This window comes from Temnothorax nylanderi, unplaced genomic scaffold, assembly GCF_030848795.1.
Source record: "Temnothorax nylanderi isolate EJ_2023f unplaced genomic scaffold, tnyl_v1.0 TNYL_tig0002_pilon, whole genome shotgun sequence".
NCBI lineage: Eukaryota > Metazoa > Arthropoda > Insecta > Hymenoptera > Formicidae > Temnothorax > Temnothorax nylanderi.
The window spans coordinates 4,240,306-4,312,394 of record NW_027249064.1 but is presented as its reverse complement, the minus strand read 5'-3'; the positions used below and the strand labels follow the sequence as shown (position 1 = coordinate 4,312,394).

General features: G+C 37.2%; 1 long non-coding RNA gene across 1 annotated transcript; it reads left to right on the top strand.

The window, feature by feature from the left end:
- Nucleotides 1–16,020: 16,020 nt before the first annotated feature.
- LOC139768035 (uncharacterized) lies at nt 16,021–46,894 on the top strand. Its single transcript, XR_011717269.1, has 3 exons — nt 16,021–17,031; nt 17,495–17,534; nt 46,730–46,894. It is a non-coding gene; the product is annotated as an uncharacterized lncRNA (long non-coding RNA).
- Nucleotides 46,895–72,089: the final 25,195 nt, after the last annotated feature.

Below are 72,089 nucleotides of genomic sequence, written 5' to 3'. Positions count from 1 at the left end.
CTTTATTTTCTCCCTGTCTATCTTTTTCATCTTTTTGCTTCGCAATTAGATCACCGATGAGCTTCACACACAACTGTAGATTTTCCTTCTCGTCCCTGCGCAATTAACGGAACTTTTAAGGTAGATTATTTGCAAGCTTCTCAATTTGCGGGGTTGCGATTCGATGGAAGGGAGTAACGAACGTAGCGGGATAGGGGAGATAGAGAGATGACTTATATACATCTCATAAAACCATCGACCGTGGCGAAATTATTTTGCGAGAAAATATTCCCTTTACATGCCCGACGTGGCGAGACGCGCGAAACGAATTAGACATATCCACGTGGCGTGGCGTCCGACGTGGGGCGCAACAGGGGTCGGGGCTACCAGACGAGCCGAGTATCTCTTCTCATTGGAGTGTTGTTTGCAAGAGCATACCACGTACGTGTCCTTCCAACCGCTCACGGAGCTTTTCCTTGTTTTTCGGTGTCAGAGCGGCTGCCACTCCCGAGAACGAAGGCATCGCGCTGGCATGTATGAGAAGGTTGAAGCGCTATATGACGCTAAAGCTTCCGCGGTGCAAGTGTAGCCCCCCGTATGTGCAGGCGTAAATGTAGATACAACGAGTAATTGTACATATGTAGGTGTGGGAGAAAGTTTCAGTGAAAATGTGGTAGAAGGCGCGGGGGAACGTTACACACGACTCGGAGATGCTACTATAGAAACGTATAATTGTAGTGGTATGTTCGTTGTAGACGTAAAGCGTAGATGTAAAGCTTATTTTCTCTAGTAGATATGGAGGAAAACTTGAAGTATGAGATAGTATGTACAAGCCATGCCGGTATGACGTGAAGATATCGCTACAGATATGAATAGCAAGATGCAAGTGTAGACGTACAGATGTGTACATATACGTGTGATAGTAACTTCTGATATATACGTGATAGTACATTTAAGTTTAAATGTAGATGTGTGTGTGTGTGGTGTGTGTGTGTGTGTGTGTGTGTGTGTGTGTGTGTGTGTGTGTGTGTGTGTGTGTGTGTGTGTGTGTGTGTGTGTGTGTGTGTGTGTGTGTGTGTGTGTGCAGGTCGAGGCGAGAATGGACGTGGTCCACAAAGTAGAGGTCGAAAAACTTTTGTATGCAGCACTCGTATCAGAGGACACTACACGTGACTGGCCTAACTGCTCGAGGGTCTGAACCGTGCGCGATCATCTGTGTCGTGTTCCCGTCCGCCGCTAGGATGGTAAAATCGATAAGCGTTTTCGATTTTTGACGTTCCGCGAGCTCGCGGGTCAATGCTCTTCGTGATCCGCTCGGAAGATTAGTCTTTTCACGATATCCGCCTGAACTTATTCCATCAACATTCGCTCAAGTCGCCCTGATGGTAGTTTCCTAGTTTCGTCTCGACGTTTTTAAACTCGTAACTAGATGATCAAATTTCTCGCGTGTCGAGATGTACGGTTATATAATGATCGGCTTGGATCGTGTTATTCGGATGATTGCAAGCCCAAGTAATTAATCGATTTTAGAACATGCTAAAGTAGTATTTCATACAGTATGAAATCATTATAATAAATATGTAAATTGATATATTATTGAAATGAACTCTTAATCGTTTTACGATTATATGTAAAAAGTAACAAAAATGCCAAGTTCTAAATTAGATTTCTGTCTCTCAAACATATTTGAAAAATTAGGTATCTTATAGACTGAAAGAGTGTCACTAATTCATATTTTTATATCCTTTTATAGGCACCTAATTGGTTTTCTTTTGAACTATTTTGAATTATTTTGTTAATTAAATTATTGGTCTATTATTATTCTGCGGATGTGATTAAATTAAACTCGGCTAAATTTATTGAACGCAGGAAAAAGGGAGAAGAATGAACGATCAAAATACATTTGCCAGAATATACCTATATATACACGGTAGAAGAATCGCGGAGCTTTAGTGTATCCGGTATCGCGTAGCAGTCCGTACTATATTTTTCTTTATTAACACAAGACGCCTCTGTAAACTGAAAACAATTATGCAAATTCAACTCTTTTACCTTCTGAGTTTCCGACCCGCTGTCACATTCACTCCTGTCACCGATGAGACGCTTTAGAATAGTAGAATGTGCTCGTATCGCGAGCGTGAAGGGCTGCACGGCCGTGCAAAAGAGGGGTGTCGCGACAGGTATAAAAAAATGACCGTGCCGGTCAAAAGAGAGAGCCCCAGCTGTCATTTTCACCGGTGCGCCGCGCAACAACCGTGAAACGGCGAAATTTTCCAAATTCGACCTCTCGCCGATTATTTCTCACCCTTCGTCTCGCTATGACGCTTCCAGAGTTTTTCCCGAAGGGAGAAGGGTCGGGGAGCGGAGAGCGGAGAGGCTTTCGCGGTCCGTTCTCGGTTAATTTCCTGCGGCTAATGAAAGAACATACGCGTCCCACGCCAAAACACACGCAGTCGTCCGTCCTCGTATCCAGCGTATTTGAACAGCCCCTGGATTAAGTAACTTTGACAATATTGAGGAGGAAGGGACGCACGCTGCTTAGCCCCGAGCGATTTTTCTTAATTATTGGACGAGATGCACGCAGAATTTCAATGGCTCTTCTACCCCACACTCTACACTCAATCAATATACCCAAGAAACTTGATCTAATTTATTTCAAAAACACGCGCAATATCTTCGCAGCTGTGATAGATTATATAGCATAGTATAAATCGCAAGTTTATATGTAATAGTTTTTTATCCAAAGTGTTGTAATAAATAATTCATAAGTGATTAATTAACTTATTTATAAGAATCATAAAGATTGCAAGAAAAAAAGATTTAAGAAGTAAAATTTTGGACAAATATATAAGTATAAGGATGCTATTATTGAACGATCGTTTTAATTGATGAAATATATTTCACTCCATCATGTTTGGATAGATTCTGTAATATTTCCAATCTCGAATACGCAAAGTCTTTTACGATATACAAAATGAGATCGGGGGGTATCTGACTATTATATATAAACTGTACATATGTTACACGATTTTCACAGCTGCGCAAGATATTACATACTTAAAGTTTTCGATGAAGTTCGAAGATAGTTAAGGACCGGGGACATCGAACCCTCTAATATCGGTGTACATAGCCGCAAGCGATACGAATCTCGATGTAACCCACGAAATCGCGTTTCCGCGCTGACGAACCAAAATAAACTCGGAAATTATCTTCTCTTACGGAGCAATTTACTGAAATCTTTAATGAAGCGACCAAAAGAAGATCTATTAGGATTAATTATAAATTTTGCAGTAGCCATATCCGAATTTAATTAACGAATTAAAGTATTAATCTTTTTAAAATTGAATTAATAACAAAAAGTGATGTATATATTATTTTATAATTTTGTTATTCAAAGCGCTATTTCCTATTTATGAAGCAATGCTTTTATTCCTCTAAGAAATTGAAGACAAAAAGCACAAGAAGATAAGAACATAAAGCAAGTACATGTTATCTTCTGATTAGATATTATTTTCGTTATTGAGTTTGATTATTGAGAAGATAGTAGATTTGCTAAAGTTTTCTCAAATAAAGATTGGAAAATAATACTTTTGTTTTGGGTTTGTTGTTAGATTCTCCTCATAATTTGCTGTTGTGTTTAAACTGTCAACAATCACATATTTTACTTTAATGGACTTTATGGATTTACTACAAAAATAATTCTAAATTTCTTAAATATATATAATGTTTCCGGATTAACCACGGGAACACTTCAACATTGCAATTACATGATTGGTTTATTTTTATTTTAACAGAAACAATTTTGAGGATTTATTCTTTTTTTACATTAGACATTGCAGTTTATTAGATACGAGTATATGGTTGCAATAAAGGAATTAGAGATATTAAATTAAATTTATAGTCACAATTTTACAATTTTACAAGTTTACGCAAAATTTTGGAAGCTCAGATAAAAAATTGTCCATTTCTGTGCTACCTTATATCCGGTGGAATTGGGCAAATATATCATCGTGATGGATCGTTTGCTCACAATCGGTTGTTTTCGATCTTTGTTATAATGCATTCAAGATCCTGCGTCTTTAATCTTCAATTACTCACGTCTACAAAGTGAAATAGTGGAATTCACAGTCCTTTCTCGGCTCGGCATTGTCTACTTGTCGCGAATGCGAGTGCTGGCTCTCGCCCGTAAATGAGAAATATATATTCACGCACACATGTTGCGCATACATACATGCTCGCAGCTCTAAGAAATTGCGATAGGTACGAGTGCATCCGCGCGCGCACGCGGCTCTCGTGTGAGTCAAAGGGAAAAATGGCTGGGCGAGCAAGAATGGCGACTCACGGGGAGAAAGAAGAAAAATAAGGGATCGGGACCGAAGAACCGTGCGACCTCTCGACGGCGAGAAAAATTTGCGAAATGCAGGTGTCAGCAGTCCTTTTGTGCGCTACGCGTTCTCGCGTCCATTCATTTTCGCGGAGTTGACGAAAGCGCATCGTCGTCGTCGTCGTCGTCGTCGTCGTCATTCTCGCTGTTCCTCAATGAGAAGCAAACTCATCTTCTTCGTTACATGAAGCTCTTTTATTAATGGTCCGAACGGGCGATGGCACTTTCAATGACCGGCCGGTCGATTAATCGGAATTCGATATCGCGCGTGCATACGATCGAACTTACGATGCACCGCGGTGTCTGCATCTGCATTCATTCCGACTTGTAGAGTTAACGACCCACTTTCAAACTCATCAACTTTATCTGGCCGGTAGGGCAAGCATGTAAATTTTATGCGTATAGAACTGGTAAAGAATGTCGTTGTTATTTGCTGACATTTTCTATTTTGGAATACAATGTAACATTTAGTATCGTCGATCAGAATAGTATCAATATTGTTCGTGCTATGGGTTAATCGGTATTCGATAACGCGGCAACTTCTGCTTGAATTTGAGTTAATAATATGCACTAAGTATCACGCGAGTTACATAAACGTGACTGCAGGTTATCAGATTGTCTACACAAGATGTTGTCAATAATGTAAACTCATTTATAATCGTACGAGAACTCAATATTTTAATTGTATTTCTTCTGCAGAAACAGTCAATTGAATTCTAGTCAATTGAAGAACCTAGATAAAGTATATTTTGAGTTTTTGAGTAAAGAAATAAATATATTTATTGTGCATATTTAAAAAAGTTAACTAATTGATATTTCCGATTGTTGGAATATATTTTACGGCAACTCCGCGGATCGTAAAAATATTCCGCTTATAAAGTACTTAACGGGACCTTTTCCTTCGCGAGAACCGTGCCTCCGATGAGCTCGCGGTTATTAAATTCATTTCTCGGCTTGATTAACGCGGCTCCCGGCAAAAAACGGCTAAAATATCGGGACGTTGTATAAAAACGGAGCTCGCGTGGTACTCGCGCGAGTTGCAGTTAATCCTCTTACCCCGTCGGGCAGTTACGGCGGGGTTGGCGTAGCCGGGGTACGCTAGCTCGTGCTATATTACGGACTTACACCGTTAAATTGATGGCCGCAGTAGCCGACCACCGCCATAACCGGTGGTCCAAAACCCCTATGTTCGGAATTTACATTGAACAAGTCGAAGAGGAGGCTGGGTAACTGCCCTCGAGTTCCTCGAGGCAGTCGCATCGTTTCGCGCGCAGCTCGCGAATTGCCTACGATTTTTATTACCGATTTTTACTTTATTAATTCGGAAATTCTTGTGCTTCTTGCACGTGTCAAATATTTGCAAAGTCTAGCGTATGTTCCGCTCGATAATTAGTTGTCTGGTCCTCTACAAGCATTCTACACGTTCCTGATGCATGAATTCACGCGTATAGGCATTTAATTGACACATTTGGTTAATTAATATCCATGGAGGTATATATTGCGTATATAATTCTGACCAAATTCGCTTTACCTCTGATGACAGATCCTTATTGATTGTTGCGTCACAATTTATGTAAAATTTTTTTCTTTACATCTCTTTACATCATTTTTCTTTATACCGTTAAAATTCGATTCGAATAGATATTTCAATATAGCGTATATTTAACTTTATAATAAATTAATTTAGATAATAGAATAGTTCAAGAAAAAAATCTGTATCCACAACAAAAAGCAGATATTTGTTGGTTTCTTTTATTAATTTACGTTTCATAACTATACACAACCAATATTAAATATATTATATATATTTTTGCATTTATCTGACTTGTTTAATTAAAAATAGGTCATAAATGAGCTGCTCTTATATTGATGTAATTTTGTAAATTAATGAAATATGTACATATACAGGCGGTCTGATAATTACCGTGCTATCTCTCGTGGGTAGGTAGAGTACGTTAAACTAATAGAAAATTTGTTACTGTTTTACAGCAATAAATAATGAAAAATTAATTAATAAATATTCACGAATCAGCATACTTCCGTGCGATTCGGCGACAAGAGACAGCCTAGCGTTTACGATTGTTACGCGCGCGGAGGTTCAGCGTCACGCGTGTCGCTCATGCATAGTTGTTGTTTACAAACCGCTCCTCTCAATGCCTCGTCGCGCGCGTAGCTACCGTAAATGCTATATAGGTAGGCTGTCTGGCTGTCTCTTCTTGCCGAATCACTCTGACACACATTAATTCGCAGATCCTTATTAATTTGTCATTACTTATTGCTAAAATCGCCAAACGGTACAGGACTTTTCTGTTCAGTTTAACTTGCTTTATCTACTCGTTAGAGGAAATTATCAAACACTGTATATATAAAATAACAAGAAAATATTAAAATATTTATCTATAATTCATCCATTCTCTTATAACGTAAATTATATTATTATAAAAGCACCTCGTTATTTTCTATTTTCAAAAGAAATCAGATAAATATAAGAGAACTTAATTTCTATTAGTTATTAATTTTCTATAAATGGAGCTCTTTAAAGAAGAAATTACGTAAAGTCTATAGAATATTGACGATAAAAGAAGCTTATCGCGCCGGAAGCGCTGCACAAAATTGCGCGTTCGTCAAATCATTGTCGAATTACCTTCGTTTATCATCTCGGTCGCAGTACGGTCGACAATACTAGTAAGAAAAATGTGTGTACGTGCATGCGTGCGTGTACTTAAGCGCGGGAACGCCGCAGGCGGCGAAGCAATTTCCTGTTACGACCGATCGAGGATAGCCGTCAATGTTGTATAGGGTGTTCAATATCTAACTTGCCAACTTTTCCCTACAAACTGTGATCAATTTCAGAGAGAGAGAGAGAGAGAGAGAGAGAGAGAGAGAGAGAGAAATATTGTTTTTTAAATAAAACGTAATAAAACCCTCATTTTACGTAATAAAAGCCTCAGTGTATCAATAAGCATTTGAATTATACGCAGTTGAAAATAAGCAAAATGAAAGATTACATCTCAGGTTAACAAAATTCCAAAGTGTCTTACTTCAATAAAATTTTAGCTTGGGCTTGATTTATCAAGATCTTTAATGTTAGAGTTCAGTTGAAAAATTCGAAAATAGATCAGATTTGATCGACATTCTTTCTAAACTAAGAAAAGATTTATCCAAGCTTAATCAGAACGTTTAAGAGAAACCGAGAATGTCACGACGGATATGGGACACCCTGTGTAACACGTTACACACATACATACGCGCGGTGCACGTGGAGGAATCTCGAGCCCCAGGGGTGAAATAGTGGCTGGCAGTAAGCAGCACCGTTCAACCTGCCAGCAGATAAAATTCACTGGGCAGCGATACATCTTCGACAATTACCACGGCAACGAAGAAAATCCGGCAAGTTTCCTCATAAATCCGCGATATTTTTACGCGCGAAACTTTCCGCGACCTATAATATCTGTAAGAGCCCCGTGAAAGCGCAGGACCCTCTCGCCGATTTACGACCCACCCCCGTGCCACCCTCCAGCGTATCCTCTAGTCGGCCCATCCTCGCGGTTTCCTCTGGAACTTATCCAGGTGGTCAAGCTTCCAAAAGGTTTAGTAAACTGTCTCTCGGGTATAGTTAACGGCTAACTAGCAAAATTGTCTTAATTAGAAAGTTTTTATCCCGCCGACTTTTTTTCCGGATTTATTTTGGACGCGATTAATATTGGGAAATTACGCTATTTCACCCGATTTAAGAAGTATAAAATATTTTAAGAATTTTACTTTCTTTAATATGTAATTGCTTTCTTGAACTTGAAAACGTAGAATAATATTTTCCTAGGTTTATTTCACATGAAAATACGTTATATTATATGTATAAGAAACGCGATTTAGATGTATTCTTTGCTGAACGTTTCAACATTTTACGGCGCATCTCTCGCATAACTTAAAAATAATAGTCTATCACCGAAATTTTCACTCTTTCCTTATAATTTTTTTACTAGTGTACATATTTCTGGAATTTCTCGTCGAGTGTCGGATCTCCAACTGTAGCCTATCGCTCTTCATCGCGCTGGTTTTTGGAAAAAGAGCACGGGAGATAACCAGCTTCGCGGATAACGCGCGAGCAGACCGCAGTCATTAAAATTCACGAGTAAAACGAAAGTTGGCTGAGTCTGAAGCGGCTTAGCTCTCCGCGCCTGGTCGTTTTTAGCGTCAGTTTCTAGCGCGGGATAAGGGAGCGAAGCGGATCGGCTCGAGGCTACGGAACGGTGTGAAAGCGGACCGGCGCGGGCGAGGGGGTCGAAGCGGATGGGGCTGGTTTCGCCCGAGGCGGGTAGAGAGCGAGGTGGATGTATCGTGATTTACGAACAAACTTGCTGAGCACTACGAGCCGTCGGGCGTCTGTTCGATATCAATTTCCTATCCACTTCCCCGCCTCGTTCCTGGCCGCTCCCTTCCTTGTTTCCGCGATCGGTATCGATAGGACAGGTGTAGGAAAAAGAACGCTAAAGTCCTCCTTCCTACCTTAACCTGTCTTTTTGTATCGCTCGTAGCGACACATTTGCGGAAAAAGCATCGACTCGATAAAGTGTTCTCACTAAATTGACCTGAAAACTAGCAATACGATACATTTATTGTACATTAAACGTAGAGATAAATTATCCACTTTTAATTACATTTTATATATTCTTCTATCTTAAATTAAATTATCATTTTTTGTTTTAAACTTATAGATGCAATTTTGGGATGTAAACGTTGTAATAGATGTAATAACGTTCGCATCTATATTGCAAGAAATAACTATTTAATTGTTACGCCATAAATACCATATGTTAATGTATATTTTTATTAACTAATGATACTCGTAGTTAATAAATAATTAAACTTTATTTTTTTTAATTATACAAATTATTTTATTATAAATATAGTTTTTCGTATTTCTATGTATCCATCTTATTAAAACATATAATTATAGGTATATGTTTAATGATACGAATATTAATTACATATATTTTCGTTATAAATTGAAGTAGTCTTCTTTTCCTTCTTCTCTCTCTCTCTCTCTTTCTTTTAATTCTATTCTTTATGTGGTAACACATTTAAGATTAGATGCGTATCCAAGAGCAAGATATAAACGGAACGAATAATTTTACGTGCGACTGTATTTTCCGCAATTGCCTCTAAATATCTCAAACAAAAGCTGCAGTGCTTTTATCTCTCTAGTAGAATATAAAATGGTAGCGACATGAAGAGTAGTGGTCGTTCGTTGACCGTGATTCAAACGAATTCAAGTTACTTAAACCGTACTTTGCGACAAGAAGGGACAAAGTACAGACAACCTCCGGGGAAAACCAGTGTTCCTGTTGCTCGTTTGATGAACGGAACTCCTATTAAATCGGGTCGGGACTCCGAACCTTCAGGAAATTACATAAAATTGAAAGGACGTCGCGTCTCGTCGTACTCGCCGTCTATCCGGGACCACGTCGATGGGCAATCGCGAATAAAAAAAAGGGGGGGGGCCGTCGAGATCTCTCTCCGATCCCGGGCCATTTCGCGACGACTCGAATCACTTAATGATACCGGTGAGAATCGAATTCCTTTGGCGGATACGTGACCGACCCGACCGATGGCCGACGCGACGCCACGAATACGCGGCATCGCCGTATCCTGATGACGCGATGGCATCCCGTTGATGATTAGCACGTGGCCCGAACGCGCGTGTAGGTATACATGGCGCGCGAATGCCCGTGGCTTTAATTAAGGAAACGCGGCGCACCGATTGAAATCAGTGGTACGCTAGTATTAATCTGAAATCGGGTAACGCGAGCGACTGAGAAGCGCGTTCAACCGGTTAAACGGTCCAACGTCGAGTTATACATATATGTATAATCGGTTTTTATCGGTACCCTCTAGGAAAATTGTCGAGCATTTGATTACCTAATCGTTTGCTCATTCACACGGATGCATTTTGTGCTTCTATTAAGGTAGTTCTCCGGTCCTTGTACTAGAGAAAATCGATTTTCTCTAGATTTTCTTGAAACTGTGAATATACGTTAATTTAGGTGTGCTTTATGCGTGGTCTAAACTTCAGTACCTCTTGCAGTATAAAAAATCAAGATACTGAGCCTCAAAGTTTCAACTTCTTTTACTAAATTTTGGTAAAAATTGAAACTTTGGAGGCTCAGTATCTCGATTTTTATACCGCAAGAGGTACTGAAGTTTAGACCACGCATAAAGCACACCTAAATTAACGTATATTCACAGTTTCAAGAAAATCTAGAGAAAATCGATTTTCTCTAGTACAAGGACCGGAGAACTACCTTAATGACGTTTTGCTTCTGCTAGAATAAATAACAATATACGATCAACTATTTATTTTCTGTGTGAGTTACTCAACGCATTAGAGACTATAATAAATTCTCTCCGCTTTTTCTTCTTTAACTGCCAACAATTAAAATTGACGGTATCGCTGTAGCTTAAAAGCGCAGAATAAAAAAGCTAATTCAAAAAGGAGATAATGGTGCTTACTGGGTCACGGATTAAAGCTTCGCGTTCAGGAATAATCTTGAAAAATGGCTACCTATTAAATATTCCATTTTTAATTTAACATTTTTAGCCCTGTATAACATAGCAATTTTATTCTTGTTTGCGTATTGTTTTATAATGATTCTGAAAAATATAATCTGACAGGTTGTGTGTACTGTGCAAAATAAGATTAAAAAGATAAAATAAATTAGTTTGTCTTTACTAACTATGTCCATCAATTTACTTTATTATAGAAGTACAAAGAATTAAGAAATAACTCTTTTTACGTTTCGTTCCTATGGGAGGTTATTATCTCCAGAAATAATTATTGAATTAAAGTCCCTCTGAAAGAGAAGACGGACATTCTATCCTTACGATCGACACGTCGCGTCGTAAAAGGCCAGTCTCTTCTTTAGCCTTTGACCGATCCTAATCGTTATCTTCTTTTTACTCTGTTATTACGAGACAATTGGCTGAGCTGCGCTCTATCTTGTTACTTCGGAGAAGGTTTACCGTCGTTAAATCTGTACAAATATCGCCGGGATTATATACCGTGAAAAATCCGATTTTAATTATGAACGATTTATAGTTATTCCCGTTAATAATGACAATGAACAACAATAATCTCAACGAACGATTGTAGCGTCATGTTAGCGGCCGATTACCGTCGCCGGCGATATAGTTCGAGTCGGTAGATAAACTCGGCTGGAATATCAACAGCCCAGCTTATTTGTATGTAAATGTCGAGCTACTGGCAGCTCGCGCCCTGCCGTCAGGCAGACGCACGACAGTAGCATCCCGTAGGGCGCTTTTCAGCGATTCTCGCTCGACTTCGTTTAACGCAATCGCCTGAGTTTATTGTCATTATCGCCCCTCTCACTCGGCGCCAATTAACGTGCTAACGATTATTACGGTAGATCCGGCCTAGATACAGCCTTTATAGTCGGACGTTTAAGAATAGCGTCTTCGATAGCGTGCGGTGTTCTCGCAGCATATAAAAGGGTGTATATTTTTCGGATGTATGTATCCAACTTGGACAAACATAAGCCGCAGCTAATTGGAAGTCGCTGGTAATCGACTTATATCCACGGAAGAACTCCCGACGAGCGCCAAAATTGATTATGGAAATTTAATGAACTTATGAAACAATAACATTTTCGCAATTCTCGCAAAAACATCAATTTGAAGTTATTTCATATTTGTCTCAATGAGTATATCAATGTTTATTTGAAAATATATATTTGTATAATATAATTATTTAATGACAAACGTTATTATGACAATTATGACAACAGTTTTACGTTACGATAATAGTTTTATGCAAATTTTACTAATAAGGATGTTAACATTATGTCAAATACACTTGTAATTAATATTGTAAAATTAAAAAGAAATTAATTATATTAATTATATTAATTATAATAAATTAACTAAATAAAAAAAGTAATGAAATAATAATGAAAGTATAAGGAATATTTAATGTGTAGAACGCGTAGGAATTTTTAATGAAATTTTAAAGAAATTGAAAAAGAATGCGAGATTAGTTATAATTAGATAGCATGGCACACACACACGGTGTCTTAATTATAAAAAAAATTATACAGATTACTTACCAATTAATTTCCTAGAAAAATTCAGTAAAATCTTTCCTATTCGGTAATATCTTTTTAATAATTAATTAAGAAATATCACAAATCTTGTAATTTATACTTTTTTATATTTTTTATATCTACTCTTTTATATACAGATTACTTAATAATGAATTTCTTAGAAATTTAGCAAAATCTTTCTCCAACTCGGTAATTTCAAAAGTTTAATCCAAAAATAAATACAGATATACAATCAATTTGATAAAAATGAAGATAAACATATAAAGGCAAGTAAGGGCCGATGGTGAAGCGAAAGTAACATTATACAGTAAGGTACATCTCTTGAAAATACAATCATATAACACACTTTTCGATCTTATTTTTAGATTTAGCGTCCCATGCAGGTATCACTATCACACAGTGCGCGTACACACAGAAAAATAATCATTCTCTACAGCCAAGAAAAGCACTTACTTATTTTATTTTACTTCTTTTAAGTAAGTTTTCTTACAATCAAGAATATTTTCTTACTAATAGTTTCCAAATATCTTGACACAAGTCAAGAATATTATTTTGAGTAAATGTAATTCTTACAATGACTTTATAGTAGATTTGCAGGATACATCTTATAAGGTAATGTATCCGCAAATCTACCATAAAGTCATTGTAAGAATTACATTTACTCAAAACAATATTCTTGACTTGTGTCAAGATATTTGAAAACTATTACTAAGAAAATATTCTTGATTGTAAGAAAAATTAATTAAAAGAAGTAAATAAAAATAAGTAAATGCTTTTCTTGGCTGTAGAGAATGATTATTTTTCTGTATAACCTTGTGTAATGAAAATTCGGCAGAGGATTATAAATTATAAAGTATTTTCTAGACTCTATAGAGAGAGTCTACCCACTTCAAGAGAGGCAATAGATTATAATATATTATAATACATTAGTTTGTAATATACTTTTATACTTTTAATCTTTAACGTATTAATTTTTTTCTGTAATAACTGTAGCAATAAATGATATATTCAACAAAGATATTTCATAAGATTAAATAATACAAAACACTTTACCGCTACATTAATTATCATTTTAAATAAAAACTTTGATATAATGTCTAATTGTTAGAAAAAGACTGTGATTTTATTATCTCATTTCTCATATATACCTTTCACTCTTACGTTGGTAATATAATTTTATAAATCCATTGCCTCGACATGAAAATAAAGAAATAACTCACCAGCCGATGCGCAACAGCGGAGTTGTAACTGGTCGTAACCCTGCGTCGATCTGTAACATATAAATATTTTTAAATTAAAGCAGCGTTCAAGAGATAATCAATACTTCAAGTAAATAATTATTTCGCGCCTGTTAAATTTTTAAAATACCATTTTAACAAATATCTGATTTCAAAATGTTAATGCAAGAAATCGCGGCCGCCGACGTCGCAAGCGGCTGCATCTTTCCTCATCGACTCGTTCGCGATTATTAATTCATGAAAAATCGTGCAATATTACGAACGTGCGAATAAAAGAGAGAGACGCGATGTTCGCGACGTAATACATCTCTCGTCGCATATGCCAGAGATCGAACTCCGAAATTGCGAAATTGCGCCGGAGTTAAATCTCGAACGAGTAATGAGTATCACGTAATGGGCGAATCAAGCGCGCTCGGAAAAGTGACGGAATCCGCCACAGGACTGACGGGCCAGCAAAATATTAAACAAATAAGAATTACTCACCTCACGGTTGCTCCGCTGTCGCCCGATGCCTCCCAGGCCACCTGCTCCTCTCCTCGAGCCTCCGCTGGATCCGTTGTCGCATCTCCGACGACGCACTCACTCACGACTCACGACGCGGCAACGTTCGCTCGCGAAAATCGACGATATCGTCGCTTATGACCGCGCGACACTTTCGACACTTTGCACGGCACTCCCGGTGTTAATCTCGCGACGCGGCGCATACTTTATTCAAGTAGATACACGGCGACGGAAGAATTACGAACGAAGCTGTACGATAATACCGATAATACGATCCGCTTGACGCCCGTGACGCTTGACGTCCCGCAGGTAGACGCTAACGTAGCGGAGAGAGGCGGCAGAGAATTTCGTACATCGCGCGGCCAACTTCACTCGCCGGAGCAACTGTCGCGAGGACGCTGCACTTGCTGCTTGTGAAACGATTTGGTTAACGGCAATTAAATCGTCGATCGATTTATGAACACTGTCTATCTATGCTCCACGATATCGCCAAATATCAAAACACAAACAAAATATGGGAAACATACGACGTTAACGGAGACTGTGATCTGCGATCGCCAATTATAATAAACACGTCGCGCGACCGTCGCGACGTTACTCAGATTTAAGGCCACCGCACACGAAATGACATAGCTGCACATGCATAGCATAAGACCGTCTGCACCAATGAGCATCCGGCATAAAGTCGTCATATTGATTTTCATAAGATGCTCATTGGTCCAGCGGTTTTGTGCAGCCTACGCAATTTTATGTGCGATAGCCCAAGCTGGCGTCAAGCCCCTTGCACAATGCCAGGCAACAAGCAATAGGAACAAGGAATAGAAATCAGAAATCATGTATAAATGCAGAATAAACATGCACAGGCAATAGACACAGAGTTTCCGTCACGTTGGAAATTCTGTGCCTATATTGCCTGTTGCCAACCAATCATAGCATTCGAATTTTTTAGGTTGTAATTAACGATTTTTTGATTATTTCCTGTTCCTATTGCCTGTTGTCTGGCATTGTGCAAGGGGCTTTAGACTATGCGCGATTTGTGGTTCGCGATTCGCCATTCGCGCCGAATTCATCTCATTGATTTCGTCAAAAAACCGCTCCGCTGGCGAATCGGCGCGAATGGCGAACCGCGAATCACGAACCACGAATCGCGCACAGTAAAATTATATTCGCTCGTATTCTTCATCTGAAACGGTGTTCCGAAAAACGACGGCGACTTTGAAGCCGCGCGACACGACGCAAGACGAAGTCACGACGCGAGTCAAAAGTTGGCGGTTGAGAGAAGCGAGACCGATCATCCGAAAGAAAATGTAATCGAAAGTCAATATTAACGAATGCGATATACAACGGGAAATCCGTATGTAATTCCGCGAAGCACATATGTATTAAATGAACATTTGATATATCACAGTTTTCCGTAATCTCAAATCTCAACGGGGACGACCCGGTGTATTAAGCGGGGAGCACACACTTCTGCACAACGCATAATGCGTAAGCGTAAGAAAATTTATTGGTCCATACACATGTACATAAGGAAATAGACCAATCAGTTTTCTTATGCTTACGCATTATGCGTTATGCAGAAGTGTGTGCTCCCCGCTTTATTCCGCGAGCTACGATTCGGCGCCCGCGGCTGCCCGCGCATGAGTAGTGGGGGTAGAGTGGGGGTAGGTGACTACGCATACCGACCGCGAGCGCGCACCGTACCCAGTCACCTTCCCTCGCATTCCAGTCTGTTCCAGTCCCACTACTCATGCTCTTGCGGCGCTCGCGCTCGCGTCCCGCGCGACGCGGCGATCCCGTTCTATTATCATCTTATTTTCGGAGTACAACGCTAATACGCAGCGGTTGAGATGGAAACCTGTGATCGAATGTTCATTACACACATGTGCTTCGCGGAGTTTATACGGATACCGAGGTATATGGCTGATATTTCATGTATCGTACGACAAATTTTTTGAGCGTATTAATTGGCCGCGGGATAGAGAAGTTCTCGAGTTTCTAGAGAAATCCTCTATCTTATAGCCAATCGATAAGCTCGACAAAGCTCGTACGACACATGAAATATCAGCCTATCGCATTCGATTACATTCTTTCGGATGATTGGTCTCGCGTTTCTCAATCGTCAACTTGATTCGCGTCTCGCGACTCTCGCGTCGGTGTCGTGTCGCACGGCTTGTCGTTTTCGGAACGCCGTTTCGGATGAAGTACACGAGCGGATCGATCCTAAAATCGAGTAACGCCGCGAGGTGTTTATTATAATTGGCGATCACAGTCTCTGTTAACGTCGTACGTGTAACCGTATTTAATCGTGTTTTTATTTGGCGGTTGTGGGGGATAGATAGGCAGTGTTCATAAATCGATTTAATTGCCGTTAACCAAAATCGCCTCACTAGCAGCAAGTGTAGCGTCCTCGCGACGGTTGCCCCTAGCGAGTGAAGTTGGCTGCGCGATTTACGCGCGAAATTCTCTCCGCCATCTTGGCGTCTACCTGCGTGGTGCGGGCCGCGCGGGCTGCGTCACGGACGAGGGACGTCGAGCGGATCGTATCGTCGTAGCTTCGTTTGTAATTTTTCCGTCGCCATGTAACCAAGTATGCGCCGCGTCGCGAGATTAATACCGGTAGTGCCGTGGAAAGTGTCGAAAGTGTCGCGCGATCATAAGCGACGGTATCGTCAATTTTTGCGCGTGAACGTTTCGCGTCACCGCGTCGTGAGCGAGTGCGTCGACGAAGATGCGACGACGGATCAGCGGAGGATCGAGGAGAGGAGGAGGTGGGCTGGGAGGCATCGGGCGACAGCGGAGCAACCGTGGGGTGAGTAATTCTTATTTGTTTATTATTTTGCTGTCCCGTCAGCCCTGTGGCGGATTCCGAGCTTCACTTCCAAGCCGTCACTTTCCCAAGCACGACTTGATTCGCCATTACGTGATATTCATTACTCGTTCGAGACTTAACTACGGCGCAATTTCGCAATTTCGGAGTCCGATCTCCGGCATACGCGACGAGAGATGTATTACGTCGCGAACGTCGCGTCTCTCTCTCTAATTCGCACGGTCGTAATGTTGCACGATTTTTCGCGGATTAATAATCGCGAACGAGTTAATGAGGAAAGATGCAGCCGCTTGCGGCGTCGGCGATTTCTTGCATTACTATTTTGAAATTAGATATTTGTCAAAATGGTATTTTAACAATTTAACGGGCGCGAAATAATTATTTACTTGAAGTATTGATTATCTCTTGAACGCTGCTATAATGTAAAAATATTTGTACGTTACAGATCAGCGCAGGGTTACAACTCCGCTGTTGCGCATCGGTCGGTGAGTTAGCAATGGATTAATAAAATTATATTACAAACGTAAGTAACATGTATATATGAGAGAAATGAGATATTATAAAAGAACAGTCATGAACAGTCTTTCTAACAATTATTAGACTTACTATAAATAAACCAATAAGTTTGTTTTTCTCAATGCAATTGATCATCGCAATAGTGCAATAGTCATCTAACTAAATTATTGTAACTGCATTTCATTATTTTTCACACTAAGGCCTAAACTTATGAACGAAACGTTTGTTATGTAATTTCAAGGTATGTACCTTACTGTATAATATTACTTTCGCTTTACCATCGGCGTTGACTCTTACTTGCCCTTACATATAATTTGGAAGTACCATGCACATCAAATCTCGTATATTAATTCATACTTTTTTTAAATCTACACAATATAAGATGATGATTACTCTACATTACAAAAGATCTAAGGCTTTGTTTTTAACCATATATTTAATAAATAAGCGCGAATATATACATTCTTCCGCGCGATATTTTGCTGTCGCGTCACGGTCGATCTTGGATCTGAATTCGTTTCACGAGCAGGGCGGAATTCGCGCACCCCGGGGCATCAGGGCGAATTGTGAAAGTTTCGTGCTACGTTAACTTCATCATGAAGAGTAAGAAATACCAATTTCCAATCTGTGTTTAACTTTTCAACTATCCTCCGCGACCGTATAACGCAGGGAATGCTTCGCGGTGGCGAGAGGAGTGGTGATAGGACGAAACGGGAATGGCGGTGGAGTCTGTACGAGGAGAAGAGGAGCCACAGAGATTCCGCTCCCTATAAAACTTGCAAGGCCGCGAACGTCGTATTCTTTTCCCCATCGCGAAGCTACCGCTTGTCTCGGACGTGGGCAGGGTTAAGCAATCACCTAATGCGGTGAGCTCTTACACGGGCCACCCTATGTGCCACCCTCCTCGAGATCCTCGAGATGGTGTAGTGATTTCGGCCGCAATGATTCATCATGCGAAACTGCCTCGCCGAACCGTCAGATTTTCTTTGTCATTTTTTCTAGTGGATTTAATCACAGCTCACGAGACTGTAGTTTTACCATTGCTTCAGGAAATAATCCTTATGCAATAATAGTTACAAAACAATTTGTACAAAACATTGTATAAATTTTAATAAGCATTTATTTATCTTTTATTAAATATACTTGTGATTAATATTGTAAAATTAAACAGAAATTAATTCTATTGATTAGACGAAATTGAAAAAGAAGTGAAAGGTAATGACAAAAATCTAAGCATTTATTTAATGGAACGAAAATAGAACGAGTTTATTTATAACTTTCACGTAACTTTGTTTTAATGCATGCGTTTCTATAACTATTCCGTACATAAATTTATTGCAACTATATTCAAATAATTATTACTAAATACTTATTAATATGATGTGACAATGTCAGTACACTATACAATATACTATCATATTATATTAGTTTCTATGATTCACAAAATAGTTAAATTGTGATGCACTATAAAGAATCCAATATAAGCTGCACGTTATTTCAGAACATATATGCTAATTATAATACAATTTCTGAATGCATTTACGGTTTTAAATATTACAACTTGAGAATTTTTAAAAAGATAGAAGCTATGTATTACGTTACGAAAAATCGTTTCCCATGTAATATAAGCATTAAAACTCGAAAGTACGAAACGTCGTTATCTAAGTTAGGTAGTTTTTATCGCTTAACTTGCCGGAAAGATGCGGTGGGCACGCAACTTCTCCACGTGATTCGGCGCAGTATCATTAAGACAAGTGCTAGTATAGTTCCTTATTATATCTTTATAGCTGTTCACGTGTCTTACGGGATCGCAGTTGTTATTCTCAACGGTAGTTATCTCGCACCCTGTAAAGCACTCTCGCTCTCTTGTTAGGCGAGTTTAAAGTACCGCAGCGTGTAAGGGGAGGAAGCGGATCAGGTTGCGGTATTTTGCAAGGACGCAACAAGCTCTTTGCTCTTCTTGGTCTCACACTGGTTCACCGATAAAATATTTTGCCTTTGTGAATCTCACGTAGAAATTAAAAACTAGAATTTTCTTCATTACCTTCTAATAACTAAAATTCTTCAAGACATTATTTAATGTAATTCTCTAAACTAGTGTAGGAAATATAATCTCTCCAAATTAAAAAGAGGAAGTACCTCAGGAAGTACAGTTTAATAGTTTTGTAAAATGAGGCAATTTTTAATTAATTAAACACGATATGTAAAATAATAAATTGTAGCTGAGAGTTAAATCTATTAACAAAACTGAATTAATTATGGAAATTTAAATAACTTCTACATTAATTTGAATGATTTTTCGAAAAAAAAAAAAAAATAAAACAGCGTTAATAGATGCTATTAGAAATTGTAAACTATATAATAGGAAAATTGACTTTATAAGAAAGCGCATTTTTTTTTGAAGAATTTGAGGTTTTAAGAAATAATAATGTATTTACGGCATTTTATTTATAGGAACATAATACCGATTCGCTAACCGCGTGGAATAATGAATAGTCGATGGGAAAAGACGTCAAAAGCGTGTAGAAGTTGAACATGGGAGTGAATATTTCGCTATGGGGGTTGGATGGAGAACTCACGAGCGGGCGCATAAAATGGTCGTTGCTTTCGCGGCAAAGTGAATGTCCACGGCCGGGCTGTCCGATATTTATGTAGTGCCATGGCATGCCATGTTTATGGTTTTTGCGCGAACCAGGACAGGATGCAAAGAACGTCATAAAACAGAGACGTTACCGGAAAATGAACGGTCTATGGCTACCTGAGCGCATAAATTCGACCATGTGACGCGCGCGATGTATTTTTTTCCCGTTGACTGACAGACTCCAGACAGAAGCACTATGCGCGACGATCGAAAAATTCCGGAGAAAAGCCGCTTCTAAGAAGTATAGACGATCTAATAACTCACGTTTTTTATAGTTATATCGATATGATCCTATTCGTAGGAAAGTCTTGCAGAATAACGTGTTATAACGTATGGATTAATGTTTATAGACAAATGAAAACTTTCCGTGAATCCCTAATGAAACTCGTGCTTCTCTGTAGTTTTCAAATTCACCCTCTAATGTATCGTCTTTGTCAAGAATGAAATCCCATTAGAATTACAATTGCAAAAGATGTGAGTTGAGAACGTGGGAATATAAATTCGCTAACGTGATAAATTGATCGCTTTTCAAGTAATGACGTTACCAATACCTATACATGATCAAATAATTCTTATACTAACGAGGAGAGAGAATAATGGGGTAGCTCCGAAATGTACAAAATGGGGCGCGTTTTATACGCATGAATGTAAGGGCTATAATTCCACTTCCACCCTACAATGACAAATTCGAAAGCGTTTTATGTGTAAGTCGAAGAAACGTGGAGAGTAGCAGATAGGATACAGTCGGGAAATAGTCTCTATTCATGCTACATTATTAAATCAAGCGTTTAAACGGACTATATATATATATATATATATATATATATATATATATATATATTAGTATTATTTAGTAGTGGTATTTAGGAGTGGTTTAATTCAACAAGGTGAGAAACATTTTTAAAAATATCACAATAGCATAATATTGCAGTATCAGATGGACACTTACCATTCTCTACAGGATACAGATAATCTCAATGAGATTTCGTTTTCCCATCTTAGGAAAAGTTTACTTGTTTCGTAGCGAACGGAGTAGAGTTAAAGGCGACACGTTCATCGAACTTAGAGACTTTTTCAGAGAAATGGAACAAGTTCGATGCAGCCTAGATCGCGGATAAAGATACACACCGACCGTAATACGAGCTCTATAGCTTTGCTTTCATCAGTTAAAAGTTTTTACGCTTTTTAGAGAAGAGGACATCTCGGTAGCTTGTATGTTTCTTTCCTCGAATAAGTTCTCCATAGAAAAATAAGCACGAACCTATATGAATAAATATTCTTAATTTTTCTTTTTTTTTCTTTTTCTCTAAAAAACACAATTGTTGTTGTAAACATTAGTAATTATTAAAACCGGTAATCAGACTTAATTAATATAACTTTAATAAAGAAATGTTCTTTTGCCACATTTTATATGTTAAATAAATGAGTTAAATTATCTGCTGTGCAGAAATAATATTATTTATTATTCAAAGACTGGAATGAGAGAGAATGGTGAGAAAACGCAGGCCCTTGTATTTTGCATCTCGGCTTCGTTTCACAGGTTTCTGTAACATCCTGCCTAAATGGCATTTTTGCTCCGTTGGGAAATCAGGGGTTCGATGAAGCGTGTCTCGTATGCCGTCGTTAATTCCATTTGTAGCTATTTGCTTGACTTTCCTCCGGCATCGACGATCGCGGGGTTGCGTCCAATATGACGATAGCCTCTCACTTTTTGCATTTTGTGTGTTTATCGTCTCCAGTTTGCCTGCCTCTTCTCGTCTAGTAGTTTGATATTTTTGTTGAAGAATCCTCAATCGCGAATTTTATAATAATTTTTAAGAATTTTTTTTACAACGCAGACTTTCCAAAATTTTATATTTTTAAAATTTATAATGAAACTCTTTCTTTCATCTCACGATGTTTGTCTTCTAAATGATTTGCGAATTTAAGCATTCTTACATTCTAATACTTTAAAATAATTATAATAATCTAAATAATAAATAAGAAAAAGAAGTTTCTGCGGAAAATAATATCTTTTCGCACTTTTCATTTTATTTTCATTACATTCTATCCGAATAACCCAAGTAAATACCCGCTTTAATCTTATCGGAGATAGAAATTCCTCTTGTGAATCTATTGACATATCGATCCAAGGAAATTGTTAGCCGAGTAAAACGATCTGAACTGCGATCTCGTTGCGACCTCCTATCAAGATTTTTAGATCGTCTCGCTGTATTATTTGATCATTGAAAAATTGCAATTTCTCGATTAATAATGATGGAATTTCACGATTTCATGATTTATAAACAGAGTTCCGATTAAAGTTAGCCAATAATTTTACTATATTCTTTTATTCATTGATATTAGATTTTTTGCGACAGACAAGTAGCATCATTATATTTATAAATTATAGTGATACATAATTGTAAAAAAGAATAGGGAGTAAACAATTGCTGTGACCGAGACTCGTGTCATACAGAATCGAAGGCAACGACCGGCATCGCTGCGCCGATTCATTGAATCGAAATGACATTCAAAGCTGTGGAAAAATTTTATTTTCCCGTCCGTTATTCTCCCTGTAAATTGAGCGGCTCCTTGTGCAAATTCATTCTTTTGATAAATGCAGTAGAGACCTCGATCGACGACAGCGCACCTCGAGAATTCCATTTTCCACGAGCTCGATATACGACGATAACCAAATCCCGTGTAACCAGGAAACGGTGATGTTTTCCGATACAAAATATAGTATTTCTACCTCTCACCTTCCGTTCGTTTGCTATCCGTGAGCTTTCTTCGGCTCGCAACAGAGTCCAGCGAAGAACGAGCACGGACGATGTGGCGCGCGCAGACGATTAATTATGTCGCCGGCTGTAACTAATCCCGCGAGACAATGCAGTTGAGTCGCATCTTTGCGTCTTTGATAACAATGCGCATTGAATTCGATACCCGGGGCGACTGTCCTCCGCCCCTGTTCGGCAACCGGCTGGCGGACAATGCCATACCACCCGCAGGTCACGAGGCTCTTACCGTCGCGGAATTTCCTCGATTTCCTTGTTTTGTCGAGCTTTGCCACAAGAGTAATGCGATCGCGAGTTCTTCCACAGTGTAACGTAACCATCGCAGGTTACATCCAAGGCACTCTAAGTATCTTGCACGAAATTTGCGTGAAAGCAACATTAGCAGTATAATCAAGATACTTTTTCCAAATTCAAAAATTCTCGGAAAATTAGTGTGCTACAAATTCGCTAATAAATCCTCTCCCTAGAATCTATATTTATTTTTGGATTTCAATAAAACTAGTTTTGAAGAACTGAAAGAATATTTCATACATAAAACTTTCTAATAAAGTTCTTGTTAAAAGTGTTAAAAATACTTACTAGCAAGTACAATCTTGTTGAATTTATTGATGCCATTACAATAAATTTGACAAGTAATAAGAGTAATATATTTAACAAGTTAATAAAAAAATATGTCATCTTTTTTTTTTCCACTCAAACTGCGCGTCGATTATTTGTCAATCTTGAAACACAGTTATTCGTTGGCGCAGTAAATTCAACATACTATAAATCGATAATCGATTTAACTTTTGATGAATAATCTTTTAAATCGATGTGCAGTTTGAGTGTGAAAGTATAAGTATAAAAATTCATATTGTTAGGCTACGATGAACCAGCCAGACCGAAGATTGCCTTATTCACTTGTTTAGAATCTCACGTCGTCGGTCAAAACTTCACTATTATTAAATATATATTTATCGCGTACATTTCTTTTCGTACACTATGTCGTAATTTTTCAACGGATCTTGTCCCCGTCTTGTCGCGCCGTGAATAAGACCGATTCATTAAGTCCACCCACGAGAATGGACGTCGGAAAGTTCAACGAAGGACGCGCATTCATTCGGTAATCCGGCGTATGTACCGGCATACCAGCGTATGCCACGTTATTACCTCGGCTACGAGGCGTGAGTCTTGCGAGATTGAACGCATAAAGCTAATTAACCGGCGATACAACGCCGGGTAATCTGCCGGCAGCACTCGCGCAAGAGATACGCGTTCACCTACGTATACAGGGTGCCTTGGAAATACCGTCTCTTTTTATATACATTCCTCGATCAATTTAAAACCGATTTTCTTGACAATTTAGTTGAATCTCATTTTTAAGATTATTTAATTTTCAATAATAACTTTAGTTTTACGAAAAAAAAAAGACATATCAATGACATCGCTGTTTATTATACGTGACTGAAAACAACAGTCTAAATACGTCGTCGTTGTATTGTAATAATATTGTTTTACAAATTAAAGTAGTTAAATCAATTTTAATACTCGAAAGTGTGATTTTATATAACAGATATAAAGTAATATCTATCAACATGTCTATATTATGTTACATATCATGTTAATTTTGAATTAAAATGTTATTTATATAAAATCTAGTTAAACAGTTATAATTGAAAGATAAAATTATACTAAGGAAAGTTTATCAGTTATATAATTTCCTTTGATTTTAGTTAATCACAACACTATGTTTTTCTTTCTCTGACTTTTTCTTCTTTTTTTTCCTCTTCTTCTGTCTTCTATCTCCTCTCTTCTACCTCTTTTGCAAGTGGTATGGACAATATCTATATTTTTCTTAATAAAAAATTAATCTTTATTGACCAAAGAAATTGTGGATAAAAAACTTGATGATTAATTCTTGCTTACCATATATATGATGAGAAAAAGCGGAATATAGAGGACAGGAAAAAATAATAAGATAGAAAGCAATCACCGAGAGCTGCTGAATTTTGCAACCGGGCCAGCGCCAATATTTAACTTGATTTTAAAAACTATCGGAGATCACTTAAAGCGCGGCATAATGGATAATATATGAAAAACGGAGATGGAGTTCGATGTAACGAGGGCAAGTGGCAACAGCGGTCATAAATCTCGCCTCTCACGATTGCAAAGTGCTGGGTATCGACTTTCCTGTTACCTCTGTTATTAATAGATGGCTAGTTCTAAATTATGTCAAATAGCTTTTCATCAAATTTTTTGTCAAATAATTTTAATAAGTATCTCTCTAAAATAAATATGAAAATAGTGTGATAAGTTCACGCGTATTTTCATTATTGTTTTAAATTCGACGAGTAAAGTCAATTCCGTGATTTTAAATTTCACTTTTACCAACCTCTTTGAAATATAAAACCTATTTTTAGAACTTTCATATACATTGATAGAAACCTTGCTCTACTCCAAATAGTTCTAGTTTCTGCATGGTATCAGAATTTCATCAACTATATATAACGAAATTTTGAAAATAATGTACCAAGTTTATAGAAGTCTATTATACATTATAAAACCAAATATATGTTTTGTAGGAATTTAATGATATATTTCGTGCAATTTAGCGTGCGCGATAAATCGTTATTAATATCGAGTATCGGAAAAGCAGAGCTGCATTTTCGATATCGTCTAATATTTATATGCCACTTAAATACTAGGAATACCTAAACCCGCAATTTTGCACCAGCTAGCTCCATGAACTTCATGCCCTTTTCGATTACCGAGTCAAAAATAAACGTATTGCTCCGTTAAAATTGTAAATGCGGCGAATATGCATGCCAAGTATAAATTACGTGGGTGTATGGGTTCAGAATATAGATATGTGAAACAGTCGCGTGTGCAATTTCAACGATCTTGCGCCGAGATAATAAGAGCAAGAGCAGAATGGATCGCAAGAGGAGAGGAATTAAAACCAACTAAATAACGTCCGGCTTATTCGCAGGCGCAAAAATTATTTGTTTCATTCTTCGTATGCGGCGGTATAAAATAAAATAAATAATTGTTGCGCCTGCGAACAAACCGCGGATGGACGTTAATTAGTCTGATGTATGAGAAAAATAATACTAAACTCTCTCTCTATATATGTGTATAATATTGATATGTATGATAAAATCTTATTATATGTAGAGAGAGAGTTTTAGCATTCTTTTTCTCATACATCATACTAAAATTACTAAAAATTTGATGCATTAATTATATGCGAGGTAAATGAAATTTTTATTTATTTATTTAAACATATTAGTTGGTATAAAATATTGAAAAAGATGTACAACATACAAATTTAAGTATTAAGATGTTTATGTATCTATATTGAATATCAAAATATTGAAATATCTTTAGCCTTGTATTGTCAGAATTGCGTTATTATTTTTCTATATATGCAATTTTTAACGTTTTATGAGCATTGAGCACCTTTACATGATATGCTGCACTCAAATTATGATAAAAACCTGAAAATCGGCGTTTTCTTTCATCCGAATATTTTTATCACAAATATCAACCATTATTGACTATTCGTGTAAGAGACTTTCCCTGTTTGCCAAAGGATATCGAGATCGAAGCATCGAAGTAGTGGACACACGATGAGTCACGTTAGCATACAACCGCAGTACCGTGTTCTCCATTAGATAGCGTCGTGTTGTCTTAGGCTCGACCTGAATTGGACTCATATCAGACGAATATGACTCATCATAGCGGGTAGACGCGCTATTTTGACGGAAAATATAGTAGCGTCATAGCGTAGCTTTTCCTTATAACGTAACAACACTTAACTTACGCGCGTGAATATCGCGCCTTTGATGAGCACAATGGCTATCTTTGTATATGAAAAGAAGAAAATTATAACTAATTTATAATTAATGAATAAACTAGATTAAATAAAATTATATTTAAATTTATGGTTGGATTTAGAGTTAAATGTCACAATTTTAATAAATAATCTCAAACATAAAGAACGTGAAATGTGCATAGAATGACGAATGTTTATTTCCATCTTGATTTTCGTGTTGATACGTTGCTCGTTTGCTGCAGCAGCTCCATTATCAGTTATATTCTGTTTTATTATTGTCTACTACAAGTAGCAAATTTAATTCGCGTTTTTATTCGCTTTTTCGCATTTATAGTTTTCTTATAATACTGGCGATAATATCACAATTTTCTGTATAATATTTTTCATCAATATTTTCTACATAACACTTCCTTTACCTTTTATCTTTCATGTCAATAGAAATTCGTATAGCTTATGTTACCCATCACGGAAACTTTTTAGGTTCGTCACTGCTAATCTTCTGCAAACAGCCAGTTTGATTAGCCAATAATCTTCAAACTTGTTCATTTTTAACATGTTACGAGTTGTTGGAGTTACTTATTAAGTGACAACCAGAGGAGCTACGACGGTGATTGAAGTCGTGCGGTAGATCGTAGAAGTGCGCGAAAGAGGGAAAATCGTCTCGAGGGAAGAGCGAAATTCTAATTCTGGATTAGGGTTTATGTTCGGCAATCTCGCGATGGGCTTCGACGTCTATGACGCCAGAGCGCGGCGCGGGGGTGGACGACCGTCGTTATCGGAGGTGCTTTCAAATTAAGCGGCCCTTCCACGACGGCCCTTCGTCGTGGCTTTACAACTCTATCCATTCGCAAGCGACCGTGACTATCGCAAACGCAAAACCGATCGACGCGGAAACGTCGTAATTTCGAAACGCAAAATTATGGGCGAAATTATGGCTGAGCGCGTTCCCGACGTCGTTATTTCGCGACAAGGATGATGTTGGCGAATCGTGTACAGCAAGAAAGCACGCAAAGCGTGAAAATCTCCGTCGCATTCCTCTTTTCTTTAATACTGAAAAAATAAGGCTCACAAAATCAAACAAAAATAATTTGTAAAATATGATCGTATCTATTATATTAGAATTACATTATCTAATTGTTTAATTAATATAATTATCCTGATGTACACATTTATCTTGAGGAATCTTGTAACTTATTGTTAAACTGATTTAAAATCATTTAAAATGTGTCTTACAATGATGATATTTAGAAGTAGAGAAATTTAGAAACATTAAGAAAATGCAAAGGTAGCAAAAGATAAAGAATAAAAAATGGGTGTCTTTGCATAAGAACTTCTCATAATTTTAGCTACATTATTTTACAAATAAAAGATATTTTTTACTCATTTTTTTCACTCTATATCTTCATCGCTCTACGTAATATGCATTCACGATCACAATAGCGTAAAACGTAAATTGCAGCATAAAACATAAATAATAACGCGATATTGCCTTTAAATTCCAAATTATATTTATGCGCTGGTTATAGAAAAATTTCAGATAAACTTTTACCGACAACGTTCAATGATATTGCCGCGGGTCCATGCCGCTCGTTATAATATTAGACCACAATAATTAATGCCACCACTGGGCGTATATCGATCGTTCATGAGAATTATAATTACTTGAAACTGCGCCGAGCGTCGGTGCCTTGCTCGTCAATTAACATTGCACCAACATATCTTGTGTAGATAGAAGATATAATAATCGGTTTTTATGTTTCATGTATAAATTATAAAAATGTTTATGAAAAACTAGATTTAGACTTTATTTTATTTTTAATATTATTTTATAGAATTCAAATGTATTCGCTATTTTTTGTATTTCTATACTCTTACACTTGCTAATCTTATACTGTGCGAGGGCAAATTTTAAAAAATAATTCGGCAGTACGGCGTATATACATTTGCTATGGCTCGCAAATGCACATCAGTTTCTTTTTGTTTACATCTCTTTTGTTTTATTTTATTTCTGAGTTTTAAAATATTTTTCTTTACATAAAACATTTATTCGGATATATTGTATTTTCCGATTACCTATATACAGTTAAAAAATAAACTTTATATTATAGAGATAATCAAGAAATGTATTCGAGTAAATGTTATATGTAAAGAAAAATATTTTGTATAACTTAGAAATAAAATGAAACTAATAATATTTCTTGATTATCTTATACAGGATTATTTTAAATTATATTACATCATACACACACACACATACAGATATATATGTATATTATACATACACCTGAGTTGCTAATATTATACATATCTGCTTTCTTCCATGTATATGTTGTATACGCGGAAGTAAGGAAAAATCGGTAGTCGTCGCGACCCTTACTGGAAGATTTCTGAGGGATACCTTTTATATATAGATATAGTTAGCAAATACATAAAAAAAAACCGCGGCTTACGCATGCACGTCCGCTCTCGTTTCGTAAGACGGAAATACATATGTCAGATGGAATCGAGTGAGAATCTGCAGTCGTCGTCGGTGGGCTCGACGTTGCGTAACAGGCCATTACTGCCGGCAACGGTTGCCTCGTTCGCGTCGTGTCTCGAGCACAGCGGGCGGCGGGCAATTTGCGATACAATTTAAAGAAGACAGCTCCCGTGTAGACCCCCTTTTCTCCCTGTTCCTTCGGCGTGCCACCCCGCCGGTTTCCTCTCACCAGCGCGCGCTTTATATTTCGTGCTTGTAATGGCGAAACTTTTCCTTAACGACCCCGCATCCGCTTGAATTATGCACGGCGCGCCACCGACGACATATTTTTTTCTCCTCTATCTACGTGACCGTGTCCCGATCAGTCGCTTCTTACTCCCGCTGCTTGTTGCTTGAATGCACTATACGCTTGAACGCGTGGGCCCGTTACATTGCAATGTCAGAATATAAAGTCGATTTGCGAGATATCATATTGTTATCACTAATGATTCTTACTTTATGCAACACTAGTAGTTGCGCGTAAAGATAAAAAAGGGTTAAATCGAGTATAGCTAATTGCCTTATTTCTAATAATATTTTTAAGATATTACTATGTTATAAAGTGACAAATTATGAAGAAGAATCCAGTACGACGAACAATTATACCAACATTTATGGTGCAATTCTATGGTAATTGAAAAAAAAATAGATGATCCTCGGACACAGTCACTTATACAGTATCCAACGCGGTACGGATGGCTATTCGTCAATGCAAATCCACAAGTTCTCCCCATTCATACAAATTCCACGCACACCATTGCATCATACCCGCCCGTACGTTTAATGGATGCAGCTCCCCTCGGGGGACTAGCTAGAGAAGGGCGGGGGCGAAAGCATCGGCAAAGGAAATGCAGGGAGGGCGGCTAGTGTGAGCATCGGAAAGCAGGGGATGACTCCAAACGTACGACCCGATAGGGAAATCCAACATACGTCGCATGCCCTACCGCGATATCTACTCCCTTGCTCTGTATTCTACTGGCGATAACGTTCTCCGGGTGTTGTCTCCACTTCCGTGTTTTATTTCATTCCCTAACTTACGCTCTAACTATCGAAAAGATTTCAATTATCAGATCTGTGAAGAGTTCTGCAAGGAAAATTAATAGACTAAAGACGGAACTGCCGGTTAATAAAATGAACAGTCTAAAATGTTCGAGAAATTAAATATAAATTTAGAAGAAATTTTGGGATTATCCATGATATAATAGTTTATGACATTAAACTTTATTTTTATTTTGTATGCCTACATACATAATACATATTAAAATAAACAAATTACGATCCAACCAAGGAAATTTTAGGCACATTTAACATGATGTATTCGCTTTTATGTTCGAGCTTTTTTCGGAATCTCTCATGTCTGTCGTGACTCGGCGACCGATTTTGTAAAATACGCAAGAGGAAAATTAGACTTTTGTTACTGCGCGCGATAAAACGTCAACGTTCGAGGCTCGGTTCGTTTCTTCGGCATTGTACGCCGGACCGGGAATAATATTAAGAAGCGCAATTTCGACGCCGGCGTGGACGGAATTTACGATTCGCCTTTTGTTGCCGGCGGCGCGGACGCCTTTATGCATTTTCGCGGAAGCGACTTTTTACCGAGTCCTTTGGAGACGAAACTAATCGGAAAAGGCTTCCGTGACGCGGAAACTTTTTTTCTCTCAGTCCGATTCCGTTTCCCGCGCTGCTTTTCCACTTCTGGAGTAGCGAAATGATTATCCGACGCTTTCTCCTTTTCAAGGAGGTCTCACCCACCACTGTGCACCACTCCGCCCTACCTCTTCTTCTATCGCGTTAGTGTATCTACAACTACCACCATTCTATCTACCAGACTCTATCTCCCGCTCGCCATCTTTTCAAGTCTATGCCCACCAAGCCTTACATGCCGGCTCCCGTGACATCTTTGATCACGAAACACGTCTCCAGAGGCAGCGTTATTCGTGATAGCTGGCGACCATCTAAGATTTGAATGGGGACTCGATGCTTTTGATGTCTCCTGCTTACCAGACCGGCCGCTGACCGTCATCTCCCGTCTCGGAATCTCTTCTGTCAATTCAATGTCACTTCGGCATATAATCACGCTTCGGAGCACCGGCAGTCTATTAGCCGGGCTGACCTTCGCGAGAAGTCTTTGCGCTTTCTGCTGTCTCCTTTCGTTCATCCTTGACGGCCCCTCGGGACCGAGGTCGATCAACAACTTCCCCATCGACGAAACATTTTCAATTGAAGCAAAATTTGGATATCGAGGAGACGTCTGAGATGAACATCAAACGCATCAATCGATGGCTTTGATAAGACTTGAGGGTTGGACTTTACTAGTTAGTTTCAACTTATATTAAACGCTACGTACGAATGACGAAGATTCCAACGAAAATTAATACCAAACCGGTGATAAATCTTAACTCGATTTAATCAAAACTTGAAATTCGCAAAATGGCTACAGTTAGCATTAAAAGCAAATGTTTTTAGTTATACATATATTCGATTGTAGCTTTTATTCCAGCATTGTTATTTTTCATATTTTAACTCCTGATGAATAACTGTTTTTATTCTGATGAAAGAGTTTTTAATTAGATTCTTTTAATACAATCTAAAATATTTCTATTTGCATGTGTAAATTTAATATAAATAAGTTTTATTTTGAAATAAAATCATATACTTATAGTTTTCGAAGTCAATATACATATTTTAATATTTATTTATATTTTTATTAATAACATTCCTGTGAAATATAAAAAATATATATCAATGTATATTCTTTATCTTTTTCACAACCTTGCTATTAATAAAAAAAATGAAAAGCTGGATAACTTTGTGACAAGATATTATTGACAATAATGCAACATCATTTCAAAAAGAGAATCTAAATCTCGATACGTTCCACTCGTGTTCCGCAACGATTCCCGCGCTCTTATCTCATGTCGTACTCGTCCGTAAAATTGCATGCGACGTTTCAAGACGACACGACGCGACGTCGGGACGTGCGCGACGATACTTTGCCGGTGGCCGCGATACTTTTTGGTCTCACTGCGATTCCGGCGTATGCGCGACAGCGAAGCCAGAATTCTTGTCGGATGGCGTCTCAAGGGGATGCAATTCTCGAAACCGGCCAACCACTTCCATTTCCTCTACGCGCACGTAACGCTCTTTCCACCGTCAAGTCATTCTTCAGTTGCTCTCTCAATCGATTACTCGCTAGCTTGCATCTTCCGTTTTTAGTAAATCAACCCGAAACGTATGTCATATGCTCAGCACTAAATTGCATTGTCTGGTTTTAATTACGTTGTCACTCATTTAGCGTGAAAATATAACATATTCTATGCAGGAGGTGAGTGACACACCGCCATTTGACTCTCATCGCGTCTCTCTGATCCCGGAATTTGATCTAATGTCAGGACCCTGTCCAATGTCAACGCGAGATAAATGAGATACGATAGCCGTAATGCTAAATGTACGATGTAAATAGCGCGCCAAGCGGTATATAGGTATTCGACATGTGATTTGTCAGACTTCTTGATTTTATCGCTAACATGTTGCATTAACAGGTGTTAATTGAAATTATAATCTTTTAAATTAAATTTCAAGCTGAATTAATAATTAAGCTTATATATGATACGTATTGTAATATAGCATATAGATTCCTCGATTAAAACTAATTATTTGTATTATCTATATAAATAATATTTTCAATATAAGTTATCTCTTCAAAGAAGTACGTCATATACCTTCATCATTTATTGGTTCCCTCAAATATCAAAGTAGCAACAATTCAATGTACTTCAAAGTTTATTTTCAACACGCAGAAAAAGTAAAGGTTCGTGTAATCTCTCATCTTTCGATACGTCTTCCGATTCATTACCCAACAGGACCATTACGGCAAAGCGAGAGTTCTCGACGATTTATTGGAACTCTTAACGAAGTTCCGACAGTTAGATGGCTAAGTTACTCGTTAACAGCGGAGGGGCCGTGGTTTCCCGGGAAACAACCTGCGAAAAATCGCAAACAAACTTTGTAAGACGGCCAATCGCCGGACGGCGACTAATCACTCAAAAGTTATAACGAGAAAGATCCGGCCGTCGGTTATTACGCTAGAAGTGAAGAAAACAGGCGGGGGGGGGAGATAGAAAACCAAAAAAAGGACAGGAGCTCGCGGTAGTTGTCACGTGGTCAAGCTTTACGAATTTCCGCGAACAAAATCGAGTTACTACTCCGTGAGTACAACTTCAAGATGTCTTCTGCGTGGAATTCAATAATTCTTCCGACAATTCTGACTTTTACACTTTTGTCAGTCTTATCTTTCACAAAAGCGCTAGCTTTCAACTTTTTTCCTATTCTTTCAACTTTAAAACAGGGTATGAAACGTTCATACCCTTGTATCATGTATTTTTTGCAATAGCTTTAAACATTATTAGCGAAGAAATAAATTAATACACATAATTATAAAATTCCATGTATAATGAAGTAATATGTAAAGCGTACAGATTATATCTCTGATATATTGATTTTCTAAAGTTTATGTAATTTTCTACAACAAAGTCTTTACATATTTTATTAAGCCACATTCGATAATCTTTTTTTTATACTTGACTCTTAAGTAGAAAGATTGCATTTGACGGTGCATAGAAGTGCTATTATCGTATTATCACAGAGAAAGGTTGCAGAGAGGGTAATCCAGACGGATAGAAGGGAAAGGCATATAACGTGGTCGGGGGTCACGGGATCACGGGGCATGATTTCACGGGACGGTGGTTGGGTGAGTGTCATGCCATCGGATGGCAGAGCTATGTGCTTCATGTATCATGTACGGTGAGTTAAGAGGGGCGGGGGGGTGAAGCACGAGAAGACGGGAGTTTGAAAAGGGAACGGAAACAGAGAACGGTGTCTCCACACAGTGTGACGGAGAGCATTCGATTCGAAAGCAGATGTCGTTTCCGAAACACACGCCTCGTGCCCTGCATATTTATCCGCAAGAGGAACACGATGTCCTCCGTGAAGAACGGTAGCGGGAGGGATAAACGATTTTCAGTAGGTCCCGAACGGAGATTCACGATTTGATTGTTCCCGAAGTCGAAGGATGTAGTTGTTGGTGCCCGCGTTTTATTGCTTGGTAGCTTATATAAAATTTACATAACACGATTTATGTGAAAATTAAGTGACGTAATAAAATATTTATGCCCTGTGATATGAAAAGTAAAATGATAACAGTAATATATTGGGAGATATACTATTTAACAAAAATATAATTTTAAAAAATAGTGACGCTTAAAAATGGAAGGTAGAAGCAGGGCAGACAAACGCGGTTAACGGAGTCGTATTTAGGGACGCTTGCGTAGACGACTGTGGAAAAAGCGGAACAACGAGTTTATCTGTCCGCGAAAAACTTTGAACTCGGCGCACAGAGGAAATTTTACTCTGCTGATGGTTCGTTAGTAATGCCGGTTTTGCAGATAGAATCGCACTTTGAGAGTGCGGGCCCGCAGCAGAGATTTTTTTGTCAGCCAAGTAGAGTGCAGCGAAACGAGCGTGTCAAAGCTTCCGCGTGCTCCACTCGTACCTCGCATAATACTCATCCCGCATAAAAGTTAAGTAGTATGGAAACGAATGAATTTACATCGTATCTCGCACAATATTGTTCGTCGCGCAAATTCGACGAATGAAACATTTCACTTTTTCAATACTCATACCTTAACCCATTATTGTACAAAATATTTATTGTTATTTTTATTGCAATTATGAAGTACTGTTTAGACATTCTTATACGAGTAATATTATCGTTTGACAGATTTATTTATATTTATTTATTTATATGCATCACGAGAAATCAATTTTTTGTGACTAACAAAATAAATTGAGATCGGAATATTCAGTATTATTTTATTGACACACAATTAAAATTAAATATCTAAATCCCTATTATCTCTTTCTCTATTTTTAAATTATATCGTGTTATTGACCATTTGCCAACGATTAGAGATATTATAATAGAATGATGATAAAGTAGTTGGTAAAATACAAATTGTTACCAAGTTCTGTACGTTCTCGAATATCTTGTTTTTTGATGCAAAAATTTTTGTTCTCGTCGCGTGATAAAAAAAGATTCCCACATGAGTGCCTGAGGAACGAAGTGAAGAGGTTGCAACGAAGTTGTGGCAAAGCCTAGCGCGCATGGCTCTCTCGCGCATCATTCACGCTTCGTGAAACACATTCACGTCAATCCCAGGCGCCATAGTGCGTATGGTATAGGTCCTGGATTCCCCAGAACTACCCTTCTGAGTATGATCTGTGTACAGCTGTGATTACGGCTTCTGTATTGCATTTACCTGTCCATTGCTTCTACCATACATACATATTCTCCTGCTACCGACGCAATGTTTCAGAGAATCTCGTTTTACGATAACTGCAATTCATTTTTAATGATGCGATGATACGCATTTCTTTAAACACAAATTGTTGTTTGACTAAATTTTCCGAATTAAAAATGAATCCGTTGGACGCGAGATGAGTAAATATATTTGTTTATTTTACTTCAATAAGCTCCCTTCTGTTTTCGCATGAGTTATTTTATATGATTTAAATTTACTTAATACGTGAAACGATGTTTACATATTTTGACGAGAATATTACTATAGTATGGATGAGTTACTTTTATATATTTTTATAAATTGATACATCCTGCAATTTCTGCAATTAGGCAGATTTCAACGTATTTCCATGTGCAATAGTTTTCTAAAACATGTATTATTATCATATATTTTTAATTTCTGCAATGTGACGATAATTTCATCTCGGATAGTTTTATCTCTTTGTTCACAAAATGTCATAATATTACTTTTGGTACAATAATTTGAATTTGTCATCGTGATGTGTAAGCCGAAATTATGGACCCTTTTCACTGAATGCAAACGAGGATCGCCTCGAAAGCGGACCATAAACGATGCAGAACTTCGTTATAGTCATGGAAATCTCACTTGAGAAAGGCTTTCAAATTTTTCTCTGGACCGTCTTTAAGCTCGACGATACTTATGCAAACGCGCCTCGTGAATGTTAGAGAACCGACCGTAAATGGATGCTGCATGAAAAGACTCGTAAACAGGGCAACCCCGATGAAGACAAAAGAATAATGGCGCTCTTTTTAATTGTCGTAGACATGATTAATGAACAATTAACTTTTCAATAAAACCTTTTAATATTAAAAACTTTTTTCAAAATTCTGATATTAAAAACTCGTCGTAACTATATGTATAATATTATCTATATAGATTCCCTGAAAATTTTTAAAAAGTTTGAAAATATTTCTTTTTTCAAAATTCTAAATTTATAATTAGGTATAATATATTCTCTCGATACTTAAAAATTTTGTAACAATTTTATTTACATATTGTAATTTCGTCATATATTTAATTAGATGGATATAACAAAATAAAATGATATAACGATAGAAATCATAACGAAAAAACTACGCAAGAAAATGAAACATGCTATCTCAGTAAAATCTGAGTAAAATCCATTAATTCGAGACAAAAGCAAATCTTGCATACTTGACTACTTCTGACAAGTCTCTTTCCATTTCTCCTTTTTTTCAAAACGAAATGTCGCACATTGCGTCTTTCACGAGAAGACGGATCTGTCAGCATGTTCGTTACACCGGACGCTCGGCAACGAGCATAAAGCACGAACCTTCCCAAATAAATTGAGCAAACGAAGCGATTCTCTGGCCGAATGTCGGAGAAACGAATAAAGAGGATCGACAAAGCAGGCGAGGAGTAATAAATGAGGTCGGGGTGTGTGTCGGGGCTGGAAGGTCGGCTAGTTTTACAGTTCGTGTGCTATACGAAAGAGAGTTATACTCTCTCTCGTCAAACGGAGAACTGACGAAGTCGCTGAGACAAAGCAAACAATTAGACATCGTCACCCTTAATGGAAGAGATGCCGTCTAATGCTACTATTATCAACCAGTCTCCTTTTTCGTATTTTTCGATAAGAAGACCGTTTTTTTCCCTAAATGATTGGCGTTTAACAATGTAATAAATTAATGATAGTATGTGTAATATTACTAAAATGAGTGCACATATATCAAATGTCTTTTTATTAAGCAATGATGATATCTTGTTCAATACTTTTAATTTTTACTGATATACCTACTATTTATCATTTTCCATTAAAATCTGCCATAAGCGAAAAACAATTATACACCTGTTTATTTAATAAAAAATTAGATGACAGTTTATGTTCATATTTTTTTAACTTTTTATTTTTGGACAAGATAATAAACTTTGATAAGTAAAATCGGCAAATCCGAGATTTGAATTATATTTTACAAATACAGTTATTATATTTATATTTAGAGATTAGATTGTAAAATGTATAAATCTGAAAATTTTTGATTGACATCGAAGGATATTAATCATACAAACGTGATTTTCTTGCCATCTTGGATGAAAGCAACGCTTAGGAAAAATACGAGAAATACTTTACGCGCTGTCCCCAAAGAGGCATAATTCTGTCGATGGTTGTCGTGCAATGCACTGCGTACAGCAGTCGCATCTCGTAGTTACCCTCTTGCGCACGTGACTGGATGCAGTTTACCCACTCGACATTTCAAACACTCAAAACTCGAGTTAATCGGCGAAGCGAGAGGGTTTACTCAGAGCTGTTCTACGTAGGGATGGTTGCGCAAGTTGCCAGCGGGATGAAAAGGGTCGGTCGATGTTGTGTAAGAGAAAGAAGAAAAAGAAAGAGAACGCGAGAGTGGAGGTAAAGAGAAATAAGGAGGAGAGAAGGGTTCCGGGGGAAAAGATGTCGAGGAACGAGGAGCGACTCATCGTAAGGGAGGTAGAGAACGGTTTACCAATAGCAAACTACAAGCTTACAACTCGGCTGTTTTACCAGGGCGTAAACTAGGTCGAGATTTTCTAAGTCACCATCAGAAAAACGTGCTGGAATCAAAGTTGCACGAGGAGATTAGGATACGCTGATACCATTAGGATAAACATATACCGAGAAAGATAATTTTGTAGGAATATTCACACTGTTTATTTTTTATATGTATTTGAACAAATAATTTACTTAAACAGGACTTATTTCAAATAAAAGAAAAATAATTTTAAGAAGTTTTATTTAGGTAAAACAAGCTTTTTTTTAAATTTGTATAATGATGCTAAGGAATATAGTGAGAGAATAATAAACTTTCCGTCGCATTTGTTTGCACTTAGGATGTCTTTTACGAATTAAACATATTAATATTGTATATAAAGCATTGTACATTTACTATCAAGTTGAAATCTGTAAAAGCACTAACGAGAGTTGTGTATATAATATATTGCATGAAAAAATACGAGGATTTTAGCGTGCAGTTTTTAAAATTAATCACGTTGGTTGAACAAATCGCAAGCACGCCGGAAGCCCGTGGGCGTGTGCTGAGAGACGGAAAAATAATTAAAATCAATCGGCGGAGCGCGGTGAAAGGGTACGGTATAAGGTGGATGACGGGTAGAAGGAGCGAGAATAAATACCCACCTAACGAGCGCGGAAATTGACGGACCCGTCTGAGGGTGCTTGAATCCCGGTACTTTCCCATCGGAACGTCGGAGGTCGAGCGATACCTTTGTCCCTCGTTAAATTCCAAAGGCAGAGCAATATTTTGCCCTCAACGACACCCACTCCTCCGCGCTCTTTCGACTTCGTTCCACTGCCGCGTTGGACGCCATGGACGTTCATTGTAGACGGCAAAATAAATATAATATCGATGAATTTATTTAATGCCGCGTTTTTCTCGAGTCACAGATACGAAGTACAAAGGGTTGATTCGCGCGGAACGGACCCTCTTTATCCATATAGGTATGTTATTTTTTAGTTATCGTGAGACTTCGACTAACGCGGCGGCATCTCAATTAGCAGCAATATCGTGTACGAGCAAGCGTCCGATCTCTGAACGCTTACACCAATTAGAACACTCTAAGGACGAAGCCTGCGTCAGCCTGCAGTCGATCTCTGCCCTTCGGCCGTCCCTTAGGGTCCATTCACCGCATCCTCGCCCTCTAATTAGTCTGTTCGATAAACTGGATTACACCCATCTCGCACACATCCTTTATTCTCGTTTGCTTCCACGTTGTCCATTTACACAGAATTGGATCATAGCGTTTGGACATGTCCGCGGTGAGTTAATATTTTTATGCGTAGCGTAAAAAAAATCTCCATCTATATAAAAATACTTTTAGATAACATTCTGCACATCACAAGTTTAAATGTGCGGACTGTGTATAAATTTTAAACATAACGTAATTTACAAAATTGTAATTTGTTATGATTTTAAAAATTGCAAAAAGTTTAATAACTTTGTTAATACAAACATTAATCTACTGAATTATTAGTTTCGGGTATATTGCGTATATTCCGGTATATGTTGCGCATACAATATTTTATAAATATTACTCTCTCTCTTTACAAATGTGCTCAACACGAATATTTGATTGCTTAATTACAGTATATTACTGTATGATATGATCACGCATGTTCGAAATCAATGTAAATTTCAATTCTTCTTGTTTCTCTGTCTCTCTCTCACACATTCTTTGTTTTGGTAAAATATAAATTATACAACAAACAGCTGTTAACACGTAAATTAAAAATATATTCATAAATATATTATTTTGCGAAAATTGTGTTACTTATAAATATGTAAATTAATTCGGTTAAATTTGATCGCACAGGAAAGTACGACGTTATAATGGTCTATCAAAAAGAGTATCACTGCATTCTAGTCTGGGCAAAAATGTTGAAATTCTATTAGAGATTTTATGAATTATAGAATAGACGTTTCAAAGGTATTATATACCATATACTTTTGTATTCCTTTTTTACTATCAGTGGTAATTCCAGAAAGGCCCAAACACTATCCAGCTAATAAATGATTCAAGATATGTGCGTATATGCAGTAATAAATAAGTTACCTATAGCATTTTTTCACATCGCGGAATCAAATAAATGATTTAAAAATTAAAAAGCGGAATGATGTCCGGGACTAAAAGAAATACACGCATGGCACCGGTAAATTTACGATCGTGAAATTGATGGCTCGTCCGTGGGAATGGCGCAGTGCGTCTTCTTTTAGACGATTCCTATACACTCCATCTTCGGGACAGTTAAACCGTTCGTAGCCAGATAGCGTTACAAGGTCGTCCGTAGTAGTGTAACACCGTCGGAGAATTCAGCCCTACGGCCTCTGAAATATCGGCGAAGTTACGAAAGTAGCGGGCCTCGGGAGCCATGGAGCGAAACTCCCGGAGACCATTGTTCGCCAAAGCCGGTAACTTCGCGGAATCGCCACATACATTACCTGAACGAGTGGCGAAGGGCGATGCTCTACGTATCTTTAACTTTGCGTCTTTCTACCATTTTTCAGGCACCTTAGTGCCAATAACGGCCACCTCCAATCTGCCTTTATCGTGCGTTCAATAGCGACATGATTCTATTAAAATTATGTCTTGTTTTTAAAAAGATTTAACTAACATCTACGAAATATCATGCATATACCGAGCACACACAGTTTATAACGTAATGTTGGGATTATTTTTTTATTTTTTTATACATAATTATTTAGCAAATGTAAATATCGTAATTAACTTCGCAAATTGCTGCTTGCAAACCGAATTTGATAAATATTTATTAAATTATTTATTTTGAATATTATAACGTAGATATTCCAATACACATAACAAGCATACGAAGCTTTTATTATAATACAGAATTATAATGTTTCAGAGATATAGCCATATGAAATCAGTCGTTGTATAAACATGGTTTAAATTAATTTTTAATTATTCTTTATTAATTACTAAAATATATTTATTTTTAAATTATACAAAAAAGACGTTTTAATTTACATTTTATCAATTTTCATTACATAATAGCAGTAGCACAGACAAAATACACGTGTTATAATGTTTGTGTTGCTGTGTATGTCTATTGATAAAGTGATGGCTATCAAATATTCTTCCTTCGATCGGTACCGAGTCAATTAATTAACCAAGAAAAATAGAGGTCGTTGCCATGACGAACCCTATACTCGATATTCATTTACGTTGACGGCTATATTACGTCGAGTGCTTTGCTTGTTTCCCTCTCGTGCTATTAGTGATGTGTAAAGAGACGTCCTGACGGTACCTTACTTGAACTAAATTGCATGTCAGAACACAATGGAAAAGATGGGAATGAGATCGATTACGGTATAACGCGTTACACGCGGTTCGGTCAGCGAAATTGCGGCGATTTTCTTTTTCTATCACGGATGAGCTCGCAGATAATTCCTCGAATCGTTTCGTTCCGGCGATTCGTATGTAATATTTCGCGTGACTGTCGACCGTTATCGGAGACCACAGTATATTTAAGCTCTATCTCTTATACCTTCGGCTCCAATCGCCGAAAATGCTGACTTTGAATGTGAAGTATCCGCCATTAATTTCTGGTCTATACGCGTTCTGGCCTTCAGCGTTCGTTTGTAATGGCGAATCATCGACGCGTCAATTATGCCGTGTGATTAATGGTTCATTCCGTAGTCATCACTCATCTCCCTAAAGGTGGTAAATGGTGCGTTCTTGAAAGGAAAATTCCATCCAAACACGAATAATTTCTTACTTTATTATGACATTAAATTTGTCTTAACTTCCTTGATTTTTACCGTGCATAATATTTCTTAAATTTTCAGGCACTCTTGACATTTAAAATTATTAGAGAGGAAAAGATATTAATAATTGTCATATATTTAAAACAGTTAAGATATGATTTTAATTATAACGAAAAAAATTTAGTTTGCATATAATATTTCTTGAAATTTTTATACTTAAATTTATTTGAAAGGTAACGATATTAATTATGATATTATTATATTATACACCTAGAATTTAGGATATAATCTTATCTCTAGCAAACACAATTTGGAAAATTGTTTTGATGCACCTATTACTCAAAGATTAATCAAGATTCAATTAATCTTAAGTTTTAAACAATTAATAAAGATTTTCCTTAAAAGTATTTGGATTGAAATAGATAAGAGGGGATTGCAAATTTCTAATTTAAAATATCTTTAACAGTATGTTATCTCTGTAACAATCTAATCATGTAAGCTTTGAAGTGTTAATTTACGTTGTACATATCGCACGATCATAGATTTTTGATACACAAAGAATGAAATAGGGGACAAGCTGGAAAGAAAGGCAAAGGGTATTGCGAGTGCTTTTCTCTGATGTAACTCACTTATCAGGGTGAAACGGTCGCGCTCCCTCTCTTCCTTCCCGATCTCGTTCTCGTGAGATAGGATACCATCTCTCTCTGTCCTATCTTTGCATTCTATTCACCTTCCCGTAGCCTTCCTGACGAGGAAGGAGCAGCATTCCCCATTACTGATAAGATACTGATCGCGATGTATGTACACCCACCGGCACTAATCCGCACGGTGATCTGATAATTGAGCGAACGCTGGACGCCGGAAATACGTAACAGCCGTTACTGTCACAGTAACGTCGATGCGGGATTACGAGTTGTTGGTCATCCTTGCTCGTAACCAGGGTCAATTTGTGGTACCCACAAATCACGCCAGAATCACCGGAAGTGTCCGGAGCGATGCGATTTTACAAAGCCACGGCGAAAACAATGCACTCTTTCTGCGAAAGATCAAATACGACATGTATTTTAATGATTGTCGCTTTTTTAATGATTTATATAATAGAGTATAAGCCGAGTTAAGCCGATTCTCTCACAGGTCTAAAAAATAACAATATACAACTATAATGAGTTTTTATATTAAATTATATAATATATTCCGAAGAAAATCGCGCGTAGAACTAAAATGTTAAAATAGATTAATAATAAAGCAACTAGGATATTTATTGTGTCTCGAAATTTGCGAACGTTAATTATGTTGCTTTCTCGCAATTTATCAAAAGTTACTGTTATGGCTTTTAGTCAAAGCTATATCTAAAAAAACGGGAGGTTATAAGAGTAATTGAATATGAACTGAGGTGCTAATTTAGAGTTCGCTGTTATAAAGGATGTGTCGTTTGCGTTTTGCAATTAGTTACGTTGCATAATGAAAATTTAGTATCATTATGAAAATTAGCAATTGTTTCTATTTCGAAGCGAAACATGTTTTAATTGCTAATAAACACGTTCACGCAGAAGCCCATCGCCAGTTCCGCGCTTTATAATTATTGCAACGGCACACTGGGCTAACTTTCCAACTAACTTTCCGAATGATATCGAAACAGTTTATCGAGTGGCGGCAATTTAATTGATCATTTGCCTTTCCGTTGTCATTAATACAGTATTAATTATCACGTTCGTGATATTTTAATGTGTCACTTTAATTGCATGCATTTCGATTTCGTTGGTGGGACAGCCGACGAGCACGGTTGTCCGTGTCCGCGTATTTCGGCCGGAGCTACTATTCCCCTTCCGGAACTTCGCGATAAATCTCGATTAATCCAATCGAGGAGCCGTCGCGCGGACGCTGGCGCGTGACCAATCCCGAAGAAGCGATTGCCAATCGACGCTCGATTCGCCAGGATAGACCTTCCCGTTTAGTTAACGTAGTCGCTTCTTTGATTAGTTAACCCATTCCCGTCTTTGTTCGCAAAAGGGCGACGGGATGTACAGTTCCCTGGAGGGTTTCCTACCGTAGACACCCCCTCCACTTTGCTCCCTTACTCTTTACAGGATATCCTCTCGTACACTCTATGGACTGAGATGAGAGCGGCCGCTCGGTCGGAAAATCGCTTTAAACCGCGCCGACTAATATTAACTTTCTCCTATCGTTTCGCGAAATTCCCCAACTCTTTTTTTTCTCTCCATCGCGCATGCCGGGCAGCGGGATCGCAAAAGCGCTTTCTCTCCCTACGGGGCGCACGCCCGCGCCGGACAGTGCTCCGAAATTTCCTTATTTGCCGTTCGGACGGCCGGCTTTGTGTAAACTTCGTTTTATCCCGCAAACGATGAATGTTTTCCTCCTTCCATCTTTCCACCTCCGCGATCGATACGTCTGGAATTTCGTAACGAGCAGCGAGATCGGTTATATGAGTCACGACAAGACCCGAGGTATAGTCACGACACACCAAGGTCACATGTAATTAACCACCTTGCACACACCGCTGTGCAGTGATCGATTAGAACTTTCGATCCGTGAAACGTGACGCGAGTGATGACTATTAAAGTTCAGTGATTTATTAGCAGCGCAAAAGAGGGGGAGGCAAAACGGAAGAGAAAAGAGTCACGACTAGTGAATCAGGTCACCGTTTCAATCGACAAACTTTATGCAAACCATTTTAGGGTCGCAACAAACTGTCGCGTCAGCAGTGAGATGGTAAATGGTAATGCTTTCCGCTTATACAACCCAGTCACATTCTACAACGAGCATAATTCACACGAGGCAACTATAATAATAACCGCCTGCTAAAGCGTCGCGACATGCATCCCGTGTGAGCATGTATAAAAAAGTAGAAGCGTCTTTCACGTGCGCTTTTCTCGAAATGTTCTTTGCATTTGAGAACATCACTTTGAACTATAATCGCTTAAATTTAGCTTATCAACAGATAAACTATGCTTTCCTTTCGTATTCCATTTAGCGAATAATTTCCAAATCATTAGCAAAAGCTTGTATCCGCACCCGGCTTATGTTATTATACTCGCACTTGTATAGATTCGCTCTGGATTTCAAGGCTGGATATTTAGGTTTCTTATATTGAATCGCTTAGAAGATTATATGGCTGCGTACGCATCCGTTGGAATCGTGTAAGAAATTCGAGCGTAAAATAAAGTCGAGCGTTAATGTTTTATGCGCTTCCGTGGGGAACGAAAACGCCGGGATGCAAAATATTGACCCGCTTAATCAGCCGCTCGGAGTGAAAATATTGGCCGACAGCGATCCGCGCGAAGCATAAAATTAGAAGAGACTTGCGGGCGCGAACTTTCCGGCGCGGCGTCAGATGAATCGACGAACGGGAATTCGCGTGACGCGATTGAGAGACGCGGCCGGACGCGGGTAGTACGTCCCAAGGGGTATAGGACCTCAAACACGCATAATCCGGGCGAAATTACTGCGTGCTGGCGAAAAGCTCCGCGCGTAAGTTTCGAAAGCGGACGGGCCTCTGTGCACGGACAAATATGTACTCTGGGGTAACCAAACACACCCAGTAGTCTTTCACGTGAGCAACGCGCTCACAGCTGTATGTGCTAAAATACCCATGGCAACATACGTCGCGTACAGCCCGCGCTTCGTAAAATGCAGCATTAATCCGGCCGTTTAGCTGGGGGCGCGCGAACCTTATTGCAAAAAAATTTCGTCGGAAAGCATAGGTTAAATATATCAGTACGCACAAAAATATTATGCAGAACGTTTCGAAGTCCTCGCATTTTTCTATGCGACTCAATTCAGACTTTGGACTCGGCCACAAAAATAAATGGTCACGTATCAAAAATAGTTTCTTCTCGACGTTGCTTTAACAGAAATTGTGTTTGACATTTGTGTATGTCGAAAGTATTGAAAATGGAAAGTTGAAAACTTGCCAGCGATGATGGATTTCCATGAAATTTTTGCTAACGACAAATCGGCTTCAAATTTGTCAGCCCTGAAGCTGAAACGATATTCAATAACGACGGCATAGCCTCTATATAAAATAAATCATATTCATAGGGAACATGCTACAAAATATTCGGCCCCAATATTTTTCCATTCCCGATATAATAACTTCTAACTCACTTTGCGGCCATTCGTGGTCATATACATGTCGCCGCAATAAAATCATCCTCTGCTTCACTTTGCACAGATAAAGTGCTTAATATTTTAATCGCTCGTTTAACGAGTGCGATGCCCGTGAGAATATTTCGCGCTTTGCAACATGTCCAATCAAAATAGTCGATTGGTTTCTCGGTCGCGAAATAGTCGACTGAATAAATCTGCTCGCGAAACTGTTTTATTCGGCGATTTTATAAATAAATATTATTGCGCAGACATATGTAATCCTTGAATATTGTGTAGAAAACGAGAGCTTATAATGTGTAACTTGTCTAGTGAAGTTGCTAAAGGCTCTTCTCTTGTTTACAGTTATCTTATAATAATTTGTGCGTGAATTTTCAATTCTTACCTTTTTCGGATTAACAAATAATAAAAGCTATTGTCTTGAATATTGGCGATAATATTATTTCAATTATATTTAAAATATTTAAAATATTATATCTGAAAAGGGGCCGTTCTTACAAATTACTCGTTCTGCTACCATCCACGCGACTACGATAAATCACACGACTACGAACTGATAAAGTGCACACAAGAGTTTTTGACTTGTTAACGTTAACGTTGTTTTTCTGTATACATGCATATTTAATATGCCGCATACACATACAACATAAACTTTCTTTTCACATTACAGTATAATGAACAACAACAGTGTGGAGCAGCCAGATCCAGATAACATAAAGATGTTCGTGGGACAGGTACCTCACGATATGGATGAGAATGATCTGAGGATGATGTTTGAGGAATATGGTCGAGTGCATCAGATAAATATCCTGCGGGACAAGATCACCGGCAGTCATAGGGGTGAGTCATTGAGTTTCTTTAAATTTGCGATTGCATGCTCAAATCATCCAGTTGCAATAAAATTTTGCATTTAATGAAAGAGTGGTAAAAAGCGCATTTTTTTAATTATTTGCGACATAAAGAACTATTTTTGAATAAATAATTCTAAATTAACTTTTTAAATAACTCCATCTAACAGATGGAGATAGATTTATTTCTATTTCTTTGCTATTTTGCTCAAGATTTATTAGAGTCTTTAATTATGTGACAGAATTGTATATAAACAAAATGTTATGAATTATGAATGTGTATCAAACGTTACAATATATTCTTGTTAGAAAAATTATAATAAGAATACTTATAATTTAACAAATATATTTAATCAGCATATTAGCAGTTTTTCAATATTCTCTTTTATAAATATGAAAAATAGTACGTAATATACTCTTCTATATAATTTTAATAAATGATAATTATTGCATTATACTTAACTCTTTTTCGATATATTTTTCTCTGACTTTTTTTCATTTTACGTGAATAAATCAATAAGAAAAGCCGGACCTAGCTGTACATAACTTTCATTTTGTTATCGACAAATTTTCCAAATCTGTTCAACATTTATAAAACAAAACAGAATCGAGCATGAAAATCGGTTTACGCACTTACACTGTCACGAATGTCACGATCGTCGACATTTCGAAGTTAACGGAATAGCATGTTGAAATGAATACGCGAATAGTTGTAGAAAGAGAGAAAAAGTCAGGGAAAATAGACGCATTTACGAGGGTATAAAGAACGATAGACCGTGAGACATGATCGTAGATCAAAATTAATTCCGGATATGTTCGACCCCTATGATATCACGCGAGAATTGTTTGAGAATTGAATATATTTCGTTTTTTATGGAGGATATAGATGGATATCCTGTATTATTGTTTTCGTACTTCTCGCAGCTAATTGCGATGCGATACTATAATTATGATAAATAATGAGAAATATGTCATGAAAAAGATATATATAAGAGACGGATTACGCGAATAATGTTAATACTATTTGATTATCAAATAATTGGAATTCCGATGCATCTGATTTTTGAAAACCGTTCTTCAAGTTGAATTATACCAATAAATTCACTGAATAGGTTAATTCGCCGAAAATCATATTTTCCATTAAACTGATCCCTCAACATTTTCGATGTAATCGAATTTTCAATATAATTGTTGCGCTTTACTATTATTGATGTAGTCTCGTAATGGAGCGTTTCGATATTAGGTATTATTCCGAATAATTTGGCTTTTTTCAAAATTCCAACCTAATTGCTAAACGGATATAGTATAATTGAATAATCCTACATGATTGTGTAATCAATTAATTCTTTATCAAGTGTCACCACAAATTTTCTAAATTGAAAATGTAATTATAGAAAGTAGATAAACAAATGTAAGAAGTAATAACGGATAGCACTTCAGGATATAAAACTAAGAAGTTTTTAAAGATTTGTAACATGTTGTGTAGTGTAACTAAAAAAAAGTATCGAAGAAAATATCTTTGAACAAGATTTTCATGTAGGATTAGTAAGATCATAATATTTGAAGAAAATTACTTTTTATTGTTTCCAACCAACATCCACATCAGATAAAGAAAATAAAGAAAGAGAAACGCGAATACAACGATTGATATGTAGTTAGGAACGGTCGCTGCTATAAACCTTCCTCGGTATATCGATCGGAGGGCGAGAGAGCAACCCCACGAGACTCTCTCTTATGTCTCCCCACGTCCGAATACAGACGCGCTTGTAACGTGGCTGTCACTGAAATATGCACGTACTCACTAATAACGAGCCTTAACGCTCGCTAAACGTCGTCTGCATCGGTGAAAGTTTGCACAATTACTTTCACTGTACAGATGACTTCAAATTTGCAGCCGATGTGAAAGTCAGGCATTGTGTGGTAACCCGATTGTACATGTTAAGAATATCGATTTCTGTGCGGCCGAAGTTCGCCGTGGATATTACCAAGCATAATTATGATCGAGTCACTGTCGAGTTTTCTATAATAACGAGCAGAAAAAGAAAAAGTATTTCATTGTATCATTCTTGTAACAAATAGTAGCTAGAAAACTATGCATTTATGATAAATACCTTCTACTGGAAACTTAGAAAACTACAAATGTATAATAAACTAAATTATATTAATTTTTTTATAAGTACATTAAATTACATAGATCACAGACAACGGGCAATTTAAAAAAGTTACTTACTTTAATTAAAAAATTATTAATTATGATATTATTTTTATATAATTTTTTTACAACTTATAGCAATTGCTTTCTTACAATTTGATTTGTAAATAATATACGTGTAATGTGTGTGTATACAAAAGGAGAAAAATAGAAGGAAAGAGAGAAGTTTCAAAATTTTATTGTACTTCTTATGAAGCTACTTAATTTTTTTAATTGTAAAATTATTTTTGATTATGCAGAAATTACTTTCCAAAAATTCAATATATCAAATATGGAAGATAAATCAATTGCTAATGTTATCTTATTTCGCAGTTCTTGGTAATTTAAACGAATTTTCTTGACGAAGCAGACTTCAGAAATCTTCTGCAGATAAGTAGATCTATATGTAAAATGTACGCGATGCACTATCCGAGTCGGAAGGCGCGAAATGTTAGGATTCTGAGAACTTCCGGAATAATTAATGTGGGCGAATTGTAAACGTCATGCGCACCTGCAAAATTGATGGCGGCAGGCAGTACAACTGGGATGAAATTCGTTCCCCATTGTGAAAATTTAACTTGATTACCATGACGTAATGGTGAATTAATGTCCCGCTCGCGGGCCGTTTGTTTAATGCACCGCATTTTAGATTCGAAATCTCTGTCAACGTGGAGTTTCAATTCTACAATAAAACGAGCTAATTACTGTTTCCCAATTAACTTTTAGTTGACAATGTCATGTTAAGCAATCTCCTCATCGCCTTCCTCGTCTCAAATTAAAATCGATTTTATAATATCTTAAAATGAACCAATTACCACACTTTTTATCAGTCTAATAAGTGGTCATAAGTGGCGTTCTGTAAAATCTCATTTGTAAGCATTGAATACACACATACACATACACAATCGGTATAAATTGTACTACTTAAGTAAAATGCATACCGGAATAATAACACTCGACATGGGGTGAGGTGGCTCGTCTGTCGCTGGCCAAACAGCGAGTCAGAAGGTAAATTCCACAGTGCATCGAGGCATTTTATCTCGACGGTAGAAATAAAACGCTAAAATTTCCAGAAATTCTATATTAATTAAGCTGCGGAGTCGAGCTTGGCATAAGCTCTACTAAAAATTAACAAGGGGTACTTGTGGAATATATTTGATTTACGCCAGGATAAATTTGAAGTTTAAATTATTCACAGGAATACTCGTAATTTCACATAATGAAAAAAATTTCTTCAGCATTGATAATTACAATACTTTAATCTGTTTCTCATTTATTTAATTTTAGACGCTTCCATAAAACCAGACTTAATATAATTAACTCTATTATTTCGATAAAGTATTTTTAGTTGAAGTTAAATATAAAAAGCATAAAATACAGCATAATGTGACTAAAGGCACTTTTTTGATATTCTATTTTTAATTAATCAAATTACTTTGAAATTAAACGTATGTAAATTCGATGATATATTCTCTATTGGTGAACAAGTTTATGATATAGTTTACAATATACAGACATTTTAAGCAAAATTATTTACTAAGAATACCAGCGAAAGTTGTTTTGAAATAGGTATTCTTTTCCGATTTACTTTTATACCAATTTCGCGACTACTTTATTTAGCGATCTATCGAGTAGAAAAAGAGTTGACTTAATAGATTTCTCACCTTTGACTCCTTATTTAAAAAAAATTTTCAAGTAAATTGTCTAACAATAAGAGAATGATATAAATATATATGTATATATGCATACTGTATCTGATAATTATTGGCACAGCGCTTGTATGCAAGTAGAACGGGTGGAACGGAATAGAAAAGTGCTCTCTCATTTTGTGATAGAGCACTTCATCGGCGTGATTGCAAGCGCATGAGGAAGAAAAGACAACTTTTCGTCGATTACAGTTGCTACGCATATGGTGAGACATTGGGAGGAACGTGCTTTTAGCAACGGCAGTTTGCAATAATGCGTAATGTTAGGCTGTCTTTTGCCGCTGAACACGGGATTCCGTACACGGATGCATACTCACATTCACAGATCTTTATTAATTAATTTCTCATTAATTATTGCGAAAATCGTAAAATGTTAGAGAAATTTACTACTCACTATCAGTTTAACCCGCTCTACCTGCACACAAGCGCTGTAATTTTTCTAATTTATGGCCCTGTGATTATATTGACCATTAAGGGCCTTCTATTGCAATATGCATATTAAGGTAAGCTAATCTCATCACAAAGTAACTTTACCGGGCATTTACATAATTAATTCGGGTATTATCATATTAATTCGGGTATGTCCACTATCGAAATACGAGATTTATGCGAAACAGATAAAATGGCCGAAGTCATCTGCTTTGAAATCAATATCGCCAAAGTGAGCAATCCATGGAATGTTCAATTTGGTGAGTCAATAGGAGACAGCGAACTCGCGGCAAACTCCTTTTATGCCCGATTAAAACAAGTGCGGAACCGTGTTCGCAATGAAGATCTTCGAGATTGCCATCGTAGCCAATATATCGGAATCCCGAAAGTGTCCGACTGCGCGCCGCTTCTTGTCGCAAAGTAGCGGAATTCGATACCTCGCTACTTTGTGAGACACGATATGGGAACGACAAGGACGACAATAGGATTCTCTGCAAACAGGAAGGACGGGACTGCTGTCTCCTGTCGCACAATTTTCCGCGTGGAATTCCGTTGCTTCCGCCCGGCGAAAAGACGTCGGGAAATGTTTTAGTTAAATTAACAGAGCTTGCGCGCGGCGATGTTTCCCTGTGTCGATTGCGAATTCCTCTTCGACAAGCTTCCTGTTATTGTGCGGATATACAGTATCGTTGCGAGGCGGCGTTTGTCTCTTCTCTTGCATCTTCGTTTCTAAAACCTTCTCGCACACTCCGGAATACTCTGCGCGCGAATCGCTCGGAGAATTTGTTTGTCTTAAACGGAAACGCGAATCGACCTTTCGCTGCTCGTTACGCCCGTAGAAGTACACTCTGCTATTAATCACACGGTCCTATTAATCGTCCTTAAAGTCGTGCCATGCTCGCGTCACCTTGCTCTTTCACGCTGAAGAAAGCCGAACTTCGTCGACGTTACTATCTTTAACGGTCGCTATAAAGATCGGCTCTACTATTTGTCAGTCATGTATAGTGCCTGGAAATAGCTCGAGAAAATCGATACCCTTCTTAAAGGCTATATACCAAGTGTACTTCATTCTAATCGTCGCGCGTTCACTGTAATCGATTTCTCTTGTAAAAATATTTTGATAAATGCATACGTGCAGTAATCTTCAAACATGCACGCAACAATTGTAATTTCTATCTGTCTCTTTTTACTGATTCGAATATTTTCCTGTAAAAATGTTATAGCAATATTTGTAGATTTATCTTTTTATTCCTTGAATTCCTTAATTTTATTTTATTTTTACAAGTAACGATAATGTTATATATGCCCGAACTCCGGGATTCTTTTATTTCGAGAAAGATGTCAAATAAGAATAGACAAATATGGAAGGACAGGCATCTTTTCGCAGTATACGCACTGAGATGCGTGCTCCGAGACGAATTGTATTATACAAGCCTCCGGATGTCAACGTCCCGATAGAATGATATAATCACTGCAAATCCAAGTGTGTTATTTTAACTGAAACTCTTCTTACACATTTCTTGCCGTTTTAAATAACGTCATTTAACACGGTTGAACGTATTAATACGATTAAACGTGTTAATTTAACACGCAACAAAACATGTAAAACGAGCTTCAGTCAAATGTGTCATTTTTAAACGTTTATACGTATAGAAATAACACACTTGGATTTACAGTGATGTCTTTTGTGAGCGATGCGTTAATCGGACCTTTATTCAAGTAGAGGAACTTAATAGAGCGGAAAACTGAGGTCGAGATCTTTAAAATTATTGACAATATTTTATCATAAGTAATAGTTCTATTTATACAAACTTTACAAACAAAGTTCTATTAATATAAATGTTGGAAATAATAATAAAATAATAATGGATTAATAATATAGGTTAATGCTTAAAACGCATGTGAATATAGGTGCATGTATATATATAATTGTATGAACATTTGTGTATGTATATTATGCGAGTGTACAGAGAGATACGGAGGTCGGATAGAATAATCGATGGGAGAGACTTTATTTTTAATGTTAATATTCTATCCGATTTATAAACATTTATTTATAATTTACAAACATAAATTGTTAAAAGTGAGACAAAAGGAATTAAAAATTAAATGCATATGTGTGTATGTATGCGTTTGTGTATGGGCATAGTAAAAAGTGTGGTGGCCGCGTGTGCGCCTACCAAACGGCAGCCCGGCATCACACTAATCAACTGCGTGCGGGCAAACGCGCTTTCTCGCGAGCGTGTTGTCGCATCGACTAAAGTTTATAAACAAATTCAGCAAAAGTACTCATCGGCCTGCAGTCGACGTTCTAACGAAAAGTCGAATTGGGCACATTAAAGTCGTGGAATAACTATACGACTTGCAGAGAGCCGCAAATGGTTTTTTGGGGTAACATCACATCTTTACACACACACACACACACACACACACACACACACACACACACACACGCCACCACAATAACAGCTAACTCTAAAAAAGATTTATTCGATTTCCTCTAACATGTGGAGGAAAGAAATTATAAAAAAGGATAATCAGAAGTAAAAGAAACAGAAACCTTCTTAATAATTTAATCTTTGTCGGAGGATAGGATGGGGGATGAAGAATACTCGGAGGAAATGGTGGAATAGGAAAGAGGGAGTAGTTTATAAAATAAAGGAAAAGAATGAAAATTTTCGAACTGTTTTGAAGGAGTAAATATATAAATAAGCTTGGGTATGATCTGATGAAAAAACGTAACAGAATTGTTCCGAGGGAAGTGGTAAAGTCAAATAAGGGGATAAAAAAATCGGCCCACTAAAGGAGAGAAACAAGAACAAAGAGGACGTAAATAAACACGCGAATTTCTTAACCTATTTAAGTACGAGATCTTCTTCGCAGTATTCGCGTCCGCTTATTTCTCTGATTTCGATCATACTCTTATTTACATACTTGCTTCTCCACAACAGCTCGAAAATTTTCATTTTTTTTTCTTTTATTTTATGAACTACGTTTGATGGCACATCGGGTTTGTCCAGTGCTTGGAACTGATTGTCTGGTCATTCTTGTGATATAAGTCCTTAGCGGTCGGATGGGTTGTCGCACAGTCTGATGTTGATGGTAGATTAGTTGGGTCTCTTCGATTTTATTACTTTGAATAGTTTTACAAAGAACCGGATATAAGATGGTACCCTAAATAATGGTAGATGGATATAAAAAAGAACTAAAGACTGACTGATTGACGATTGACACTAAATTGCGATAACTGGCTTTTTTTTAAAATAAAAACACGATTGAAGACTATAGTAAAGAAGAACGTAATTAATAAAAGAAATGTAACTGATCGACTGAAAAACGAATAGGAGTAAACGAATGAAGACTGAACGAAGGATAAAAAATAACTGACGCGGATTCTCGTGAATTCTCTTGAAGTCGCAGTTTATGTACAGATTTCTGGGAGTGGATTGTGGAATTGTCAGATTTTCCAAGTTCTTAGGAAATTTTATTTCCGTTGAGTTGTCATAAAATACAGAAGAATAAAAAAAAGGAAAGATATTACTGGGACCATGGATCTCATAAATACTCTACTGATTTGGCAATTGTTATAATAATATATTCGGTTTTTCCTCTTATTATATGGCTATAGGAAATTAAGCTATCGATATTTTATAAAAGGTAGACTCTTCAGGACATAATAATAGTCAGAGACAAATGGAAATAGTAAATAATCCAAACGCACGCATAGCCATAACTTTGAAGGTTAAAAATTGAATTTTACAGAACAGATTTCTTTAGTTCATCTGTTTTCGCATTATCTTCTTTTGAACAATATCGCCATAAATCCTTTATTTTTCGCCTAATGGTTATTTTCTCATGTCTCTTTGTCTTCGAACTTTTCCAAAGGCTACCGAAATCGTGAAGAACGCAGGAGTCGTCGTACACTGTGCACTTCAGGATTACGCGAGAAACTTTAAACGAAACTCTGGCGCGGAAGTATCGCAAAGCTGCTTCCGAGCGTGCTTGTGTTCCAACACGAGCAAGCCGGATTCAAGGTAGTTGTTGGTTCTTTTCGCAGGAGAGTAACGGACTTTTCGAAGACAGATAAATTTTTGAAGTCCCATAACGGCACCGCCGAGCTGATAACTGAGTATGTCGTATATATCGTGAGTCAAAAAGCTTTAGATAATTGCACAGGGATTTCAAAGCGTGAGGATACCATGTCATTTTTCTCAAAATATCAAAGGAAATCGTATTGAACACACGAAATGCACTTTTCTACAATAGGATTAAAGAATTTTCACGTTTCAGAGATAGTATAGAAAAGTATTTAAATCAAGTCCAGTTGCAAGAATATGACAAATAAAAAATTATTTTGATTAACTGATCAACAGCTGCAATTTTGTGTAGCAACATAAATAATTCGTTAGCTTCAAATTGATATTTTCGATATTTCCGTTACTAACTATCTTAGCTTGATAGATAGTTTCAGAAATCTCCTTTTACTCAAGTAAAATTGCTTTTAGCAATGCAATCCAATTTCACTTTGCGCGATGCAAGCATGAAAAAGTGTGACCTCTAACGATTGATGCAACTTATCCCCCGCTACGTTCTATCTTTGCCCACGAGTTCGCGGTGCCGAAATTAATTGCGGTGGCGGATCGACGATACCTACTGATGACACCACCGGAAACAGCTCTAATTAATTGGCAAACTGCTCCCGCGCCAAGAACTGGCACGTGCTTCCAGTCGGCAAACGGCACTTGCTTAGTATTTCCGACGCCCGCTCGTCGATCACTCAGCCTTAATGACGCCTTCTGCCCTTTGTTCATCCCTCGAGCTGGATCCCACTCGGCATTCCATCCGTGCTGCAAGTGCGTGTAAATACAAAGACCGGCTGGTAAATCTCGCGCGAATTAATCTTCGTGACGCGCATCTCTAGAATACTCTCACTATTCTTTTAACGCTTAAAAGACACAAATATATGTCAAGTTGCTATAGGGCAGGATATCGATTTTTAATCTAAATTGTGGAATTTTAATCGTCAGTTTTTCAAAATCGATTATTTCCGCAAATTGGTAAATCTTACTTTTAATCTGTTCTCATAATTTGTTTAGAAATATCACAATTTTATACAGGATATATAGGAAGTATTCTTTTTATATTTCTATATCTATTGACAAAAATTATAATTGATTTTTCTTTAACAGACATAACAAAGGGGAATTTTTATTTTATTTCAACAGTTTACCTTATAAGAAAAAAAAGGAATCTGTAACACGCGTTTCAAATATCTCGTTATTTTTTCCCTTTCATTTATTTTCTGCGAATCACGAAAATGCCAACTAACTGGGATGATAAAAACACGAAAGGTGGGCAAAACGAACTGCTTTAATTTAAAGTTGCGTACGGGATTTGGGACTTTTACTTTTCGAGTTACCCCCAACGACGAGGGCGGTTCTCCCCTACGGAATCCTCCTGCCGCGAACTCGTTACGTTTTCGTCGTAGGGAATTACGCGACTTTGACTAAAGCCAGTTAAAGTCTCATCGGAGTTGCGACTAAACGGCTCCTGATCCCCGTAATCTTGTGGAACTCATGGCATCGGCCACTACCGGGCGCAGTTTCAAAATTTCATTGATAAATGTCGACATTGTTAACAGATAACGTTTCTTAAAAAGCAAACGTACTTTCGCAAAGCAAAGCGATTATTAAATTAATTCTTTAATTTCAATTCAGTCATTTCAATTACCATCATGCATTTATTCTAGCAAGCAAAGATAAATTTATATAAATTAAAAGTTTAGTTAAAACATTTTCTATTATCTGTATTTATTAACATTTTTCTAAATCTAAACTATTAAAAGTTGCAATTATTGAGAAAAAATTTTAATAAGAATTTTGCACACTATATTTTTGTAAGAAGCAGATTAAATTTAAAAAAAAAATGTCACAGAATAATATCTATTCATATAGTCATAAAAATACGTTATTAACAAAGCTTTTATGTTTATTATATTTCTAACGTGGCCATGACACTTTATAAATTACATTTGTCAACTGATATCAAATGTAGTGACAATTTTCTTTTTATATTACATCCATTGAACGCAAGAATTTATGCTTAACAATAAATACGGCATGGTAAAAGTTCTGGCTGGCAGCCAGGATTACAAGGAGCATTGCGAAGTTTAATTTCTTGAATCCTCGTCGAAAGTCTCATTTCTTCTTGCTTTGCGTTTGTACTTTTCTCCTCTTTCTTCCGTCTTCCGAGTTCCGTTACGCTCTTAACTTCCGTTCGTCCTCTTCCCTCCATCCCACCGTTTCGCTTCTTTTCCACCTCCTTGCATCTCTTTGTTCGCGAATATAGGACCGCGGGAATTTCTCGCTTCTCTTGCCATTACGCCGCGGCAAAACTGCCATCGATTGCGCAAATATTTGAGCGCTTCTGCGAGGGCAGACAGGAGAGAAGAGAGAAAGAGAGAGAGGTGCTAGAGTGCAATGTAACCGTATTTCGGCTGATTCTGAAAGTAAGTCGGGTAAATTTGCACGGAGCTTATCTAACCACGGCAGGTGTCGACTGCCTTCGAGACTTCGAGATATTCGGCTACGGTTAGGACACCATATAGTTCCGACCATTACGCATATTTAACGAAGAATCATAACACGTTGGTTCGTTGTATTCAATTTTCGACTATATATTGACATAGAATTTCCAGATATAGACACTCAATCGAATTTTTCGATTAAAGAAGCTCTTATATTGAACATAAAAGTCATCTAAAATTTAAAAATTATAAAATGTTTAACATTTGCATGCAAATTTTTAATTTCCTCTTTATGGCATTTAAAAATGCAACATTTTTTCTCAATATATCTAAATATAAATACTTTTATAAAACTTTATATCATTAGCAAAGATCGCAATGTGAAATGTTCTTAGAAGTTGCGCTATTTTGTATTCTATTTTTTAATTTCCTCTTTTTATTTTTTCTTATGTAATATAAAACCTATTATAGATGTGTACATGTATTTTGACGAAATAATATAGATACTCGTTAACTTGAAAACAATAATATTTTATATATTTTATGTTGAAATTATTTAAACTGCTTTCTATAAAGGAAGAAATTTCAATATAAAAGACAGGTTTTATTATGCTACATAAAATTGTTTATTCGGATAGCTTTATTATTTGAAAAATTACACTGGAACAGAGGAAATCTATTAAAAAGGGAATTTTATTTTATTATTTTAACAAAATTAAGAGTATATCACAATGTTCCTTCCAGCTTTTTATACGGAGAATTTTGTCTTCCTCATAAAAATGCAGAAGCTATATTTTCCTATTTACCGATTCAAATATATTCCGATAAAGATTGTACTGCGTGCGCGCACACACCATGTTTCTCTCGATCCACAAAGAGAACCATTGGATATGGCTTGGAACGGATCCCAATATTATCTCCCATTATGACGTACATCGGAATCTTCCGGGCAATAAGATCTCTTTCTGAATTTATGAGAGCACACTTGTAACGGTGACCGGCGTAACAAATCGCGTCGATTTATCACGCGTTTTTCGCCTGGTCAAGTGTGGCCCTATCTATGTACCAGATATAAATACAAACACTACTACACGCACGGGTAACAGCCCATCCGACAAAATCTAACTCACCACAAAGCGTTAAATCGCGCTGCGTTTGTTTTTCCTGGTCAGAATAACATGTCGAAGAGGTCGCAAATATATATATTTCTGTCACCAGCGTGTGTCATCGTCATGTTTCGTCAATTCGAAATTCGAATCAAACGCTAACAATCGTGCTATATTTGAAATGATGTGAGTGCGAAAGTGAGATATTACGGAGAAATCATGATAACGAAAATATCATGAAGATATTGAATTAAAATTCTTTGTAATGATCATTTGTATACGTTATAAACACTTTAATAACGATAATTAAATATGTATGTTAGTAAATATGCAAAAAAAAAAAGAGATCCTTTCTATGGTATTTAATCCAATTTTTTTAATTTTTAAAAGTATTATTAATTTGCAAATTTTTATTAGTTTACAGATTAGAATTATCTTGTTAAATGTCCATTTTCTGCATCTTTCTTATCTTAAACAATGTGTTTTAAGATTTAAAACATTATTTTGTTTAATTTTTAAATTAAATTTAAGAAAACGTTATAATAATATGCTCAAACAATACTACATAACACCGTATAACATTGTTAGAATTATTAATTGTATACAGATGGAATCTTAAAGATATTCCAAAATATTTTTAGAAGCAAAATTTTTTTGAAATATATTCGAGACATTTGTAATTATTTAATTAGTGATTTTATTTCCTTGTTTTGTGAATTATTGTGGTATAGTAGATAACTCCATTTCATTTCGCATAAGTAATACGACATTATTTCTTCAATACTTTTTATAAGATCTGCTTCCTTGCGAATGGCAACGGTATCGCTTGAATAAAGAAAAAGGTGATATACCCACGCGAAAACGGGATTGACCCGATTCCGCAGTGGAAACAGTAGATCAACTCGATCAGCCGCTCTTACGTGCCCCATTCTTTTCCTCAGTCGGTCTCGAGCGAAAACTATCCGATAAAATAATATCGAGTCAAAGTCTTCTTTCTCTTTTTATCGAGTCGACACAACCCGAGCCACACAGTGTGTCCCCTCGTGACCTCTTACAAAACGTCCTAGAATCTTTTTTCCAAGTACAGATTGTTCGACGTTCGACGAATTTGAAATTCTCTTTTTGCTTAATAAGAAGTTAATAAAAGTAATGTTGTGTACACTTTTTAACCTATAATATTATAAATGTAACGTTATAATTTCTTTTAAAAGTAATTTCTTTTTAAGTTTAGTCAAAATTAACGGAAAATACTATTCTTTTACTTATCTTTATTTTTTAAGCACGATTTATAATTTATACTGTCTGATTTCTGATCTATTTATAGCATTTATTAAATCTAATTTTTAAGTCTAATTTTTATACTGCAGGATTTCTCTAACTTTTTTCACTTGCAATCTTTGGAATCGGAATGGATGTGATTGCTTATATTGACACAATAACTCAAATCTGGTTTAAGATTTATCACTGCTAGTCTCATAGCATATCGATGTTCTTAAGATTTGCCAAAAGCCATGAGATAAACATTTTGTTTTTTAAAAAATTACAAATTTAATTTAAACTAACAGATTTTTTTTAAGTGTAACAAGCATTTCTTTTAAAGCTAAAATTCAATAGAACAAAATATAGGGTGATTCTAAATTATCGTCGGAATTTCCATGGCCTATAATTTTTAAACCGAAAACAAAATAAAACTGCTTACAGAAGATGAAAAAAATGTAACTCAAATAGTTCTATTTGGCAACGCTGTACTCGCTGCATTGATTTCTGGGAAATGATATAACGTCATACTTCAAAATGGCAACTGTTTAAAAGAAAGCAATGTACTTTGGTTTTTCGAAACAAAGTCCGTTATCACAATGCATCGTCGTTACAGATTATCAGTATAGAAAAGGTCCACTTTTAGATAATGCTATCCGACGTTGGTTAAAGTAATTTCAACAGACTGGTAGTGTTCAGCACTAAAAAGAGCGGAAAGACCGAAGTGCTCGCACTTCGTAGGAAGATGTTGATCGAATCCAGGAAGCGTTTTCTCGAAGTCTACAAAAATCAACTGGACGATCTTCTTTGCAGTTAGGTATACCACAAACCACAAATGACTGTTTGGGGAGAGTTGTTCATAATCGCCTTCAACTTCGTGCCTATAAACTGCAGATTGTGCAAGCTTTACAGCCGGATGATAAGCTCCGCCGTTTCCAATTTGCCCAAGACATTTTGTCAAAAGTCAAAGCTGATAAAAATTACATTCGAAGATGGAGATTTAGTGATGAAGCAATGTTTTACGTATCAAAAAGGGTAAATCGTCATAACTGCAGAATATCGAGAATGTCAGAATATCAGAAAACCCTCACACCATTCGAATATTCGAAAGAGATAGTCCAAAAGTGAATATCTGATGTGCTTTGTCATATTCGGGAGCTTTGGGTCCTTTTTTCTCTGCAAAAAACAGCAGGGACATATCTGGATATCTATCTGTTATCCCAGTTAAAAAATCATCAGCCAAATGTGGTGTTTCAGCAAGATGGCACACCATCACATCCTTATTGTCCGAAAATTTCTTGACATGCATTCCTGGGCGCTGGGTTGGGCGTGGTGGACCGATTCCGTGGCTTCCTTTCTGACCCTATATTACGCCGCTTGATTTCTTCCTGTGAGGAAGGACATTGTTTACAAGAATGAGTAATAAATTGTATGTTATTATAACCGCAACACAGTTCAAAAGGGTCGTTAGTAACATACAGGATAATTCTAAATTATTGTCGAGGCCTATAATTTTCAAACCAGAAACAACAAAATAAAACTACTTACATTCTGCAGTATTGATTTTATAGTCCTGTATGTTACTAACGACCCTTTTGAAGCGTGTGTTGCGGTTATAATAATATACAATTTATTACTCATTCTGACGCAATTTTCGAGTTTCCAATGATGAATAATCTCGAGTCTTCATAATGAGTGTGTGTTGAAGTTTGCAAGGTATTACAATCCATTATAAGTTTTATGGTGTTTCTTACGAAAAAATGAAAGAATAAGGTTTTATTTATTGAAAATATATTACAAATACGTAAAAGATCGTCAAAAAAAATTAATGAATACTATTGAGACATTTTACAATATATGTATAAACATCATAAGGAGTAGATTTTTATATAAAGAAAAAACTTAGTTAACTAATTAGTTATGAAAATAATATTTGTAAATGTTTCCATTACCGATAATATTTACCTCTTGGGGAGGGAGTCGCAATCCCCTAGTTGAAAAGCCCTGCTGTAGAGCATTCTGCGAATACACGAAAAGCGGGATCTAAAAGCCGTAAAACGAAGAAGCGGGAGTTTAGTATGTTTGACTAGGTTGCGCGTCTCTCAAAAAGCAAAAAACAAAGTACTCGGGTTCGCTAACTGGATGTGGACTTGTGAAGAAGCTTGTTGCTGGTAAAAGATTCGTCTTCCAATCCGGTGTTCGTCTCAATGAGACAGAGTGTGTATGCGGTGGAGCATACGAGATCACCGGAAAGAGGAACAGTGGAGCGTTGTCGAGGCGAGGAGGCAAGGCGCGAAATATAAGTAGGGCGTTGTCGGGGAGAGAGAGAGAAAAGAGAGTGTGGAAGTGGAGTACGACAAAACCTCAATCCCTTTAATGGAGACAAATCCCCCTCTGCGCGCGACCCCCTACGACGTGCCGGCAGACAATTTGTAAGAGTATATCCCACCCACCCTGATATTAGTACTTCGCGACCGGGTGGTGGCTCGGGTAGCCAATCATCCACCGACCTCTTTCTCACCTCCCTTACTCATCTTCTCTTCTCGCTCTTTCTCACCTGCATTCCATCCTTCCTTTCTTTGACTTCTTTCTCATTTTTTCCCTCTCTTTTTCTCTTTTTTCCATTTTTCTTTTATTCTTTTATTCTTTTATTTATCCTCTTTCTTCTTCTTCCCACTCTTCCTTTTGTAATTTCCATTTTACTTTCGCTTCTTTTTTTCTCCTTATCATTCCTTATATTCTTCCTTGCATTCTTTTTGTCTATTTAGTCTTGTTTGTTTTTTTTTTCTACGTAAATTCGACTCTATCTCACTTATCACGCCGCTCACTGGCGAAATTATAAAATTAACGAGTAGCATCCATCACGGGGTATAATACGAAACATTAAGCTAGTTGCCTCCGTGAAACCAAATTTTCGTGGATCGTTCAATCTTGATTAAAATCAAACTCTCCGCGCGAACTTATGTGTCAATCTTTACAATTCCACATTTAATCTATAATACCTGGCAAATTTTACGCTTTTTTCCCTTTAAAACTTCAAATTAAGACAATTATTTTCTACTTTACTATTTATATTTGTAAACTTTTGGCCAATTGCAGCTGTGAGAAATTTTTTTTTTTTACATCTGAGATATACAAAGGTTAAACTTTTTTATCACTGTCACGCGAACAAAAGCTTTCGTCGCTTCCATTATCGCGCGTCTAAGCAAAACTTCTTCGTGTCACAGAAATAATTAATCATTTGCGAAAGCACTCGACGCCACAGCGCACACATACAAACACACACAAGGCTTTTAATAATTCCGATGTATTCCGGTAAGATGGCTCATCGCGATAAATCGTTATTAATCGACGCGCGGCTTTCTCAAAGAAACCGATTCGCTGAATGCAACAAAAACTTTGTCGTCTCCGCGAAGGTGGTTCTTTGAGGTTCTGCACTTTAGAACATACGTTCATCAAATATCGGTTGACTTGAATGGGTGGTTGAATGGTTTCTGAAGATGACTTTGAACACGGTGAGGAAGATAATCCTTTAAAGGATCCTAAAGTAGGTTCCCTGAAAGTCCTTTAACGTGACGCTTCGCTTCGTGGTTGTAAGCGGACTCGATGATTGGTCACCGGACAGGAAGTCGATAGTTAGGGTTTGAGTTTGCTGGCATCGTGGATGTAAGGGGGTTAACATGGCATCAACGCGGTTAGATCGTAGCATCCGTTACAAGATATTCCTATTTTGCAGCTATTAAGTACAGGTATCCCTTTTTTCAGTCGCAATTATTTGCAGTATCTGCATAATAATTAATTAAAACGCCAATGTACAGACACACGTAAATTCAAAACTATTCCGCAAAATCTGGAATAATACGGAGATAGTATTCTTCTTTCTGACGATTACATAAATCCAAGCGAAGAAGCGGATACGTTATTAAAAGCAAGTTTTATACTCTTTAATCTTGCTAACTTTGGTGCAATAAGAACAAATCATTGTGACAGGGTGTTTTCATATAACACCAGAAGCCCAGGCCAGACGTGGCCCTTGCGGACTACTCAATCATCCCTCTTAATCCCGGACTAAGGTCTAAAGGACTAAAGGTAATCAAGATAAACTACTGTCCTGAGGGAATTTGAACCTCCAGTTGCTCGAGAGGACATCGAAGTAATTAATTCGTATCTTTTGCCTCTTATCGCGTGGCGTCGTCTCCCGGATGAAATATCCTGTAAAATGATTCTTTGCTCGTCGTTGTAAGACGAGATTACGATATAACGACATTTTCAATTAGCAAAGTTCTCCGGATGCCTTAACGATTAATTCAGGACGACCCCCAATGTCTCAGACAATAAAAATCACAGCGTATCAATTCGCCAGAATTAATCCTTTAAGTATAGGCATTCGTAGAGTTCCTTGTCGATTTATGAATCTGCAATAGCCTATCATCGTTATCATTAAAAACAGATATAAAAAATAGAAGAAGATATGTTGCCATTTTTAAAAATTATTTTTGCGATATATTTATCTATGTTTTTTTTTAAATCTCTTGAAAATACTGCAGTTGCTTTCGACATTATTTCACGAAGCGTTGTACAGCATAGCGCTAAATGGAGTAATCCGCGCTATTAAAAGTAATGTCTTCAAATCGTTGAGCGAAATATCGTGGATATAGAATAAAAACTTTCAAACTAAGTGCTGTCTTCCGCGCATTCGAAAAACTATTGAATTGCGATAGAATTATTCAACCTCTCACACTTGATTTTTTCGCCGTCAGTCCGCTCGGCTTTTTGTCAAAGTATCGTCCCTGGCTCGCGTGTTCCAGTGTTCCAAGCCACATGTCCCACTTTTTATCAAAGTGCAGCGCGATTGGTGAGGCACCGGAACTGTACGTGGACCGTAAAATTATATGACATTAATGCGACCGATATACGAGGTGCGCGCACGTAAAACTCGTCCTCCGACACGGGATATTTTCCTACCTTACCACTCTCACGTGTACATCGCGCTGTGCAGCTATTCGCCCATTTCTAACATCGTAAGAGGCCATTTTAAACGTCAGCTTCATAGAACATAAATACATCGCCCGATCATATAACCTGGAAGTGGCGTGTTTATAAAACAAACAACATACATCACCTAAACGGCGAAGCTATATAACAGTCAATATAAACAAAAGCAGCAGAAAAATATTTCAAAAACATGGAACTATAAATCTAAATTGTTTAAAAATACAATAGAGAATAAGTCAGAAATGTAAAGTTTTTTAATGGTACAAAATAATATTAATACAATACATCTCTATCAAGATTTTATACAATTTACTATCACCGAAATAATAAAAGTGCTTTAGATTTTTCTCGTAAAACAATAGATATATATTATAGAGGAAATAAGATGCAAATTATATTTTAAGTAATATTTATTGGACGTACATATATACACAAAAAGAAGAGAAGTATTTTCTCAATTTTTACACATTTGGAAGTACATTTAGCAAATAATTACTTTCAAGTGAATAATTAATTACTCGCTATTAAAAAAGAAAAGCGATGCTCATCAGCTGCGCAAAATACTAGCGAAGCAACGTTCTAGATCTGCCAGTAACTTTCATTGGCCCGTTGGTGATTGCGTGCCGTAGATTATTCTCAACGGTGCTTAATGCGCTCGTGTCCCGCAGAAATTACATCCCCGTACCGATGTGACCGATGCGATGCGCGCGCGGGTAAATGCATAAAACCCCGCGCTCGGCACGGCATGTTTAAACCGCGCCACGAGATGTTTTTGTCCAGCTGTATTCGAAACAATTGCGCGGTGTAAAAGTACTCCAGAATTTATCGCGCGACACCGATATTTATTTGTCGTGCATACCGTATACGATAAACGGAATGTCAAAGCGGCTAAAAATTGAATTGATTGCAATTTATTATTTGTGTGATTACGTTAGAATTATATCTCTTTATACGTTCCTAATTACTTTTTTGTAGCTTACGCTTTTGTGCTTACGCTCGTTTATTTTAATTTACGTAGAATAATAGGAATTACAAGAGAGAGTTCGGTATTGTTTGCGTGTTCTCGTAACGGACTAAATTAAACAAAGAAAAATTCTTCCATTTCGCATCCTAGCTACTAGAATTGCTCTCGTTATACGGCACAGTTGCGCTTAGTACACGTCGATGGAATATAGCGAGTCGGTTTACTCGATTAATGCGTGGCGCTTACACTCGTCGGCATATGGCCGAATCGACACGTTCCGTGTGCCCGACAAAGACGGATTCTTTTTAATTTCGCGGTTCGGACTCGTGTCGCAAACGGTCGCAGCCGAGAGCGGGACGCACCGCAGGAATTCATGGTACGTTAGAAAATCCCTGGTGGGATTACGAAGCTTGACGAAGAAGAACGGCGGTCGGCGAGGGCGAAGGCGAGACAGCCGACTGGCTGGTTGGCCGACTGGCTGGCTGGCCGTGGCGCACGTGGAAATTCCTGGTGGCGAGGCTATCCTGGAGAGGATATTTATATTCCTGGCACCTATCCCCCTGTAAATCCCTGGCCGGCAATTAGGGCTCTCGGCCTACCGGCAGTCTCGTCTCATCTCGTCTCCGCTCTCACGCTGGTCTCGTGTTGTCCCGCGCGTGGTTTTCTTGCCCGTCCAGGTTCTCGAGCTGCAAGCTCTGCTCGGTGGTCGTTAACGCGAGCTATCGTTACCCAGGGTGGCGGGTGGCTCGTCCTACATGTAGCTCCTGACTCCCGACTGTGCCCTCCTCAACTGCCCGTCCTCCTGTCGTGATCGTTAACCATCCCTTGGTCGCCGCAAAATGCGGTCAAATTATCCACTCCCACGCCGTTGCTGCATCGTGGTATAATGTCAGATTCGTCACTCGATTTCTGCCCTCGATAAATCACGGCCGTTAAGCCGCGTGCGGCCGCACGTGCGAGTAACGAGACAGCCTTTATCGCGAATCCATTTTTATTTCGGGCCTCTTGGGAAATGCAAATATAATTACTGAACAGAACCGTTTTGGAAGAGAGAGAGAGAATTTATTAACATTAAGCTATTAAAAAAAGATATTGTATTTATATATTTTTGCATTCTTATTAGATAATATTTTTAGCTAAGTTTGTCGGTTCATAACATTTGAGATTTTCTTTTCGAAATCTCTCCTAAGACCACTACATTTGAAAATTTTATAGCTGTCCTCATTTTCTCTTTAACCGATCCACTTCGTGTCCCAACATTACGCGGACACGGCTTGGCTACTCATTAACCCCCTTCCTCCCTTTATTGCCGCAAAATGTTTCCGAGTTACCGGATCTCACTGTCACCACCCTCGCTACACGCCCCGAGCACGTTGTATGCACTTACACAAAGTGACATCAGATTTGTCACGTACGCCGTGACGAGAAGTTCCAGGGAAGTTTTGGCCGCGCGCGGTTTATACCGCGCCGTAATTTGTTCGCGGACCACGTGTCTTTATGCCCTCAGACGGGTCAACTGCCGGCTCGTTAAAGCCCCTCACGTGCCCGTAAAATGTTACCCCGATTGTCACTACCGTCTGCGTCGCCTTTGCACGCAACGTTACGACAACTCGGCATCTGCGGTTTACAAGCGGATAAGCCTAAGGCCAGAGTTGTTTTTTTTAAACTCGCGCTTGTCATCCATTTCTTAATTAATGATGAATTAAAGAGAAGTAATGTCTGAAAAATTATCAAAAATAATCTGTTTTTTTTTTTAATAATATGCAACACTTTACTCTTTTTATATTTATTTTACAAAGTTAATCTGCAAAATATGGATTTCATATTAATCATATTTTATTAATAATAATTTAAAATTATCGGCGTTAATTTAACTGGAAAGTTGTGGTGGCGGTTTGATGTACTAATGTAATTAATCATTATATAATGACACTTACAAGATAACGTTATGTTTCGTACAAGATAAAACGTATCGCATTACGGAGTAATGAACAAATAACGGAATACGCGTGCCTGAGAGAATCGCCTGTGTCGCTTGTAATAATCCTTCGCGTTAAGTCTTATCTCGCGATGTCTTAACTTTAACATAGAAGCGAGCTCATGGAATCACGCGACGAGATATCTTTCCGCTCGTAAGACAAAACGCGATACCGGCTTCGCGAGAGGAATGGGTGTTATTTAAATTTCTCGGACGCGTTGAAAACTCTCGTGGAAATAGAAGAGCCGCGAAAATCCATTATCCGTTAGTCATTCTTATGAATTCATATCCGTCGGCAATGAGGGCCGGAAAATACGATAACACACGGTTACCTTCCCTCGTCGTCTCTTTCTTTCTCTGTCTCTCTCTCAAGTCGTCTTCCTCTTATCCCTATAGCTGCTAGCAAGAAATTATGCGCGATCTCCGCCGTTATGTCCTTTTAATGGAATTAAAGTGCGCTAAACGGCACGTGAAATCGGGCGGCCTTTACCGTCCCGAGACGGTGCGGCACGGTTTTATCGCGCATCGAAGCGTGAGAGGTTGCATGCGGCCGCTCTCGCGATAAGAGGAGTCTAATACGTGAGCCGGGAGTCGACACCGAAGTGGCTTCGAGAGGCGCACGGGTGCGCTCGAGAATCAGTTTGTAGTTCTTCTTTCCTTCTTTTTTATCAGCACTGTGATCGGCGTACGTCGTCGTTTTACAATGTGCTTCACGGTAACCAATCTCTATGATTATTGAAATTTGTTCGTTATCAAATAGTCAATTCTATTTCTTTCGACAATGAACAAATTTTTTGGTGAATGCAGAATCACACACAATTCTTGAGCTAAACATTTATTTGATATTGAATTATGGACATGCTTAATATTGGAATAGACTAACAATTAGATTTTAAGTGTGCAATGCGTGTATGTGTTTTATTAGCAAAATATTTAATGACTAAAATTATAAAATAGCTACGAATGAATTTTTACTAAGAGCTAGAAAATAATATGGCATATTTAAAGCTCTACGTATAGTAATAATTGCGTTAATTACAAAACGTACAAAGAAAGAAGGATATATTTCTTACAAAGAATTTTATAACATGCGTTCAACTAGCTTTTTGCGTATGCATCTACTTTTTCCGGAGAAAACGCTTTTGTTTCACGATTTTATTCAATAGTTTAATTTAAAATAATCCCCATTTCATACAATCATTATTTATTCATTTTTGCACGCTATTTCAGAGTAATAATTTAGTAAGTTATATAGAAACAAAATACATAGAGATATCTGGTATCGTCGTATATGTTTATATTATTTATTCGTAACATCCTCCCGGGGAACTTTTAGTGCAAAATTCTGCATAGAAGATGGGATTAAAAGTCTGCTGCCAGCTCGTCCGTCGGACTGCCGGTTCTCGTAAAGATCCTCAATCGCGTTTTTCTATTACACGCATATTTCAAGAACTTATGATCCGAGAAAATCCCTTCGCGAGAACTTTGAACTTCACGAACGCGACTATAAATTCAGGCGAGGATCTTCTCATCTATTACTTCAAGATGATACTTTAAAAAGTCACGAAGCCACTCGTTATCTCTCGAGTGGCGCGTTTTCCCGTTTGGTTTTCAATTCCGAAACTTCATAAAGATTTTGCTGAGTACTACAGCCTAATCAATGAGAAAACATAGATCATGGACTTGAGAAAAAGTGGAAATGAATTGAAAGAAAATGGTACACACATGAACTAAACAGGAAGGGGTATATCTGAACATTATAAATCTTTATTGTAGGCAGTGTATATAGGCAATTATTTTTCGTCGCATTTATAATCCTTGATTTGCTCAATTCTTTTATGTTTTATATTAAATTATTATTTAATTGTGATAGATTAAGAGACACGATGAAAAGCTCTACGTGTAAGAAAGGATTTCGAGTGAATCGTGGAATATTATTTTAAAAATAATATGAACATAATAATACGTATATATGGTAATAGGGTAGATTGTTGAAATTTATTGAATTATTGAAAATAGAATATAAATTGACTTTTCAAAACAATTGACTTTATCGATCCCAGCAGTGATTCTCCATTATCCGTTATTCTCTCTCGTGCCGTTTACCTTCGCATCCTTTTGTCAATGGTTGAAGTTAATAGTACTTATGGGTACTGGAGATATACGCTAAATGGTACGCGTGTTTATTTACGGGACTGTGCTTAAGAGCAATTTATTTTCTCTTGAAAAGGGCCGGTCTATCCCTTGTATATAGGAAATGTCTCATAAATCACGATATAAATCAATTATGCTCTACAAAGCCGCTGCGAAACGCTGAAATTTATGGTGGTTTTGGTAATTCGAAGACCGTATTTTCACACTGTATCCCGACGTCATTAAAATTGTCATTGCTCAATAATTAAATGTGTGTTTCTAAAAGAGAAACTTGCAAAATAGAGCAATTCTTAAGATATTTCTAACACTTTATATACACTACTCATAATTAGATTTTATGATAACTCCAATGATGTTGCTGTTATATTTTTATCTTTATTAATAAAGATATCTACAGTTTAATAATTAATATAACAACGCCGAACAAAGGCATATAATCATGTGTTTGAATTAGTTATGACTTATTACCATGCATTTTTGAATCCGAGAGAAAATTTACATTTGTACAAAACATTAAAATATTATTTGGTGGGCAATGTCGAAATAATTTAGCAATGTTCGAGTAAAAGTGGAAACATATTTAATGAATTTGACAGTTATTTCTTTGATATAAAATATTAGTTAATAATACTTTATTTAATAAATTTAGCTGAATTAATTTTTTGTAATAGCTATTTAAAATTAAATAAATCCAAATATTATAAAAAATCTTATTTTTTAATTAATTTTAAATAGCTCATGTATAAATAGTATTTTTATGTTTAAGACAAACTTTTGAGAAATCTGACACAGTAAAGTTTAAGTATGAAAATGAATTTTCATCATTGTTAATACATAATTTCAAATTTCCAGATTTATCAGAAAAAATATCCGCATTTGCAAATTGATGCAAATTCTGCGAATTATTTTGTACAATGAACGCAACTAATGCGATTATGCGCGCGATTGGCAATTGCCTCAGGTATGGCGGTGGAACAAAAATTATTGTCGTAGCACGAAATGATTTATCGCTCCGTTGTTACATTACTGTCGTTCAACGCATCTGATCGTTACGCAGCGTTACGTTAGTTGGGTTCGATCAGCAATGTAGATCGCGAATGACTGTCACTGCAGTTGCAGCGGATGATATGGTCGGTTGGAGAAATCATAATTGCTCGCGAGAGAATGAAAATACGCGTGTCATAATAACACGTTGCAGCGTACCATAAATTATATTCTCGAATTATGGTAATACGCCTTTAAAAATCTGTGGTTATTATAGTCGAAAGCACACGCACATTCTCGAAACAAGAATTGATGAAAACGATGGAACATAATGAAACGAATCGTAGATAATCGACGATTTTCTTTTGTTTTGTTTTGTTTGTTTTACTGCTACACATTGAGTACAACAATATAATTTCAATTACTGATGTATCATCAATTTGAAGATTTTAAATTCCAAATTTTATCAAAATCTGATTTATCAAATTTAGCGCTTGTAAAAAATTGTTTTTATTCTCGTGCTTAGAAAAATGGACATATGTTTCGGATTAACATGAGATTTATATCGCCAGGATTTACGATAGAAAGAGAGACTTTGACAAAACTTTGCTAACAATGTTAATGACACGGCCTAACGACGCAGTCGACTCGCCAATCGTAATCGTAATGGACTATTATTTCTTTGACATTAAAAGCGCATTCTGTTATCGTGGTCATCAAATGCGTTAGAGCAACGTGATTATATAACGGGAAATTCTCGCTTTGAACCAACTGCGATCAGTCGCATTACGGTTGACGAAGGCGCGATATCGCGATGTGGCTAATGAATGAAATAAACCCGGAATAGCTTTAGCGATACAAGTGATGGCCTATCCTCGATGTTCTCCGGTAA